Source organism: Ovis canadensis, chromosome 23 (assembly GCF_042477335.2).
Source record: "Ovis canadensis isolate MfBH-ARS-UI-01 breed Bighorn chromosome 23, ARS-UI_OviCan_v2, whole genome shotgun sequence".
Lineage (NCBI taxonomy): Eukaryota > Metazoa > Chordata > Mammalia > Artiodactyla > Bovidae > Ovis > Ovis canadensis.
In genome coordinates this window covers 23469184-23541272 of record NC_091267.1, presented here as the reverse complement: position 1 = coordinate 23541272, position 72089 = coordinate 23469184, and positions in this window count along the sequence as shown.

Here is a 72089-nt window from a genome sequence, read left to right as displayed (position 1 = left end):
AGAGATAATATTTCATATCAGTCAATGCATAGTGTTACTTGCAAACTTTAGAAAACATTTCACTAGATAGAAGTTCAGAGACCATTAAATTTATCTTCCTCCATAACAGACAAAAAAAAAAAAAGTTTGATGATGTTATACAATTTTCCCAATAGTTAGCTGGCATGAGGACTAGAAATGAGACCATTAAATTCTGAGTTCATCTATCAACCAGTCAGCAGGTAAATATGGATAACCTACCAAAATTATTCTAATTTTTCATTTTGTTCTCTATGAGTTATTCATTTTTCCACTTTGACTGCAATTTCACGTTGTCCCTTTTTAATCCCATGTTTAAAAATGTAAGTTTGGCACTGATTTAGAGAACATCCAGGATAATTAATAAAGAGAGAAAAAAGTAGAGGGGGCAATTCAGAAATAGTAATCACACAGTTCTGGGAATTCACGGGGAAACTGTCCCACCACCAGGACCCTACCCCACTTGTGATTTCTTTTCTTCTTGCTTTTGCTACCTCATTTCTCTTCATCAGGGATGTTACATCATCTCTTTAAAGTAATGTAGAGCTATTAACATTGGGGGCCACATTTCTCAATCTGTGTGCTTATATTTTACACTGATAGAATAGGGTAACCACGAAACATGTTATAAGCAACATGCTGGTTTTTTTTCATGCACATCTTCCTGCCACTCCACTCACTTTAGATTCTGTTTTCCATCTTGTGATGAACATTTCCCTCATTTTGTAACACTGCTTGGAAAATGATTCATATCCTAAGGCTGTGCCCAGACAGTATAAAGGCAAATTTGTTTCCAAATGCCATTTTTGTGATCTAAACCCCTAATGTTTCCAAATCAGCAACTTGGGAACATTGAGACTATTCAGATTTGGTTCACAATGGCCAGTCTTCTCAAAGGCTGCATTGTGCTCTGCCTTTTATGAATTACTTGCCCAGTAATATTACCTTCTCCAAACTTATAGCCACATTCATTTGGTCCAAACTTCAGTATCATCCTACTCAATTCCCCTAACCAACATTTTCTTGCCTGTTTAGATGATAATTATCAACTTTTAGTTAAATAACAATCAATATTCCTTACAGAGTGAACTACTTGCAAAAGCCAACTTGAGCATATTTCTTAAATCTATAACATGTGAAATCCCGGACCACTAGCTGAACAGGATCCTGATTTCTCAGGAAGTTTGTTTATATGTTCATTATTCAGTCATGGCAGGCATCAACTTCATTTTTGTGAAATATAAGATAAAACAGGATGATTACAAATCATGTTTCTAAGACAGATCATTCTCTCTAGCTATATGTGAGAACTAATAACTCAGTGCCTGATTTCATAACACTCTTCAACCAGTAAGACAAAAGCATACTCTTTGAATTAAAGGCTCAGATTTAATAGAAAGATCATGTTTTCTAAACTGGAGTGAAGAAACCAAGAAGGCTCAGTTAATTTAAACAAAAAAAAAATCTACTCTACTGATAAATATATTTTCAGCTAGCAAGGAGTGATAGACAGGGAAGAGACATGTACATTTGAGAGAAAAAACACAGAAATGGATTTTGTATGGAGTATGACATTTGTATGGATTATAAACTCTTTAATCCCAATATGAGACTGAGAGCAGCATTTCACTTTGGCTAAACTATTTAGTCAAGCAAAGTCAATAGAAGCCAGCATTTGTTTTTTTTTTTCCTATTTCATTTTGTCTTGGACACATTTGCTGTCTTTCTCCTGGGGAGTCTGATTCCTGTGCAACTGGGGATAGGCAATTGGGGTGTTGGTTAGACAAGTGGTGTTTGTCCAGAGAGCTAGTCAGATTCTCCGAAATAAACAGGGGGCCTGGTGGAATGTCATGCGCCATGCCATGCTGCTACTGAAGCAACCTGTCCAGTGAAAATAAAGGACGAAATATTAAAGCTAATATAAGATGCACTGCCTTTGCTGTCTGATAGACCTAAATTTGAATCTAAATTCACCTTCAGCTGTGTAGCTGGCATTTAAGGAACATATTTATTATAATATTTTATTATTAAAATAAGAATATTAGATTTTACATCAAATGATTCTTGCAAGGATAGAAAATAATATAAGTACTATTAACTAGAACAGTAACAAATACACCAAATTCCCTCATTTTGTGCAAACCACTCTATAAAGTATGCCTACTAACTGCTGCACTGATTTGAGACTTTAATTATTATGAATTTATTTATGTTTAACCTATTTATTATAGATTTAAGATTCTGTTTATTTTATGCATCTACATGAGCATTATTATTTTCAAAATTACCTAGTTCACATCTAGAGAATTTTATAGCTGCTGAGAAAGTCAATTCTTTGTATCTTTTAGAAATTAACTCATCCAGGGACCCTCTTACTTAGTTTTAAAGAAAAATCATAATTCTTAAAATGAACTAAGAAATACAATACAAAATTTGGTAAATCAACACTTAGATAAGGCTGTGTTTGGATGACATTTAAAACTAGGCACTGCTACTGAACATATGTTGAAAATTATTACAAATTAAAGCTTTTATGTGGTGTTCTTCCACTAGCACATTTGTTGCTTGTACGTTTTTTAAAAAGCCACAGTTTTCTTGTTTGTATATAATCTGGGATGCAATATATGTTTTGGAAATTTAAGCATACTAAATCCATTTAGCTTTTGCAACATCTAAATGTCTGTGCTTTCCAGTTTTATATTGATTCAGAAAACTATATTAATGTTTCTGAAATCTGAGAAACCAGAACAATAAAACTGTTTTATTCTTTGTAAATGTCATTACTTTTAAAATATTGAGATAAACTTGCTCTGAGTGTTATGCAATTTAACATGTCACATATCATTGACATCATAAAACAATATCATGAGTCTGACTTGGAGATATCTAAGCACACCCCTCTTATTCGTGGAATTTTCAGACAGAGCAAAGGCAAAGCTATTTACTTTTTTGGTAAGAGAGTATGTTATGAAAAGTAACAGGGCATCTTTAACAAAACAATACATTCAATTCAAATATCACATCTTTTTGTTTCCAGTTCCTCTGCTTAATTCAGACACTGTAAAATTACATTCACTATTAGGCATCATATATTCGTTGTGACTTAAATATGTTTGACCAATGTTTGTTATGAAAAGATCAAAAAGCTTGCAGCAGATACAGTGTTTTTAGATGGAAAATTTATGAAGTATATTTTAAAATAAAGGTGAAAAATATTTCATTTCTAAATGATCTGAAAATGAATATACCTAAATATAAATATACTTGAATAAAAATACATCTGAAATGAACTAAGACTGATACATCATTCTTTGTTTTTTTCAATGCACCAAATTGTGTTCTCTAAAAGTTCATATGCAGTATCCCTAATCCTTGATGCCACAGAATTTAGAGGCAGGGCCTTTACAGAGTTAGTGAAGGCTGAATGAGGTCACAAGGGTGGAACCCTAACTAATCAATAAGGGGATGGTTGGCCTTATCACAAAAGGAAGAAACACAAGGAAGGCATGAGAGAGAGGAAAGGCCATGTGAAGACACAGCAAGGTAGCCATTTGCAGCAAAGACAGAAGTCCTGGGGAAATGAAATCTGCCAACACCTTGATGCAGACTTCCGACCTCAAGAACCATAAGAAAGTTAATTTATATTGTTTAAACTAACCAGTCTGTGGTAGTTTGTTTTGACAATCCCAACAAACTAATGCAGCATTTAACTTTTCTCAGTATAGGCAGCCTTGACTTAACAATGGCTTGACTTTTGATTTTTTTTTGACTTGATAATGGTGCAAAAGCAATACATATTCAGTACAAATCCTATTTTGAATTTTGAGTTTTGAAACTTGATCTTTCTCAGGCTAGTGACATGTGGTATGATCCTCTCAAGTGATGGTGAGCAGTGGCAGTGACCTACAGATTTCAGGAGCCACAGGATCATGAGGGTAAATAACCAATACTCTTCAACCAATCTGTTTTTCAACTTTGTCACAGTATTCAATAAATTGCATGAGATATTCAACACTTCATTATAAACTAGGCTTTGTGTTAATTTTGACCAACTGGAGGCTAATGAAAATGTTCTGAGTACATATAAGGAAGGTGAGTCTAAGCTACCATGTTAGCTAGGGCAGGTGTATTAAATGCATTTTAAACTTACTATATTTTCAATTTTGTTGTTGTTGTTTAGTCACTAAGTCGTGTTCAACTCTTCACAAGTCATGGATTGTAGCCCACCAGGACTACATGGATTTCCCTTTCCCAGGCAATAATACTGGAGTCAGCAGCCATTCCCTTCTCTAGGGGATCTTCCTGACCCAGGAATCAAACCATCATCTCTTGTTTGGCAGGCAGATTCTTTACTGCTGAGCTACCAGGGAAATCCATTTTTTTTTAAATTTGCAATGGGGTTATAGGAACATACACTCATTTTAAATAGAAGATCTGTATTTAAGTATTTTTGCTTGGATTAACCACTTTATTTTTAAAATCTTTATTTATTTGGATTATAACTATTGATTTATAGCTAAAACAAAATTCAAAAAAATTTTTAAAGTAATTTCATGTTAGCTTACATAATGCCATTGGGTTAGCAACATTCACTGAATGTGAAATATTTTTTAGGCATTGTAGCAGATTCTAAAAATTAATTAAGCATAATCCCTGTCCTCAAGGCACATACAGTCCAATGTAAGACATTGACAAGAATTCCATTATCTGTGTCCAGTGCTGAAGCCTGGGATCAGGTTGAGAAACAGCTGGAATCTAATTTGTATTCATAGATGATGCTGAGAAATGTCTGATGAATTGGTGGGCAGGGTTTACCAGCACCACTGTTTAGTGGTCTGAATAGAAAAAGGAAACGTACACTCCCGAAACAGTCTTTTTTCAGCAGCATCAGGGTCCCTTAAAAGGTCCATCTTGTTAGCTTACTACATATGTGCCACAAGTAAGACATCTGCTGGAGAATCATGTTGCCTCCTGCTCTGTCCTGCGGAGTGAGCCTTTACGACTATGGAACGAATCTCGCCTCTCAGACTTGAGAGATGTTTTGGAATAAGCCATGGAAATCATATGCATTTCCACTTCACCACTAACGATTTATTCCTTGCTAATAATATTCCAAGGCACTTACCATGCCCTACGCAACAAACTAGCCAATATTGAAATCACAGCTCGAAATCGCCGATGATGTCTGCCACCTGAAGTCAAGTGAGTGGTTGATTTTACTACTAACTTGTTGTCTTCTGGCAACTGTGTGCAGGGAGGGTGGGGAAAGGACTTTGTTCATGTTTTCAGTATAAGTGCTTTGGGCAAATTTTCGAATAGCAGTTTTCAGGCTTTATAAACTCTACAATTGCCTTTAGCAAAGACATTAATTAGAGTTACCAAAGTCAAAGACTTTAGTTTCAAGTATTACCTTGCCTTTGGAATGGTGGCACCATACTTCCTCTTCCTGCAGCATGGTGGGTGCTAGACATGAGACCCACACAGAGAGCTCAGCCAGAAACAAGGATGTGCATATATTCAGGCAACAAATGGTGCCTGAGGAAGCCAGAGGTGAGACTGCTGTTCTCTCAAGTTACTGAGCTTTCCAGCTGGCATAGAAATCCTCCTGTTAAGTCATCGTGTGGGCTTCTCTTCTATTTGTAAAATCTCATAAAGAAAAAGAAAAAAAGATTTCTTCATTTGGATGTGATGATATAGGTCAAATATTACATTTGAGAAATATTCCCTTTATTCCTCATAGGAATTAGGAGAAGCTACCTGTGCCTTTCAAAAAGGCACCTATTTTAAGACTACAAAGGAGGAAAATCACCAAAGAAATTTTTAGGATGAAAGATTCAGGACAAGAAACACCCATTTCCTACATTTGGCTGTGTGAGCTGACACCATCATTAATACAGGGCATATAGCTACAAAAAAGAGTTGGAGTGAAGAATAACTCAGCTTGAGGTTTGCATTTTGGATGCCTGGAAAAGCAATTCAGGGACTTCAACAAACTGGTGAATACACGGAACTTAGTAAGTGGATGGAAGTTGGAGAATCAAGACTCAGCACAGAAGTAGAAATTGCACTTCGATATGTTCTACAGGAGGGAATAAGTCCTCGGCCATTTGATAGTGCATGTAGAGAGAACAAGGAAAGGGCTTACAAGAGAATCCCAGGTTGCAGTAAAAACAAAAAATAAACAAAAGGTCAAGGGGTTGAGGGTGGGAGGCCATGGAGTAGAGAAAAAAAAATTCATAGAAAATGATGTCAAGCCAGTCACAGGAAATGAGGATTTCAGGAGGAAATAATTCACCCAGTCCCCTTACTGCAGAATCTAATATCAATGAACAAGCGAAAGGGCCCTTTGGTGTAGAAATGAAAACGTAACTGCACAGTGCTGAGTACAGCAAGACACGCTGTCTTTGGGGACAAAAAAGGGTAGACTTAAGCCTGGCTTGATAGTTTCTAACTTCAGAACCACCACCAAGTTAACCTTTGTCAAACCTGAAATTCTCCTTCTATAAAATAAGGGTGATAGTCTCACTTTTTTTTTTTTTTTTTTTGAGGAGAAAGGTAATGAAGAACGTTAAAGAACTTAAGTATCATTTCACAGAGAGCTATCAGCTGTCCCTTAGAATGTTGTCAAATATCTCCCAAAGAAACAGACCCAAGACTCGATAAGAAATTGGGTTGAACCCATAAGCTACTTCTGTTTCAATGTACAATCTCTGTGCCAAAAATGAGGTGGAGCTTGGATCCAGAATTCCTCAAATTCTGCTGCCCATTTTCATCTCCTGTTCTCATCGCATGAAGCATGAAGAAGTAGGCAACTATTTTTCAGTTTCTAAATCTAGTCTTGGTGAGCACATGGAGAGGATTTTTCTCCCTCCTTTCTCCCTCTTCTTTCTTCCCACCCCTTCCTCCATTCCTTCCTCCCTCCCTCCCTCCCTATTTTTTTTTCTTTAAAAGAAAAGCATGCTTAGATTCTCTTTAACCAAAAGATGCTATGTAACTTGAAAATAAACCCTATGTTTCCGTTTTCTTCTGATTTCTGTGCTGGAGCTTTTTTAAACATTTCTTTATGAAACTCCTTATGAACAAACTAAAATACACAAAAAACAACAGCAAAAAAAATAATAAGCTGGCTTATGACTCTACCTTTAAAGGGAGGTACATTCAAAGAAATGGCAGTCTGACCTTCAAATATTATTTGAAACAAATTTCTCTTATTTGATCTCAGTCTATGGAGAAAATGCTCAGCAGAGACTGAGTTTTTATACACATCAAAAAAGAAAAACTTCTAAAAGTCCTTTCTCAGTCCTTGTTGCCAAGTTAGGGTAAAGATCAAGGTGAGGCAAGTGAGTTACGAGCCTTCGGTGTAAAGTAGACAGTAAGCATCTCAATGAAAAGCATACATTGTATTTATTTCAATGCACTATTGAAAAGTCTAAATTAATGCCAAAGAAAATCTTGATGAACAAAATACTGAGATTTTGCAGAAGGATGGATCCAGTCTTGCATGACTCACTTTCCTCTAGTCCGTGCTCTTTGTTTCTCCTACTTCTTCTCTCACACATATGTTAACAACCTCTCCAAATTCTTATTCTTGGTGGACACTACATCTCTCTCTCACACACTCTCCCTTACACACTTCTCCCTTTAATTCCATTTAAGGTCACACTCATTCAGCCCCTTTCCTTGATCACATATTACCTGTTTGGTGTAGTATCTTGTCCTCTTGGGTTTGTCTAATTTTCTAACCCCCTTCATTAACTATATTTGGCACAATAAAGGTGAGTCTAATGACTGACCCAGGGGAAAAGACTCTTTAGAGGAATTGTGTCTAGGACTTAGGAAGAGAGAGATGTGCTGCTGCTGCAAAGGCGCTTCAGTCCTGTCCGACTCTGTGCCACCCCATAGACGGCAGCCCACTGGGCTCCCCCATCCCTGGCATTCTACAGGCAAGAACACTGGAGTGGGTTGCCATTTCCTTCAGTACTCTTGCCTGGAAAATCCCATGGATGGAGGAGCCTGGTGGGCTGCAGTCCATGGGGTCGCTAAGAGTTGGACAGGACTGAGAGATGCACTATTGAGTAGTAAAGGATAATATTAATAGCAAATGAACTTACATTAATAAAGATATGTTCATTTTTTTCATCAGTTTTACACCTGGTATGTCTTGTGCTCCTTCTCGATGACAGACATAAAGAGGATATTACTACCCCTATTTTATAGATGAGAAAACTGAGGCAAACAGAGATAAATATCCTTGTTCAAGCTCACTTATTTAAAAAAACATCTATGATTAGCAGATAAGTTGTGTAAATGGATCATTTAATCACTTTTATTTGAATTCTGTATTTGTAGAAAAGGTTAAGATTTGATTCAATTGGAGAATTATTATTCATGTGAATGCTTTCTGCATGTTGTGAGAAATTCGACAATGGAATAGGCTAGGTGAATATGCTGCCACATAACAGCAATTATTCTGACTCTGCCAAATAAAACAAAAGTATACAATAGGTTTTGTCTGCTTCCAACCGGCTTTGACAACAATGATGGTATGTGCTGTCAAAAAAACAAAAACAACAACAAAAAAATGTTAGCACTGTCCAAAAATAGTTTTCTTGCCTTTTGGGTTGATTTGTCTGTCAAGATGATGAACCAATTGTGCAAGGAGAAGCAGCATTTAGGGGATATCTTTTTTTACCTGTCACAACAGTCTGTCCTCCCAAAATGTAAGCTGATAAAAATGCCTCAAGTCTTTCCTTATCAGCCAACTATAGTCTTTTCTTTAAAGAAGGAAAACCGAGTGCAGGACAAGATGCTCAGAAAGTACTATAATGAAGAATGTCCTGAAAATAATGGAAGCAGTAGCTTTTTTAAATGTCTATTTTATAACAGTTTCTTAAAATTAAAAAAAAAATAATAAGGGGAAATCATGGAGAAGGAAATGACAACCCACTCCAGTATTCTTGCCTGGAAGATCCCACGGACAAAGGAGCCTGGTGGGCTACAGTCTATGGGGTCTCAGAGAGTTGGACATGAGTGAAGCAACTTAGCATACAAGGGGATATCAGAATGCTAATGATTATTAACTACTCATTTCTTCGTGTATTCACCTAGACTTGATTTCAAACTCCATACCAAACTTCTCATAAGAGTTCAAGTTGCAGCTATTAAAGAAAATGGTCACACCCTCTGGCATACATCCAAAAAAAAAAAAATCACATTAGTTTCTAAAATAGCTCAAAGCAGCTCAAGTTGTTTCAGATTGTTTCAGGCATTCTTAAGTTCCTGACTGACAAGTGTTATGGAATTTAGCTGTAATCATCTTTTCATTCAAAAGCAGTTAATAATTACAAAAAGTAGAAACTAGCATCTCATATTTGCACATTTTAAAATGGAGAACAAATGCACAGTGCCCTCCAGAAAATATCTATCTTTGACCAAAATTGCTAAATAGTGCTGACTAGAGAGAACTGACAAAAACAGATTTCTTCATACAGTTCTGACTCTAGAAAGCATAATCTTCTGTAACAATAGGACTTGGGGGAAAGAATTGCAAAGATCATTGTATTTGAGTGAAAATTATCATACTTATGTACTGATTTCTGAAAAACAGTTTCTGTTAACTAAATATGAAACAAAATAGATTAATGTGGTTTATTGAACCTGAGTCACTTGATAAAACTAGAATTCATACTAACATGTGTTAAATTCCATTGTAGCTACATATTGCTGAAAATAATTTGGTATCTCTTCCAGATGCATTTACGCCAAGGACCTGAGTGTGTTCCATTAATGGCTTGGGAACAACTTTGAAGGAGATAAAATGTGTTTTCTATCTCATACTCACTTAGGGAAAATGGAATGTTAAAGATCTCACATCTCTTTCAATCCAAGAATATTCCAGGTAGATGATCATTCACATTAGGCATGAACTGCTATGAACTGCTAATAGTGGAGAAATTACTAGCTGGCTGTTTCAATGTTACAGAACTGCTATCATTCTTTTTTCATTATTTTAAGCCAAGATCTATAAGTTCTTCTCATTTTTCATAAGTCCATCTTACGGGACTGTTTTAAATAATTATGGGACCTTTTCCAAATGTGAGTGATAGTCGCTCAGTCATGTCTGACTCTTTCTAACCACATGGACTGTAGCGTGCCAGACTCCTCTGTCCATGGAATTCTCCAGGCAAGAATACCAAATAGTGGGTCATCAAAGTCTGGAAGCTGCTCCTACCTCTCCTATGGCTTCCAATATTGGACTTCCCTAGTGGCTCATGCAGATTCGATCCCTGGGTCGGGTAGATAGATCCCTTGGAGAAGGAAATGGCAACCCACTCCAATATTCTTACATGAAAAATCCCTTAGACAGAGGAGCCTCGTGGGCTACAGTCCATGGAGTCGCAAAGACTCAGACATGTCTGAGTCACTGCACAAGCACACACTCATGGTTTCTAATGCCACATTTAAACAAGTCCAATTTCCTCAACTGTTGCACTTATAACATACAGATTAGGCATCTCAACTTCAAGTCACACTCTAGACTACATTTTCAAACTTGTGAAACATAAGAGTGATCGTAGAAATTCAAACATACTTATACACAAATAGAATTGATTTCAAAACTAATACAGTAGAAGTGAGCTCCTAGCAGGTCATTCCCCCTCCCTGCCCTTCTTTTTTTCTCTCCAAATTTAATATAGTAGAAAATATTTCCTTCCTTCAAAACGTATTCAAACTTTGATCAAGTCTCATTTCCCTCCTTACTGTGACACAGGTCATCACTGTTTGCCTGGATTGTTGTGAATAACCTCTTCACTAGGCTGCCTGCCTCCTCCCTTTTTATCTTATCAAAACATGGTGTCTTCTCCTTGCTGGCAGTGATCCTGTTAAACCATATGTGGGGTCAGGCCACTGTTTTGTTGAACATGCTTTAGCACTTGCCCTTTTTTCCCAGAGAAAATGGCAATCATTTTGATAAACTTTAAGGCCCATCATGATGTGCTCCCCTCCCCTCCAAGGTTACACCCTGAGTTCATAATCTAAGACCTTGCCTCCCACCTCTCACACTGATCTCTGTACCTTCTATGGAGTTGGACAAATGCATATGATAATATAGTATTAATAGTATTATACAGAGTAGTTTCACTGCTCCCTAAATCCTCTATACTCTGCCTATTCATCCCATCTTCCATCTTAATGCTTAGAAACTATGGATTTTTAGCTTTCTCCATAGTTTCTGTCCTTTCTAAAGTGTTATAGAGTTGAATCACACAGTATATAGCAGTATCACTTCTTCAACTTAGTAATATGCCTTTAAAGTTCCTCCATTTATCATACTGTGACACAGCAAAAACAACACCCAGTTGTGGATGTGACTGGTGAAGGAAGCAAGGTCCAATGTTGTAAAAAGCAATGTTGCACAGGAACATGGAATGAAGGCACAGGTCCATGAATCAAGGCAAATTGGAACTGATCAAACAGGACATGGCAAGAAGGAATGTCGACATTTTAGGAATCAGAGAACTAAAATGGACTGGAATGGGTGAATTTCACTAAGGTGACCATTATATCTACTATTGTGGGTAGGAATCCCTCAGAAGAAATGGAACAGCCATCATGGTCAACAAAAGAGTCCGAAGTGCAGTACTCGGATGCAGTCTCAAAAATGGCAGAATGATCTCTGTTTGTTTCCAAGGCAAACCAATCAGTATCAGAGTAATCCAAGTCTATGCACTGACCAGTAATGCTGAAGAAGCTGAAGTTGAATAGTTCTATGAAGACCTACAAGCCTTTCAGAACTAACATCCAGAAAGATATTCTTTTTATCATAGGGGACTGGAATGCAAAAGTCAAGAAACACCTGGAGTAACAGGCAAATTTGGCTTTAGGGTACAGAATGAAGCAGGTCAAAGGCTAATAGAGTTCTGCCAAGAGAATTCACTGGTCATGGCAAACGCCCTCTTCCAATGACACAAGAGAAGACTCTACACATGGACATCACAGATGGTCAACACTGAAATCAGATTGATTATATTCTTTGCAGCCAAAGATGGAGAAGCTCTATATAGTCAGCAAAAACAAGTTTAGGAACTGACTGAGGTTCAGATCATTAATTCCTTATTACCAAATTCAGACTTAAATTGAAGAAAGTCCCTAACAATTATACAATGGAAGTGAGAAATAGATTTAAGGGACTAGATCTGAAAGACAGAGTGCCTGATGAACTATGGACAGAAGCTCATGGCATTGTACAGGAGACAGAGAGCAAGACCTTCCCCAAGATAAAGAAATGCAAGAAAAGCAAAATGGCTGTCTGAGGAAGCCTTACAAATAGCTGAGAAAAGAAGAGACGCCAAAAACAAATGAGAAAAGGAAAGATATACCCATTTGAATGTATAGTTCCAAAGAACAACAAGGAGAAATAAGAAGCCTTCCTCAATTAATCAGTGCAAAGAAATGGAGGGAAACAATAGAATAGGAAAGACTAAAGATCTCTTAAAGAAAATTAGAGATACCAAGGGAACATTTCATGCAAAGGACATGAAATGGTGTGGACCTAACAGAAGCAGAAGATATTAAGAAGAGATGGCAAGAATACACAGAAGAACTGGACAAAAAAAAAAAAAAAAAAGATCTTCACAACCCAGATAATCACAGTGGTGTGATCACTCACCTAGAGCCAGACATCCTGGAATGTGAAGTCAAGCGGGACTTAGGAAGCATCACTACAAACAAAGATAGTGGAGGTGATGGAATTCCAGTTGAGCTATTTAAAATCCTGAAAGATGATGCTGTGAAAGTGCTGCACTCAATATGCCAGCAAATTTGGAAAACACAGCAGTGGCCACAGGATTGGAAAAAGTCAGTTTTCATTGCAATCATATCAGCAAATCAATCAATGTAATACACCACATTAATAAATTGAAAGATAAAAACCAGATTGTTATCTCAATAGATGCAAAGAAAGCCTTTGACAAAATTCAACATTCATTTATGATAAAAGCCCTCCAGAAAGCAGGAATAGAAGGAACATACCTCAACATAATAAAAGCTATATATGACAAACACACAGCAAACATTGCCCTAATGGTGAAAAATTGAAAGCATTTCCCCTAAAGTCAGAAATGAGACAAGGGTGCCCACTATCACCACTTATTCAACATAGGTTTGAAAGTTTTGGCCAAAGAAATCAGAGCAGAAAAAGAAATAAAAGGAATACAAATTGGAAAAGAAGAAGTAAAACTCTCACTGTTTGCAGATGACATGATCCTCTACATAAAAAACCCTAAAGACTCCACCAGAAAATTACTAGAGCTAATCAATGAATATAGTAAATAGTAAAGTTGCAGAATATAAAATTAACACACAGAAATCTCTTGCATTTCTATACAATAACAATGAGAAAACAGAAAGAGAAATTAAGGAAACAATTCCATTCACCATTGCAACAAAAAGAATACAATACTTAGGAATATATCTACCTAAAGAAACAAAAGACCTACATATAGAAAACTATAAAACACTGGTGAAAGAACTCAAAGAGGACACCAATAGGAGAAATATACATGTGTTCATGGATTGGAAGAATCAGTATAGTGTAAATGAGTATACTACCCAAAACAATCTATAGATTCAATGTAATCCCTATAAAGCTACCAATGGCATTTTTCATAGAAGTAAAACAAATAATTTCACAATTTGTATGGAAATACAAAAAACCTCGAATACCCAAAGCAATCTTGAGAAAGAAGAATGGAACTGGAGGAATCAACTTGCCTGACTTCAGTCTGTACTACAAAGTCACAGTCATTAAGACAGTATGGTACTGTCACAAAGACAGAAATATAGATCAATGGAACAAAATAGAAAGCCCAAAGATAAATCCATGCACCCATGGACATCTTATCTTCGACAAAGGAGACAGGAATATACAATGGAGAAGAGACAATCTCTTTAACAAGTGGTGCTGGGAAAACTGGTCAACCACTTGTAAAAGAATGAAACTAAAACACTTTATAACATCATACCCAAAAATAATGTCAAAATGGATTAAAGATCTAAATGTAAGACCAGAAACTACAAAACTCTTAGAGGAGAACATAGGCAAAACACTCTCTGACATAAACCACAGCAGGCTCCTCTATGACCGACCTCCCAGAATATTGGAAATAAAAGCAAAAATAAACAAAGGGACCTAATTAAAATTAAAAGCTTCTACACAACAAAGGAAACTATAAGCAAGGTGAAAAGACAGCCTTTAGAATGGGAGAAAATAATAGCAAACAAAGCAACAGATAAAGAATTAATCTCAAAAATATACAGGCAACTCCTGCAGCTCAATTCCAGAAAAAATGAAAGACCCAATCAAAAAGTGGGCCAAAGAAATAAACAGACATTTCTCCAAAGAAGACATACAGATGGCTAACAAACGCATGAAAAGATGCTCAACATCACTCATTATCAGAGAAATGCAAATAAAAACCCCAATGATGTACCATTTCATACCAGTCAGAATGGCTGCTATCCAAAAGTTTACAAGAAATAAATGCTGGAGAGGGTGTGGAGAAAAGGGAACCCTCTTAACACTGTTGGTGGGAATGCAAACTAGTACAGCCACTATGGGGAACAGTGTGGAGAGTCCTTAAAGAACTGAGAACAGAACTGCCATACGACACAGCAATCCCACTGCTGGGCTTACACACTGAGGAAACCAGAATTGAAAGAGACATGTGTACCCCAATGTTCATCACAGCACTGTTTATAATAGCCAGGACATGGAAGCAACCTAGATGTCCATCTGCAGATGAACAGGTAAGAGAGGTTTGGTACATATATACAATGGAATATTACTCAGCCATTAAAAAGAATACATTTGAATCAGTTCTAATGAGATGGATGAAACTGGAGCCGATTATACAGAGTGAAATAAGTCAGAAAGAAAAACACCAATACAGTATACTAACACATATATATGGACTTTAGAAAGATGGTAATGATAACCCCATAAGTGAGACACCAAAAGAGACACAGATGTATAGAACAGACTTTTGGACTCTGTGGGAGAGGGAGAGGGTGGGATGATTTGGTAGAATGACATTTAAACATGTATATTATCATATGTGAAACGAATCTCCAGTCCAGGTTTAATGCATGAAACAGGGTGTTTGGGAGGAGTGCACTGGGATGACCCAGAGGGATGGGATGAGGAGGGAGGTGGGATGGGGGTTCAGGATGGGGAACACATGTACACCTGCAGTGGATTCACATCAATGTATGGCAAAACCACTACATTATTGTAAAGTAATTAGCCTCCAATTAAAATAAATAAATTTATATTTTAAAAAAGAAAGCTAAATCAGGCAAAAGAAAAATAAAAAGCAAGAGAGCTCCATAAAAACATCTATTTATGTTTTATTTACTATGCCAAAGTCTTTGACTGTGTGGATCACAAAATATTGTGGAAAATCTTGAAAGAGATGGGAATACCAGACCACCTGACCTGCCTCTTGAGAAACCTGTATGCATGCCGGGAAGTAACAGTTAGAACTGGACATGGAACAACAGACTGGTTCCAAATAGGAAAAGGAGTGCATCAAGGCTATATATTGTCACCCTGCTTATTTAACTTATATGCAGAGTACATCATGAGAAAACCTGGATTGGATGAAACACAGGCTGGAATCAAGATTGCTGGGAGAAATATCAATAACCACAGATATGCAAATGACACCACCTTTATGGCAGAAAGTGAAGAGGAACTAAAGAGCCTGTTGATGAAAGTGAAAGAGGAGAGTGAGAAAGATGGCTTAAAGCTCAACGTTTAGAAAACTAAGATCATGGCATCTGGCCCCATCACTTCATGGGAAATAGATGGGGAAACAGTGGAAACAGTGACAGACTTTATTTTTTAGACTCCAAAATCACTGCAGATGGTGACTGCAGCCATGAAATAAAAAGACACTTACTTCTTGGAAGAAAAGTTAACCTAGACAGCATATTAAAAAGCAGAGACATTGCTTTGCCAACAAATGTCCATCTAGTCAAGCCTATGGTTTTTCCAGTAGTCATGTACGGATGTGAGAGTTGGACTATAATGAAAGCTGAGCACCGAAGAATTGATGCTTTTGAACTGTGGTGTTGGAGAAGACTCTTGAAAGTCCCTTGGCCTGAAAGGAGATCCAACCAGTCTATCCTAAAGGAATTAGTTCTGAATGTTCATTGGAAGGACTGATGTTGAAGCTGAAACTCCAACACTTTGGGCACCTGATGCAAAGAACTGACTCATTTGAAAAGACCCTGATGCTGGGAAAGATTGAAAGTGGGAGGAGAAGGGAATGGCAAAAGATGAGATGGTTGGATGGCATCACCAACTCAATGGACATGAGTTTGAGTCAACTCCAGGAGTTGGTGATGGACAGGGAGGCCTGCTGTGCTGCAGTCCATGGTGTCACAAAGATTTGGACACGACTGAGTGACTGAACTGATACTTAAAGTTCCTCCATATCTTTTGGTGTCTTGATAGCTTATTTATTTATAGCACTGATTAATATTTCACTCTGAATGGACTATAGTGTATTTATTCCTTCATGTACTGAAGGACATCTGGGTTACTTTCAAGTTTTGACAATTATGAATAAAGCTGCTATATGTATTTGTCTACAGGGTTTTGTGTGAACATAATTTTTCAACTAATTTGGGTGAGCACCAAGGAGCATGATGATTGGAGGATTGTATGGTAAGAGCATGTTTAATTTTGTAAGAAAACACCAATGGTGCACCATTTTGCACTCTCTCCAGCAATGAATGAGAGTTCCTATTGCTCCTCACCCTTGTGAGTGTTTGATGTCAATTTTTGTCATTCTAACAGGTATGTAGTGGTGTTTTGTTGTTATTTTGATTTACATTGCTTGATGATATATGACATGGAGTATATTTACATATGTTGATTCTCTACTCTGTTTTACACGTTAGAATCAACTTCCTTTAACTTTAGCATGGCAAGCTAGAATTTATCATTGATGTATCATTAGTTTTCTAATAAATACTAGTTTTCTAGTAAAAACTAATTATGATTAGTTTTCCCAGTTCCTTTCATAATTGTGTACATTTTTTCTTAAGATAAATTTGAAAATATAGTTATATAATTATATTATATTTGGTCATTTTACTGAAATCTTATTTCTAATCATCTCTGACTTATTGCCTTCAAAAGCATTATTCCTATAGTCATATAAAAAACAAGTTTGAAGTTTGTATAGAAACATGAGGTACTATTTTAGGAAAAGTGTCAGTCATTTTATAAGTCTGTCAAATGCTGATATGTCCAGTTCTGCTTTGTGGTCTGTGATGATCAGCTTCAATACTTAACTCCAAATAAAGGTTAGATGGTACATAGTTACACTCTGGTTGCCAAGTTTAGCAAATAAAAATAAAGCAGAATTTCCAGATCAAATTAAATTTCACATCAGTTCAGTTCAGTTGTGTCCGACTCTTTCTGACCCCACGAATCGCAGCACACCAGGCCTCCCTGTCCATCACTAACTCCCGGAGTTCACCCAAACTCATGTCCATCGAGTCAGTGACGCCATCCAGCCATCTCATCCTCTGTCATCCCATTCCTCCTGCCTCCAATCCCTCCAAGAATCAGGGTCTTTTCCAATGAGTCAACTCTTCTCATGAGGTGGCCAAAGTATTACAGTTTCAGCTGCAACATCAGTCCTTCCAATGAACACCCAGGACTGGTCTTTACGATGGACTGGTTGGACCTCCTTGCAGTCCAAGGGACTCTCAAGAGTCTTCTCCAACACCACAGTTCAAAAGCATTAATTCTTCAGCACTCAGCTTTCTTCATAGTCCAACTCTCACATCCATACATGACCAATGGAAAATACATAGACTTGACTAGACGTACCTTAGTCGGCACAGTAATATCTCTGCTTTCTAATGTGCTATCTAGGTTGGTCATAACTTTCCTTCCAAAGAGTAAGCGTCTTTTAATTTCATAGCTGCATACACCATCTGCAATGATTTTGGAGCCCGAAAAAATAAATTCTGACACTGTTTCTACTGTTTCCCCATCTATTTGCCATGAAGTGATGGGACCAGATACCATGATCTTAGTTTTCTGAACATTGAGCTTTAAGCCAACTTTTTCAGTCTCCTCTTTCACTTTCATCAAGAGGTTTTTTAGTTCCTCTTCACTTTCTGCCATAAGGGTGGTGTCATCTGCATATCTGAGGTTATTGATAAAAAATGTTATCTTTAGTATAAATATATTCCAAATATCAAATACAAATTCATATTTAAAGGGAGTCCAGTATTATATCTGGCAGTTCTAACTCCAATATAGAGCTAATGTTACTTAGTATAAAGAACTATTCATAATTGCAAGTTCATAAGTTTATATTTCCTAGTTTTTAGGGTAGGTATTAGAATTTAATTAACTTAGAACTTTGAAATTTCTATTTTATTCTTGTTAGTTAAAAAATTAAATTTCCGAAAATAAAATTCTTTAAAAAAAAAATGAAGTTGGAGCTAGTGCACGGGGATGATCCAGGAGATGATATGGGGTGGGAGGTGGGAAGGAGGTTCAGGACTGGGAACTCATGTACACCCGTGGTGGATTCTTGTCAGTGTATGGCAAAACCAATACAGTATTGTAAAGTAAAATAAAGTAAAGGAAAAGGAAGGAAGGCAAGTCACTCAGTCATGTCCAACTCTTTGCGACCCCATGGACTGTAGCCTACCAGGCTTCTCAGTCCAAATAAAAATTAAAAAAAAAAAAAGGAAACTAAAAATAAATAAATACAATACAATACAATAAAGATAGTTATTCATAAATAAATGTAAGTATAATGTATGTGTATTAAAAAATGTAGTTGGTAATGTTAAATATCTTTGATTGTCAACAATAAAATGTTGAAAACCGTATGCCTCTCAAGATTCCCATAAAGTTAATAACATCCAAAGTTAGGGAATCTGTGATTTATGGCATGCCGCTTCACTTCTCTACTTTGGAAAAACAGTGACAATGCTTCTGTGCTGCTAAAATTTTGTTCTGCAAAGCCCACAGAGTAGATACCAAAGATGAATTCTAAAAGGGCAAGGGCAAAATTTTACTGTATGTATTTTGAGCTAGTATGCCAAATATTTGCTTTATCGGGGATCAGCCAGAGTTGATATACTCTAACACCATTGTCAGCCACACAAATTCACAAAATGTAACAACTGATTTTGCTTTAATGAAGGAAAAGGGGTGGGCAAAAAAAAAAAAAAAAAGAAAGAAAGAAAGAAAACACAAAACCACCATATTTTGACAATTTGGAGAAACAAGTTTAATCTTGGAAATGCACATCATAGTTTATTGTGTTACATTACATATACAGTGTGAAAGAATATCGTGCTTTCTTCTCCCTTCCTGTTTAATCTCATTTCACATTGAATTCTTTTATGTACTACCTTTCCAACATTTTTCTATATCCTGTTCCATTTCCTCCCTAAAATCCAACACATTTTTGCCCTTTTCTATTTTTATGCTTTTGTATGCTCTTTGTTAACTAAATCCTAAAAATTTCTAAAAGGCATCCATTCTTCTCCAGCATTACAAACTTTTCAAAAAGTATTGACAGTCAAAGCAGAATGTTGTTGTTCAATGAAATAACTGAGGCAAAGTGAAATTAACATGAATATGCCTTATTTGCACAACAGGCAGTTTAGTACCTGCCAATGATAATGGACTAAATTAAGTCATTTTTAATAAATTCTTCACACAAAAAGACCAGGGATAAATTGGATAGAGTATTTGACTCAGAATTCTTGACTTTATACTCTGTGATAATTTTCAACTCCTCAGCTCTCTTCTCTGCAGTGCTCAGCTCTGTTGGAGCTTAAGGATTTAAGAAACCTGGGAATAATTGTTAGATTTTGCTCATTTAATAGAATCTACTCTACAGTGGGCATACGGTAAATATAGAAAGGACATGCCTATGTTAATTCAAGGGTTCAGTATGCAGTGGATGCATCTACGTTTCTTACTTCTACATTAATAATAATATGATTATCCTCAATTATTACCACTTAACTAACTCATGTTTTGAAAATTCATATTTTGTACAACTTAACAAAAATATAATTTTTCTTCTTGACAAGGACTGCTGACTTGTCTTTTGACTCCTAATATATCCATTTAGGAATAAAATTATAGATACATAAAATAATTTAGCAATATACTTGCTCTTTAGTTAAAATTAATATTGTATACTGCTGTTGTTAAACATGATTGCTTTATTTATTTTAAATAAATATAATACTAAACATCACATCATTCTTGACTCAATGTTCATAAGCATTTAATAGATGTATTCATACTGAATGTGATTTAACCATATGCTCTTCCTTATTTTGAAAGATTTTGTAAATAACTGCAATTTCTTACCCTGTGAGTATAATAGGATATCAAGATTCTCATTGAGCCAACGCACTTTTAGAAATGCTTTATAAAGTCTCTTTACATTTTATTGTTTTAAACTTATTTACATAATAATAACACAAATGCTGACATGGCTAGAGAGACTAAGATCAGAAAATGAGTCATACACTGATGGATAAATAGATAGATGATATAGGTTTTAAAAATGCTGCTGAAGTTATCCTTAATCTTTACTATTATTTAAATAATTTAGACCAAAGTTGTGGAATTTACCTTTCTACTATTTTCAAGAATCAGAGAAATAGAAGAGAAACATATTCTAGATGTTTTCTAACATTTTAATTTTAAAATATGGATATTTTAGAAGGAATACTGTCAGACTTTATAGATTTCCACTTACAGTGTTCTTACTGTTTTTTCATGTATATTAAAAAAATTAATTTTAGTATTCTCTTAATCAAAGGGCTATTTTTTTTTTAATTTGGAGGCTAATTACTTTACAATATTGTGGTGGTTTTGTCATATAGTGACATGAATCAGCCATGGTTGTACATGTGGTCCCCATCTTGAATCCCTCTTCCACCTCCCTCCCCATCCCATCCCTCAGGATCAACCCAGTGCACCAGCCCTGAACACCTTGTCTCATGCAGCAAACCTGGACTGGTGATCTATTTCACATGTGATATTATACATGTATCAGTGCTATTCTCTCAAATCATCCCACCCTCGCCTTCTCCCACAGAGTCCAACAGTCTGTTCTTTACATCTGTGTCTCTTTTGCTGTCTTACATATAGGGTCATCATTACCATCTTTCTAAATTCTACATATATGCATTAAGTTACTGTATTGGTATTTTTCTTTCCGAACTTACTTTGCTCTGTATAATAGGCTCCAGTTTCATCCATCTCATTAGAACTGATTCAAATGCATTCTTTTCAATAGCTGAGTAATATTCCATTGTGTATATGTACCACAGCTCTCTTATCCATTTGTCTACTGATGGATATCTAGGTTGCTTCCATGTCCTTTGCTATTGTAAACAGTTCTGCAATGAAAATTGGGGTACACGTGTCTCTTTCAATTCTGGTTTCCTCTGTGTGTATGCACAGGAGTGGGATTGCTGGGTGGTATGGCAGAAAGAAATAGAGGAAAACAACAGAATGGGAAAAACCAGAGATCTCTTCAAGAAAATTAGAGATACCAAGGGAACATTTCATGCAAAGATGGGCTCGATAAAGGACAGAAATGGTATGGATCTAACAGAAGCAGAAGATATTAAGAAGAGGTGGCAAGAATACACAGAAGAACTGGACAAAAAAGATCTTCATGACCCAGATAATCATGATGGTGTGATCACTCATCTAGAGCCAGATATCCTGGAATGTGAAGTCAAGTGGGCCTTAGAAAGCATCAATATGAACAAAGCTAGTGGAGGTGATGGAATTCCAGTTGAGCTGTTTCAAATCCTGAAAGATGATGGTGTGAAAGTGCTGCACTCACTAGGCCAGCAAATTTGTAAACTCAGCAGTGGTCACAGGACTGGAAAAGGTCAGTTTTCATTCCAATCCCAAAGAAAAGCAATGCAAAAGAATGCTCAAACTACTGCACAATTGCACTCATCTCACACACTAGTAAAGTAAAGCTCAAAATTCTCCAAGCCAGGCTTCAGCAATACGTGAACTGTGAATTCCAGATGTAAAGCTGGTTTTAGAAAAGGCAGAGGAACCAGAGATCAAATTGCCAACATCCACTGGATCATGGAAAAAGCAAGAGAGTTCCAGAAACACATCTATTTATGCTTTCTTGACTATACCAAAGCCTTTGACTGTGTGGATCACAATAAATGGTGGAAAATTCTGGAGGAGATGGGAATACCAGACCACCTGACCTGCCTCTTGAGAAACCTATATGCAGGTCAGGAAGCAACAGTTAGAACGGGACATGGAACAGCAGACTGGTTCCAAATAAGAAAAGGAGTATGTCAAGGCTGTATATTGTCACCCTGCTTATTTAACTTATATGCAGAGTACATCATGAGAAATGCTGGGCAGGAAGAAGCACAAGCTGGAATCAAGATTGCAGGGAAAAATATCAATAATCTCAGATATGCAGATGACATCACCCTTATGGCAGAAGTGCAGAGGAACTAAAAAGCCTCTTGGTGAAAGTGACAGAGGAGAATGAAAAAGTTGGCTTAAAGCTCAACAATCAGAAAATTAAGATCATGGCATCTGGCCCCATCACTTCATGGGAAATAGATGGGGAAATGGTGGAAACAGTGTCAGACTTTTTTTTTTTGGGGGGGGGCTCCAAAATCACTGCAGATGGTGATTGCAGCCATGAAATTAAAAGATGCTCACTCCTTGGAAGGAAAGTTATGAGCAACGTAGATAGCATACTCAAAAGCAGAGACATTGCTTTGCCAACAAAGGTCCATCTAGTCAAGGCTATTGTATTTCCAGTGGTCATGTATGGATGTGACAGTTGGACTGTGAAGAAAGCTAAGCACCAAAGAATTGATGCTTTGAACTGTGGTGTTCAAGTCTTCTCTTGCAAGTCCCTTGGACTGCAAGGAGATCCAACCAGTCCATTCTAAAGGAGATCAGTCCTGGGTATTCTTTTCAAGGACTGACGCTAAAGCTGAAACTCCAATACTTTGGCCACCTCATGTGAAGAGTTGACTCATTGGAAAAGACTCTGATACTGGGAGGGATTGGGGGCAGGAGGAGAAGGGGATGACAGAGAATGAGATGGCTGGATGGCACCGGCGACTCGATGGACATGAGTTCGGGTGAACTCCAGAAGTTGGTGATGGACAGGGAGACCTGGCGTGCTGCAATTCATGGGGTTGCATAGAGTCGGACAGGACTGACTGAACTGATGGCAGCTCTATTTCCAGTTTTTTAAGGAATTTCCACACTGTTCCATAGTGCCTGTACTAGTTTGTATTCCCACCAACAGTGTAAGAGGTTTACTTTTTCTCCACACTCTCTCCAGCATTTATTGCTTAAAGACTTTTTGATAGCAACCATTCTGACTGTAGTGAAATGATACCTCATTGTTTTTTTGATTTGCGTTTTCCTGATAATGAGTGATGTTGATCATCTTTTCATGTTTTTGTTAGCCATTTGTATGTCTTCTTGGAGAAATGTCTGTTTAGTTCTTTGGCCCATTTTTTGATTGGACCATTTATTTTTCTGGAATTGAGCTGCAGGAGTTGCTTGTATATTTTTGAGATTAGTTGTTTGTCAGTTGCTTCATTTGCTATTATTTTCTCCCATTCTGAAGGCTGTCTTTTCACCTTTTTTATAGTTTTCTTTGTTGTGCAAAAGCTTTCAATTTTAATTAGGTCTGATATGTTTATTTATTTATTTTATTTTTATTACTCTGGGAGGTCAGTCATAGAGAATCCTGCTATGATTTATGTCAGAGAGTGTTTTGCCTATGTTTTGCTCTGGGAGTTTTATACAATGGGGAAAAGGCAATCTCTTTAACAAGTGGTGCTGGGAAAACTAGTCAACCACTTTTAAAAGAATGAAACTAGAACACTTTCTAACACCATACACAAAAATCAACTCAAATTGGATTAAATATCCAAATGTAAGGTCAAAGGGCTATTATTTAGGGGGATTTTTAAAATTGATATATTTTTAATTGGAGGATAATTGCTTTACAAATTTATGTTGATTTATGCCATACATCAGCATGAATCAGCCACAGGATACATATGTCCCCTCTCTCTTGAACGTCCCTCCCACCTCCTACCTCCCTCCACGCCCCACCCCTCTAGGTTTTCACAGAGCAACAGTTAGAGCTCCCTGAGTCATACAGCAAGTTCCCATCTGCTATGTATTTCACATACGGTAGTGTATATGTTTCTGTGCTACTTTTTTAGTTTGCCCCACCCTCTCCTCCCTCCCTGTTGTCCACAAGTCTGTTCTCTATGTCTGTGTCTCCATTGCTGCCCTGCAAATAGGTTCATTAGTACCATTTTTCTGGATTCCATATATATGAGTTAATATATGATATTTGCTTTATCTTTCTGACTTTCTTCACTCTGCATAACAAGCTCTAGGTTCATCCACATCACTAGGACTGTCTCAAGTTTGTTCCTGTTATGACTGAGCAATATTCCATTGTATGTATGTACGACAACTTCTTTACCACTCATCTGTCAATGGGTATCTAGTTTGCTTCCATGTCCTGGCTAATGTAAATAGTGCTGCAATCAACCATGCATGTGTCTTTTAGAATGATTTTGTCAGGGTATATGCCAGTAGTGGGATTGCTGGATCATATGGTAGTTTCATTTCTAGTTTTCAAAGAAATCTCTATGCTGTTCTCTAGAGTGGCTGTATCAATTTACATACCCATCAATAGTGCAAGAGGTTTTCCCTTTCTCCACATCCTCTCCAGCACTTATTTTTTGTAGACTTTTTTGATGGTGGCCATTTTGACCAACATTTTTCACAGAACTAGAACAAAAAATTTCACAATCTGTATGGAAACAGAAAAGACCCTGAATAGTCAAGGAATCAATCTTCCTGGCTTCATACTATACAGCAAAGTTGTAGTCATCAAGACAGTATGGTACTGGCACAAAAACAGAAATACAGACCAATGGAACACAATAGAAAGCCCAGAGATAAACTTATGGGGGTCTTTTCCATGGGCACCTTATCATTGAGAAAGGAGGCAAGAATGCACAATGGAGAAAAGATAGTCTCTTCAATAAGTGGTGCTGGGAAACCTGAACAGCTATGTGCAAAAGAAGGAAATTAGAACACTTCCTAACAACATACACAAAGATAAACTCAAAATGAAGACTTAAATATAAGTTCAGAAACTATAAAACTCTGGAAGAAAACATAAGCAGAACATGTTTTGGCATAAATCACAAGATCCTCTATGACCCAGCTCCTAGACTAATGGAAATAAAAACAAGAATAAGCAAATGGGATCGAATTAAACTAAAAAGGTTTTTCACAACAAAGGAAACCATAAGCAAGATAAAAAGGCAACTCTTAGAATGGGAGAAAATAATTGTAATCGAAGCAGCTGACAAAGGATAAATGTTCAAAATGTGCAAGCAGCTTAATATCAGAAAAACAAGCAACCCAATAAAAAAAAATAGGCAGAAAACCTATATAGACATTTATCTAAGGAAGACATACAGATGGCTAATAAACAAATGAAAAATGCTCACCATTGTTTATTGTTAGAAAATTCAAATCAAAAGTACAATGAGGTTATTCAGAAAGATTATAATTATTAATTTATTTCCTTATTTACTTATTAAAGTATATTTGATTTATAATATTTTTCAGTTTCATGTATAAATATACTGATTCAATATTTTTATAGACACTATATAAAACTATCATAAAATATTGGCTATATTTTCTGTGCTATATATCACATCCCTGTGACTTATAACTAATGGTTATAAAATAACTAGGTTTCCTTGTTAAAATTTTCAATATTTTGTAAAAAAATATTTTAGTTTAACTTTATACTGTAGTCCAATAGTTTGCACTGCATTAAAAAAAAAAAAACTCCTAGAAATTTACCTTCTAGCTAAATTAAAATGAATACTTTCAAGTTTTCAATGAAATGTGTAATCCTCATTTGTTGGATAAAAATTTAATAATTCCTATTAGCTTCTTGATAGTGAGCATTTCCTATTCCTTTATTAATCAATTGTGACCAGACATTGTTTGATCTCCTTATTTTAAACTACATAAGGTCTAGGGATGAAAAAAAAAAACATTTTAGCTCCATGAAGTCTTGCAGTGAAGATTCCTCTCAATCCAAAAATAATGTTATAAAACTGTCCAATACTAACCAACTCCCTTGCTTACAGGGCTTGCCTTAAAACCACCCAACAAAGGCCCTTAAATCTTATATCAATCTGTCCATAATTTCATCACTTGAAAGCACTATCAGGACTATGTTAAGGAGGTTTTCTTCCATATCTTAGCATGTCTGACAAGTTTAATTTTATCCTTATCAATATGTTTTTATTGATGGTCCCTTTGGGAGACAAAAATCAACAGTAGAAATATGCCTTTATTAGTCTCATGTAATACTTGGTTTATTTAATGCTCCTAGCCATGTATTTTAACCATCCTAATCATGCTTATTAGTGTGCTATTTTATTACTTACCTTTTGTAAGTATACATGTATTTATGTATAGACATATACACATGGTACCTCATCCTTGTATTTATAGTTTTAGTCTCATAAAAACACACATTTTTTTGTTTTTAAATGATGAATATAAAAATTCTGCTTAAGAATTTAATAAATTCTTGTTTTAATTATTGATTTATATGGGTCTATTCTATTAATATTCAGTTCAGTTCAGTTCAGTTGCTCAGTTGTTTCTGACTCTTTGCTACCCCATGAATTGCAGCACACCAGGCCTCCCTGTCCATTACCAAATCCCACATTTCACACAAACTCATGTGCATCGAGTCGGTGATGCCATCCAGCCATCTCATCTTCTGTCATTCCCTTCTCCTCCTGCTCCCAATCACTCCCAGCATCAGGGTCTTTTCCAGTGAGTCAACTCTTCGCATGAGGTGGTCAAAGTATTGCAGTTTCAGCCTCAACATCAGTCTTTCCAATGAACGCCCAGGACTGGTCTCCTTTAGGATGGACTGGTTGGATCTCCTTGCAGTCCGAGGGACTCGCAAGAGTCTTCTCCAACACCGCATCAAATTTCAAAAGCATCAATTCTTCAGCATTTAGCTTTCTTCACAGTCCAACTCTCACATCCATACATGACCACTGGAAAAACTATAGTCTTGACTAGATGGACCTTTTTTGGCAAAGTAATATCTCTGCTTTTTAATATGCTATCTAGGCTGGTCATAACTTTCCTTCCAAGGAGTAAGTGTCTTTTAATTTCATGGCTGCAATCACCATCTGCAGTGATTTTGGAGCCCCCAAAAATAAAGTCTGCCACTATTTCCATTGTTTCCCCATATATTTCCCATGAAGTGATGGGACCAGATGCCATGATCTTAGTTTTCTAAATGTTGAACTTTAAACCAACTTTTTCACTCTCCTCTTTCACTTTAATCAAGAGGCTTTTGAGTTTCTCTTCACTTTCTGCCATAAGGGTGGTGTCATCTGCACATCTGAGGTTATTGATATTTCTCCTGACAGTCTTGATTCCAGCTTGTGCTTCTTCCAGCCCAGCGTTTCTCATGATGTACTCTACATAGAAGTTAAATAAGCAGGATGACAATATACAACCTTGATGTACTCCTTTTCCTATTTGGAACCAGTCTGTTGCTCCATGTCCAGTTCTAACTGTTGCTTCCTGACCTGCATATAGGTTTCTCAAGAGGCAGGTCAGGTGGTCTGGTATTCCCATCTGTATTAATATTACCCAGTCATAAAAACGAATGAATCACGTCATTTGCCACAACATAGACCTATCCTAAGTAGGATTATATTATCCCACTAAGTGAAATAAATCAGACAGAGAAAGACAAATTCCATAGGCTATTGCTTATGTATGAAATTTCAAAAGTAATACAAATGAATCTATGTAAAACTCACATATAAACTCACAGAAAAAGGAAGCAATTTTATGGTTATCCAAGGGAAAAGCAGGGGAGGAAGAATAAATTAGGAGTAAGGGATCAACGAACTACTACACATAAAATAGAAAATTTTTAAAATAGAGGATTTAATGCATAGCATATGAAATGTTCTCTATTATGTAATAATCTATACTGGAAAATAATCTGAAATATGTGTGTGTATATATAATATATACATATATATTATTGAATCACTTTGCTATATGTCTGAAATGAATTCCATATGTCAACTATGCTTCAATTAAAAAATCCAGATAACTAGAATTTTTTTCTTGTCTGCATGTGCAGGCGTGATCAGTCATGTCCGACTCTTTGTGACCCATGAACTGTAGCCCATCAGGCTCCTCTGTCCATGGGATTTTCCAGGCAAGAATACTGGAGTGGGTTACCATTTCCTTCTCCAGGGGATCTTCTCAATCTAGGGATCAAACCCATGTCTCCTGCATTTCCTGCTTTGGCAGGCAGATTCTTTACAGCTGAGCCACCTTGGAATAAGTATGTTATTTCCTAGGGATAATGGTGACAGAAGGAGACTCTGTTCCCATTCTGTGTGTCTATTATTCTACATTTGTTGTTACTGTTGTTCAGTTGCTCAGTAGTGTCCAGCTCTTTGCGACCCCATTGACTGTAGCCTGCCAGGCTCCTCTGTCTTCGGGATTTTCCAGGCAATAATACTGAAGTGGGTTGTCATTTCCTCCTGCAGGGATCTTCCTGACCCAGAGATTGAACCCACATCTCTTGCATCTCCTGCATTGGCAGGTAGATTCTTTACCACTGTGCTGTATATATGTACAGATGATCTTATTTGCAAAGCAAATAGAGAAAGAATTAGAGAACAAATATATGGATACCAAGGGGTAAAGGGAAGCTGGGAGGGATTGGGAGGCTGGGATTAACACATATACACTATTGATACTATGTATAAAATGAGTAACTATTTAGAAAATGTTGTAGTCCAAGGAATTGTATTTAACTCACTTTGGTGACCTGAATGGATGGATATATCTATGGTTGATGCATTTTGTTGTACAAGAGAAACTATCACATTGTAGTGCAACTATATTCCAATGAAAATTAATTTAAAAAACAAATTTAATAAAGGACTCTAATTCCATCATGAGAAACCCATATCAAGAACTCATATAAATTTGCCTACCTCCAAAAGTGCCATCTCCAAACACCATTACATTGGGAGTTAAGACTTCTAAATGTGAATTTTGAAGGGAAACACCATTCAGTCCAAAACAGCTCATGATTTGTCTCAGGTTGTTTTTATTTTTTCCTTCCTGTTGATCTTCCATCACAATCATAGCCAGTCCATAGCCAGCTACCTGCCAAAGACTCAACAACTCACAACCCCAACTAGATACCCTTACTACGGTAAAGACCTGCATATCCCATTTCTCTTTAGTACTTTTTCATGGATACGCCAACAAGGGTCAACTCTCGAGTTTTTTCTTTCTTACTCACCTTTTCTCACTAAATAAGGCTTTTATTGATTCACCAAGTTGTTTAAACCAGTATATTAGCTGACAGCGTAACCCTTCTGAATTATTTACCCTGCATATTTTTACATCTCTGTGTTCTGCTCGTTTTTATTTCAATATTTTTCTGAAAACAATTTGCTTCTTTTTCTTCGCCATTTTTACTATACTGGCTTACGTTGTCATTATTATAGCAAAATCTACCAAACTGGTTTTCCTACTTCTACTCCTGTGAAACACAAATTGATTTCCAACACAGCAGTCACACATATCTTTTGAAAATGGAAATATAATGGTGCCACTTCTCTACTTAAAAGCTTCTTAGTTCCCATTGCTTTCAGGCAAAATTCAGACTCTAAAACAGGATGATAAGGATGTGCAGTATTGGGCTCGTGGCTGATAATTCACAGATAGTTTTCTGAACTTTTCCATGAATTCAGAATTCACATTTGCTTGCTCACTTCCCCAGATTCTCCAAGCAGGTTTCTCACCTCAAAACTTTTACATGTATCATTCTATCTGCCTGGAAGATGGGACCTATTCACCATAGGAAATGTTGAAAGTGAAAGTGTTAGTTGCTCAGTCAAGTCTGACTCATTGCCACTGCATGGACAGTAGCCTCTGTCCAAGGAATATTCTAGGCTGGGATACCGGAGCAGGTTGCTGTTCCTGTCTCCAGGAGATCTTCCTAACCCAGGGATTGAACCTGGGTCTCCCTGCATTACAGGCAGAGTCTTTACTATCTCAGCCAACATGGAAGCCCAAGACCTAGATCTAAATTTGTCCTTCAGGTCTCAGCCTAAAAGTTCACCTACTGCAAGGAGATTACATTGATATCCTGATCCAAATTAAGTCTTCCTGGCAATTATTTTTAAGGTCATCTGTACCATTTTTTTCTCAGAATTGAATATAACAACTGCTTGATCAAATTTGCTTAATGTCTGTTTGTTTATACTTCTTAAGATTATAAATTTCATGAAGGCATACTTTTTTTTTTTTTTTTGGCTTCATTCACCAGAGTATCTCTGCAACCTAAAAAAAAAAAAAAAAAAAAAAGGAAAAGGAAAGCTTAGGATGTGGAAGGTGCTAAATATTGAGCAAATGAGCAAATGAACCTGACGATTAAAAAAATATATGTTACAATTATTTAAAATCACTACTGAACAATGTATATTATCCAGCGTTCAAAATGATGTATTCAGAATTGTAAAAAAGATCTCAATCTCTCAAAGTAAGAGTCGCTGAAATATGAGAAAGAAATAACTAAATATAGCAATTTAATTTCCTTGCTATATCCTCTCTATACGTAATATGTGGGAGATATCCTTCTGAGTATTTTGATGGTTAATCAGTGTTTCTTCCACTCCTCAAGTCATTAACTAAGACATATATGAAGAATGTATGTGGGTGTCTGTAGAAGGAAAGTAAGGGAGAAATTTAACATTAGAGATGGATTTAGGGGGAAAAATAGCATGGCATTAATTTACCTGAAACAACTGAAGTGTACATTAATTAACAATTAAATTTCTTTGAGTAATTCAGAGCACTATCTATAAATCTCCTTCCAGACCTGTGAAGTCCTTGCTAATCTTTGCCTGCAGGCGCTGCTGTGTAACTGAACACGCAGTGGTAAAGGCCACATTTGCTCCGCTGATTGCAAGACCTTCTCCATGGGCCTGATTCTGCCACAACTGACATGCCCATAATTCCACCAGAAGCCAGTGGCAGGTTTACATGATTAAAGATGGCAGAATCAGGACCATACATACATTTCCATGCAAATGTGCTTGAGAAAATAGCATACAATACATTATGTAAACATATTTAGAATGAATAAACACACTCAGCTATATTTTCAAACATCTGTTCAAGCTCATCGCAGCACCCCAAATTTGCATACCTAAGTCTTTTTTAAACGGGGCTTAATTTTGCCCTCCATACTATTAGATCACAGTAGCCTTTCAATGCCAAAATACATAACTTGCATGGTACAGATGATGCTAATTATCATTTACAAAATCCAACTACATTCGGTGTTAACTTTAAACTCTTCTTGTAAGAGAGAAGGGCATAGCAGGGTCTATGACTGGGGGAGAACTCTTATGTGTATCCCAACTCAGTTCATGCGCTATCAAGAAAAGAATTGAGACTTGAATTATTTGCATAACTGTGCTCCCAGCCATACACAAATGCAGAACTTCTAACCACAAGATGCATATTATACCCGCTTAATGGCATAAACCTGCCATGGCTTATGGTTTATGTACCCTAGAGTTCAAAAAAAAAGCAGTGTAGCACCGGTTTTATGTTTTGTTTCCTATTTTTATTTAGCATTTCCTTCCATAATCTCTTTTGGTTTCTGCCAAAAGTCATACAAACACATAACATATGATCTGTGTAAAAATACCAAGGCTTACTCTGAGAGAAAAGTTTCAGAACTAGAACCCCAGTTCCCTTCCAAAAAGAGTGATGAGCCTAGAGCAGACAAGGCAAAGATTCATTTCCCTGGATAAAACCTGTTTTAAACAGGTATTACCAGCAAAAGAGCTATTAAGACTACAGTAGACCCTTGAAGAATGAGGGGGTAACGAATGCTAACCCCCTCATTCAATAGAAAATCCTCAAACTGCTTTCTCTGCTTCAAAAACAAAGGAATTGACAAATGACTCACCCAAGGGCAGGCCACTGAAACAGTTTAGATAACATCAAGACTCAAATCCCAATTCTATTTATTCCATATATTGTGATCTCTAATGGAATGAAAACACAAAAAATTTCCCTATACTGATTTAAAGATCTGTAAAATGAAAATACAGGTACTATATTTATTGAAAAATATCCATGTATAACTGTATCTATGCATTTCAAAGCTGTGTTGTTCAAGGGTCAAATGTACTTTAAAAAAGAATGAAGCATAGTAAAATATGCCACCTCAAAATATAACAATTATTTTTCATGTGGGAGGATATAGATTTGTAACCAGTGTAAAGACTAGTATATTAAAATAGCCACAATATTTTTGCTACTTCTTCCACTGAGAGATAGAGTTTCATTTTTCTCTTCATAAATTTTGATGGTTCTGTCATTGATTTACAAATAAAACACTAGAGGTGTTACACTGTCAATTTCCTGGACTAGGCCTTAAGAATCTGGCAATTTTCCTTTACTGTCACTTGGAAGGCTAGCTCAAAGTTAGAGAGCTGCCATGTAAGAATTTCAACTACCCTGAGACCATCTGGATGAACAGGTTATGTGTAGCCACTCCAATCAATAATCCAAGTTGAGTTCAGTGTTCCAGTTAGCCCTGCCAGGGCACTCAAGATGTGCACAGAGCCTATTTGCACTTTCCATGGCCAATCCATCAGCCCACTGAATACCAGTAAGTGACCTCAGTGGATACTTCACAGAGTGAGGGAGTGGCCAAGTGAAACACATCTAAATTTCTAATCAAAACACACAAAAAACTGACAAAATAGAAACTATGGTATGTAATAAAATGATTATTGCTTTACAACATTAAATACTGGGGTAATTTGTTAAGGGAAAAATCAGATAATCATACCACAAGTGTTGGGTTAGATGAAGACAGATGTTTGAAAAATATACAAGATAGTGCTTGAAAGTTTCTTCTCAGTCCAGATTATTTTAGTACTGATTTCTGTTTTACATTCTTGAAATCTTAAACAATGTAAAGATACTGATTGCAGAGTGCAAAATAGTCAGATTAAATTCTCTTCACAGAATAAACAAAATGCCAGAACAATATTATCAGCTAATGTCTAGGAACAATAAAAAATCTGCAATATACTGTATTGACTCACCTAGTACTATACATTTTAATAATCATGTAGAGAGGTCTTTTGAGATAAATGAAGCAAAGAATGACAGACATCTTAAACTCTACTTTTGTATTAGGTAAATCTCATTTTGATTAAATTTTTCTTTTACTTTTCAGTGAGCATTTAATTTATAACTCTTATTAAACAACAGATCAAGAAATTCTGCCAATCTGAATTTATAAAAAAGTAGATAAACTATTTGCTATCCTTTCATAAGCCTATTCAGAGAAGGCAATGGCAACCCACTCTAGTACTCTTCCCTGGAAAATCCCATGGACGGAGGAGCCTGGTAGGCTGCAGTCCATGGGGTCGCAAAGAATCAGGACAGGACTGAGCAACTTCACTTTCCCTTTTCCCTTTCATGCATTGGAGAAGGAAATGGCAACCTACTCCAGTGTTCTTGCCTGGAGAATCCCAGGGATGGCGGAGCCTGGTGGGCTGCCTTCTATGAGGTCGCAGAGTTGGACACAACTGAAGCGACTTAGCAGTAGAAGCAGCAGAAGCCTATTGTTATAGCCTTAGTAACATTCAACTCCTAATAGTCTGAAGTCACATTAATAACTTTATAAACTTCATTTTGGATATATAGTACATGAAGTATAATGCATAAAACTTACTAGTCACAATAAAATACATTTCTCATTATAAGAATTTTATTACAAAGGTCACTTGTCAATAATATGAATTTGATAGATTTTTCATAAAGGTAGAAATAATCAGTAAAATGTGAAAGTAAATAAAGTAGTGAAGGAAATTTGAAGGGCAAGTTTAGGGAGTGTTACTCTCCCAACTTTGTAACCATCTGTTCCACTACCATGCCACACAAAGCTATCTCTGAATTTAACAAAAATGCAAACATTTTCTAAATACAATCAATATGATACCATATATGGTTTTAATAACATATTGATACAGTTTCTGATGGGCAAATAAGCAGATTTTAATACTATGTACATTGAAAATGAAGACAGAAAGAGGAAAACAAAATCAATGCTTCTAATTATTTCATAGAGAATATATTTCCATGTGGATAATGTCACTGAACTTACTTGCTATTTTATTAATCCACAAAATATTCATAATATTATAGACATTTATTAAGTATATTTCTAACAATTTGAGTATTAACATGATAAAATCTAATATAAATTCTATATAGTACAAATATTAATATGTATATTATTTATATCTTTACTGTGATTAATTTCATATTTTACCTTAAAAGCATGTTAATATTTATACATGGAAGAATTTTTGCATCAAAAATCAGAATCTGTTAGCTATTTCTGAATATTTTAAGAATAAATAGAATGCCCTAAATCAATAAGTATCAATGGAAGCAGTATATTTTTAAGCATGAAAAAAATTCAATTTTTTGAGACAGTATATTTAACCATATTTATTGTTCACACCCCTTGAATTACTCTTTAAGGGGTAGAGCATATATTTTTACTCTAGTTATTTGATCATTTCTCACCAAATGACTCAAATTTTTCTTACATATTTTTGAACCAGGGTAGAGGAAGAATTCTGTGATAAAGCAATTAAGCAATGAAAACTAGCTATGTAAGAATGAAATTCATGATTTTCTCCTCAAAAACTGGCTTTTCCTTACATTTCTCACTGTTTCTCAAGGAAAGCACCACCAGTGACTACAGAACATATTTTATCTATTGGATCAAGAAAGCTAACAATTTACACCACAATCTACATTCAATTTTATTCAAGCTTCACAATTTCCCAGTAAGATTGTATTGTAATCCTTACAATGCTCATAAGGAAACAGGCTCAGAAAATTCAGCTAATTAGCCTAAAAGTCAACAGAATCATCCTTCAATTTGAAAGAAGGTATGTGAACAAATCTATAAAGATCTGTCCACCACTGTATCCACTTACTTCATACAAGCTCTTCCAGTTTATATCAGGTTTAGTCAGAGCATGTAAAATTCATAGTCTTGGTGTTTAATTAAAAAAAATGACATCACAATCAAGAGGAATGTTTTCTTAAAGCCAAAAGCAAATTCTTTCTAGTTAAAGACATTTCTATTTTCATTTTTATTTTTCTGAATTCAATGCTGGGATTACCATCACTCATTCCCCAAAATGTACCCTTTTATTTCCAATATTGTATGAATTGGGCACTAAAGTCTCTTTCTAATGAGAAGGACTCCATGGTATCTATATGGTTTTGTTGATAATATGCTATGTCCTTAGTGCAGACAGAAAGTTCTGGAGTGTGGTGAGGATAGGGTTACTTAAAAGCCTGACTTCCTTTACCTACGATCAGTCTATATTATATAGTCATCAAGAATATTAAACATTTAATACAATTTCTTGTGTTAAATGAATATTGGTATTGCCTTCAAATTTGAAAAAGTATAATTGAATAATTGGGGTGGCACAAAAAGTTAACCTAGTTGAGTATATAACCAACAAGGGGATGGAAACATAGTTCTGCTTGGAATGACTGAGTCCATGTTCTTCAGCTATACTTGTAACCTACCGCTTCTGAGACCAGTCATCTGAAATGCCATCTCTACCCTGACTGGAAGGGAAATATAATCTCACATGTCAGGAAGAGCAGAGGGCTTTGAGACAAGTACCTCTTCCCCTTTCATTTCACCAAATGCTAGTGAGAAGCTTCATCTCCATTTCTCCTTCTATATTGAGTGGCCATGGGTGTTGGCAATGAAATAAACACTATGAAAAGCATCTACTTTCTTTCTTTATGTCATGTAAAACAGAACCTGAGAGAGCACAGCTACCAGGTCACATGACTGATGGTCGAGCGACCTCATTAACAAACTCAGTCTGGCATAACTTGGTTTCATACCTTTAAGTAATATAGATATTTTGCAATAATATAAAATCTATCCCTTTTTTTTATTTTGTAGAACTCCAAAAGAACTAGCTAAAGAATCTAAAGATGATGGAAAGATTACATCATCAAAAAAAAAAGTTTTCCACATTTTTGACTATAATGTCTAGGTAGCCAAATCCAATGAGCATGTTCACTTCAGCGCCCATGTCAAGTTTGGAGGAAAAATATGCATCTTTCAGTTGGATGCAAATATGGGGTAGTTTATTTTGGGCAGGAAAAAGCATTCACCAGAATAACTTATGATAAATACAAAATATAATATCCTAGTTGGTTTAAGAGAAAGAAGGGCCTAAATTTAATGAACTTAATTATTGGGGGTTTTATTGTCAAGAAGTTTAATGTGCAGATTTTAATATTAAATGCATTAATTGTAAATAATTATAAATAGACAAATATTTGTCTTTTTTTTCATTTTTGATAGTTTTTATTTATTTCTTCTTCTTTATCCCATTAAAAGAAAAGTACCTCTCAGCAGTTTCAAGGCTACTAATGGTGGTGAGATGGAGTCAAGACTTAGAAAAAGGTTAGAGCATCAAGGAACTTCAGACAAAATTTTTGTTCTTTCCTTTAACTGGTGAATAAACTGAAATCCATAGGAACTAAATTACTTTTTGAGTTCAAACAGTTGCATTCCTGAGTGTCTTCCATTATTTTATTACAAAACAAGTGAGAAAAGCAAAGAAGCAAGAAATAAAATAGAAAAACTATAAATAAAACAAAGTAAAAATAAGAATGTGACTCTCTTCTGATTTTCTCTACGGAAATTATATCACTAGTCTCAATTATTGTCTCTTTCCTTACTTTGTATTTCTAAAATAGTTCATTTAGATCTCACTTATATAATTACACATTATTTCAATAATTCTGGCATTGTGATTCTTTTCCTCATAAGTTCATATGGCATATATTATTGAGTACATAATATGTATGCTGTGCTGGGAAAATTGTATCTAATGTAAAGAAAGGACTTGATTGTATTATGAACCATATATATTAAAATATATTAGTAACAGTGAAAATGATAAGTACACACAATAGCATGCATGCAAAATATGCTACCAAAATGCTGATTTTAGTAAAGTTCATCAATATCTGAATGCCTCCTCTCTTTTAGGCATTGTGCTTTGAAGTAGATATAACATAAATAAATAAGGGATACTGAAAAATAAATACATAAATAAAGGAGAGTGAAAAAGTTTCCTTAAAACTTAGCATTAAAAAATGAAGATCATGGCATCCAGTCCAGTCACTTTATAATACACAGAAGGGGGAAAATGAAAACAGCTTCCCTAGCAGCTCAGTTGGCAAAGAATCTGCCTGTAATGCAGGAGACCTGGGTTCGATTCCTGGGTTAGGAAGATACCGTAGAGAAGAGAATGGCAACCCACTCCATATTCTTGCCTGGAGAATACCACGGACAGAGGAGCCTAGCAGGCTACTGTCCATGGTGTCGCAAGAGTCAGACAAGACTTAGCCACTAAACCACCAGCACCATGGTTTTTCCAGTAGTCATGTAAGGATGTGAGAGTTGTATCATAAAGAAAGCTGAGCCCCAAAGAATTGATGCTTTTGAACTGTGGTGCTGGAGAAGACTCTTGAGAGTCCCTTGGACACCAAGGAGATCAAACCATTCAATCCTAAAGGAAATCAGTCTGGAATATACATTGGAAGGTCTGATGCTGAAGCTGAAGCTCCAATACTTTGGCTATCTGATGAGAAGAATCGACTCATTGGAAAAGACCCTGATACTAGGAAAGATTGAAGACAGGAGGAGATGGGGACGACAGAGGATGAGATGGTTGGATGGCATCACCAACTCGATGGACATGAATTTCAGCAAACTCTAGGAGATAGTGAAGGATGGGGAAGGCTGGCATTCTGCAGTACATGGGGTCCCAAAGAGTCTGACATGACTTAGCAACTGAACAACAACAAATAAATAAATAAATAGGACACGATTCACAACATGTAGCAGAGAAACAGACATGCCAACAAAACATACCAGGCCAATACTATGAGTGAATTTAGAGTAGCAGGAAAAGAGTCACTTCCAGATGCATTTGTGTACAGTGCCCCAAAGGAATAATACCAGATTGGAATTTTCAAAGATGAGTAGAAGTTTGCTGATTTAAAAAAAAAAAAAAAAGTGGAAAAAAAATTCTCTTTGGCTAGAGCCATACCAGTGAACAAAGATAGAAAGGTGTGAGTTGGTCTAATGCTGTGAGGAAACTCTGGAGCAGTTTTGTATCTTTAGAATGTGAAGTGCAAAAAGAGAGGAGACTGAATATGAGGAGTGGATGAAGTTTTGACATGACATGTGCCTGTTATGAAGCCTAACTAATCTTAGACTTTAATCTGAAGGGTGTAAAGTGATGCTGATGTTTTTAATGTAGAGGATGCATTTCTTTAGAAGGTGGATTGATGTGAGGTCATGGCTAAGAAAGGATTTCCCTGGGGGCTCAGTGGTAAAGACTCCATCTGTCCATGCAGGAGGCATGGGTTTGACCTCTGGGTCATGAAAATCCCCTGGAGAAGGAAATGAAACCTGCCCTGGTATTCTTGCCTGGGAAGTACCATAGAAAAAGGAGCCTGGAGGGGTATAGTCCATGGAGTCATAAAGAATTGAACATGATTTAACAACTAAACAACAACATTGCAAAGAGAAAACTGAGAGATTAAATCAGTAAGAATAATATGCCTGAAGGAGACATGTTTAGGAAAATGATGAATTCTAGAAAATACTTGGGACAGATCATAAGCAATTAATGGTTTATTGGATGTAGCGGTTAAGAGATAGTGAAGAATCACACTGATAAAACAAATGTTTTGAAGGGAAAAATTGAGTAAATCATTGTTTTTTTGCATTAGGATACCATAAAACATTTATTTTTCTAATCTTTAACATATAACTATTAATAAGAAATGGACAAGGAATTATCCCAGATATTTTTTGGAAACCATGTAAAATACCAGAATATAGATCTACTTCTTAGGTATTTTAAAGGGCATTTTATTAACTTTTATTTGCTAAGAAAAGCTAAGATGAGCCAGAAAAGACAGAGCATTTCTCAGTACTGAGATATGGCTCTTCCACTATAAGCTACTCAATTTATCCTGATTTTGATTGATCTTATCCACAAAGGAGACAGAAAATCCTTTAGAGTAAAAAGAGTTTGAGTGTGTTTATGAACAGAGACTACGCAGATTAATCAAGTTGTCAACCACCCAGAACCATTATACTGATCGACATGTTGAAGATACCCAGTAGAGAAATAGAAAATGTATCTTTTTTTTTACCATCAATATTAGAGAGTTGTAATGGCTACATTATAGGTTCACTGTAGTGGATCCTTCTTATGCTCTGTTTCTAGAATATCTAGATACTTATGACAAAGAAAGGTAAGGTTTTCACCCAAGCAGTTAGGATGATTTTCATACATTAAAAAATTATTTTAATCAGAGTCTTGAGTTTTGAAAATATCTGGAAAATTGCACCATGTCAAAAAAGGGATCATTTGGCTTAAGTGGTTAAGTGTAAAACAAACCCAGAGAAACATGGATATAGAATTTCATACTGAAGGGAGATATGGTCAGGATCCAGAATTTGAGAGTCTGTAAAGTTGGCTTAAATCTCAACGTTCAGAAAACAAAGATCATGGCATCCGGTTCCATCACTTCATGGGAAATAGATGGGGAAACAGTGGAAACAGTGTCAGACTTTATTTTTTGGGGGGCTCCAAAATCACTGCAGATGGTGACTGCAGCCATGAAATTAAAAGACGCTTACTCCTTGGAAGAAAAGTGATGACCAACCTAGATAGCATATTCAAAAGCAGAGACATTACTGTGCTGACGAAGGTCCGTCTAGTCAAGGCTATGATTTTTCCTGTGGTCATGTATGGATTTGAGAGTTGGACTGTGAAGAAGGCTGAGTGCCGAAGAACTGATGCTTTTGAACTGTGGTGTTGGAGAAGACTCTTGAGAGTCCCTTGGACTGCAAGGAGACCCAACCAGTCCATTCTGAAGGAGATCAGCCCTGGGATTTCTTTGGAAGGAATGATGCTAAAGCTGAAACTCCAGTACTTTGGCCACCTCATGAGAAGAGTTGACTCATTGGAAAAGACTTTGATGCTGGGAGGGATTGGAGGCAGGAGGAGAAGGGGACGACCGAGGATGAGATGGCTGGATGGCATCACGGACTCGATGGACGTGAGTCTCAGTGGACTCTGGGAGTTGGTGATAGCCAGGGAGGCCTGGTGTGCTGCGATTCATGGGGTCTCAAAGAGTCGGACACGACTGAGTGACTGAACTGAACTGAACCAACACTGCTAATTATAATTGTGGGACCTCAAATTCATCATTTCCTTTCTAAGACATACAGTATCATATTTCAAAACTGAACTTTTTAATTAAAGAGGTGAAATAGGCCCTTTTGACAACCAAAGAAAGTGAAAATAAACCTCATTGACTATCAGGCCCTGATATTCCCAACAGAACATAAGCAAGGCTCCGAAGAGGATATAGACAAGAGTATTCTGATTCCCCCAAAATGATAAATATGACCCTTTTCTGAAAACAACTCTAGTTCCACTTTAATCCCCTTGCTATCTAGATACGCACTCAGATAAACCATCATAATTGTTCCCCCTTCTTGCATGGTCCAACAGAACTGGCTCTTGCCTTCTTGGAATCACTCAGCACAAACCCAAAACCCTTTATGTGACAATATCAAGGCTCTTCTAAGAGTACCTTCTCCCATGTTGTGTTGTGCTGTGCTTAGTTGCGGAGTCATGTCCAACTGTTTTCAACCCCATGGCCTGTAGCCTGCTAAGTTCCTCTGTCCATGGGGATTTTCCAGGCAAGAATACTGGAGTGGGTTGCCATGCCCTCCCCTAGGGGATCTTCCCAACCCAGGGATCAAACTCAGGTCTTCTGCATTGTAGGTAGATTTTTTACTGTCTGAGCTACTAGAGAAGCCTGAGAATACTGGAGTGGGTAGCCTATCCCTTCTCCAGGGGATCTTCCTGACCCAGGGTCTCCTGTATTGCAGGTGGATTCTTTACCGGCTGAGCTACTGGGGAAGCCCTCTCCCATGCTACAGCCTGTTAAATAAACCTAACTTTACTTGACTATGAAAATAGCGCATAGAAAATTTATACCACATTGGGTCTTGTAGAAAGATCACTTCCAAGTGGGCAACCAGAGAAAGTGTCATAGGATTGCAGTTATCTAAAACTGACATACATGAAAGAATGTCAATGTATAAATGAAAAGCTGGAAACAGAAGCTGATTCTGGGTCGAAGACAAACAGAATCAAAGGTCCAAAGATGAAAAAACTCAGTTGTCAGTTTTAGCTAATATGTATCATTTTATATTTTGGGGCAGAAAATAAATCCATATCTCCATCATTTTCCGAAATATCAATTACACACTGGAACAGATACCTATTGTTAAGAAACAGTCAGGTGTCTTTTGCCTTGAAACCTCTCAATCCATAATTGTCCCAGAAATGGCTTATCCAGTCTCACAGAATTATTCTTTTTCTTTTCCATTTATTTCTTCTTGTAATGACCCAAAGCCAGGGATAATTACTTCCAAAGTATTCCAATCTGTTCAACACATTGCTGTCACTCTTAAATTCTGTTATTGCACCTGGAGAAAGATATGAGATGAGTGTCTAATTTCTAGACTCCTGTAGAGGTACTATCATTCTTCACATAAATGAATTACTATGGTTTGGCTAAAGGTGCTTCCCTCTTTGCTTTTCAGATTTTAAGTTTATACCGTTATTGTCAGCACTTATTCTCCAAGGAACAACTGCAATGTGGAACCTAGCAGTTAATGACTAGAACAATATAGTCACAGACTCAGGGTCTGATGAATATTCCTGAGTTGTTTTACAGATACTATAACTGCCACCAGGGTTGGGGTGGGGGCTGGGGGTAGGGGGGTGGGAAGCTAGCTGCAAGATGACCAGACTGTAGCTATGACATATGTTGCTCCAACTTGAGCAGTACTGAATCTATGGCGACTGCAGTTCCAAGAACTGGCCTCAAGAGAATGAGGTTAACATGCATGCTAAGTTGCTTCAGTCACCTCCGACTCTTTTCAACACTATGGACTGTAGCCCACCAGGCTCCTTTATCCATGGGATTCTTCAGGCAAGAATACTGGAGTGGGTTGCCATCTTCTCCTCCAGGGGATCTTCCTAACCCAAGGATCGAACCCAAGTCTCTTATGTTTCCTGCACTGGCAGGCAGGTTCTTTACCATTGCTCATAGTATATTTGAGGGCATTAAAACAATTGTAGCTTGCTCTGCTCATGTATGTAGATGGGCAGCTAAAACTGTCAGCACAGAGATGTTACAGATCCATGTTGGCATCTTCCACTCTGAGAGTATGGCACCCTATGTTAGCATGGAGAAGTTACAGAAGATGGATCTTTGCCTTAATCCCACAAAAATGGAATGATGTTCTGACACACGGGGATGTTTAAGCATCTCCTTACAGGAAAGAGTTCACAGCAGAAAGCCCTTTTTCTTGTCCCTTTAGCAAAGCTATATTATAACTTTTAAACCAGGCACCCCCATGCTCTATGCATCTCTTGCCCAGGCACACCTTTCAATTTTTTTTAATTACCCAGTACCTTGTGTAACCTATCAGTTGTCACATAGATCAAAGGAGTAGAAATGAAGAATAAGTATTTAACAAATGACTAGATCCCGTCCCTAGCTTCCTCTTTAATAATCTCCTGAACAACTGTGTGACCAAACTGTGTGATCACTATAACACACAGGGTAAGGGAAGATCACAAGAAGTTGAAGAGCCTTCATGCAGTGGGGGATAATGATGAGTCTGACCAACTATCTCAGTGATAAACTTAGATTATCTCTTTCTGTGTTAGTTGCTTGGTCATGTCTGACTCTGTGACCCTGTGGACTAGAGTTGGGTATGACTGAGTGACTAACACACAGAGAAGTAGTCTCAGTTTATCACTGAGATTGTTGGTCAGGCTCATCAATATCCCCCACTGCTTGAAGTCTTCTAGACTTCTTGTGATCTTCCTTGATGTGTTATCTTGTTTGTGAGATATTTCTCTATTTCCCTTTAAAACTCTCATGACTGAGCAGACTCTTCAGAGGCGGTTTCTGGGGAAGCTGGGTCCACCATTTTTCCAGACTGCTGGCATTCTGATTAAAGACACATTTTCTTTCACTGACATTTCTGAGTATGGATTTTGTAAAGTGAGGAGGAGCGAGACCCAATTTATTCGATAACAAGTGTGGCAGAAATATAATTAAAAACAAAATCTCACAACCTATAACACCTTTCCACAAAGGTAGAAAAGGAAGAAAACAATTTTGTTATTGAATAAGCATTAAACCAGAATGTGATATGCATCGTAGGCAATTTTCTAGGAGACTGCAAAGACTGAAAGAAATCTCACTGAGGTAGGAGGTAAATGGGCTCCAGGCAAGCAGCTGAAACTCATCTCCTGCCAGTACTTCAAGGTTAAAAAAAAGGCAGGAGCAAAGAGGAGCTGGCTTTGCTTGTGTAAAAAGATAAGATGACCACATTTTTCATTCTTGAGGTCAAGGAGAGCTTCTTAACTACATATGCACCAAAAGTCTCCTCAAGGGTCAAAAAAGAGAAAGGACACTAGTCCATAATATGTCCTCAAACTCCCAGAAACCCTTGAGCTGGAATCCATCTTGGCTAAAATATTTGCATGAAGGTCTGGGAGATCCCTGAGTCAGACCACCTAAGGGCATGAGCCCAAGTCAAAGCCAGATGATTGGTCAGATGGAACCCAGAAAACTGCCTCCATATAAACAACTTAAACCATCTCCAAAACACATCACTTTCTCTCCAAGCCCACCCATGTGTTTTCCCACACAGCTTTCCCTCTAATAAATGCTTTACCTGCTTCACTACTTTCTGTCTCTTTGCTGAATTCTTTCTTCAGAGAAGACAAGGGCAAAAGTCCTCTGTCAAGGCCACTGGTCCTCGTGGTCTACTGGCTAGGATTCAGAGTTCTCAAGGCTGTGACCCATGTTCAATTCTTGGTCAGGGAACTAAGATCTCACTTTAAGTGATGGCACTCCATGGCCACCTGAGATCATCACTCTTTATAGATGCAAGCATATGCATATATGTTCTCAGTTCAGTTCAGTTCAGTCGCTCAGTCGTGTCCAATTCTTTGCGATCCCATAAATCGCAGCACGCCAAGCCTCCCTGTCCATTACCAACTCCCAGAGTTCACTCAGACTCACATCCATCGAGTCAGTGATGCCATCCAGCCATCTCATCCTCGGTCGTCCCCTTCTCCTCCTGCCCTCAATCCCTCCCAGCATCAGAGTCTTTTCCAATGAGTCAACTCTTCGCATGAGGTGGCCAAAGTATGGAGTTTCAGCTTTAGCATCATTCCTTCCAAAGAAATCCCAGGGCTGATCTCTTTCAGAATGGACTGGTTGTATCTCCCTGCAGTCCAAGAGACTCTCAAGAGTCTTCTCCAACACCACAGTTCAAAAGCATCAGTTCTTCAGTGCTCAGCCTTCTTCACAGTCCAACTCTCACATCCATACATGACCACAGGAAAAACCATAGCCTTGACTAGATGGACCTTAGTCAGCAAAGTAATGTCTCTGCTTTTGAATGTACTATCTAGGTTGGTCATCACTTTTCTTCCAAGGGGTAAGCGTCTTTTAATTTCATGGCTGCAGTCACCATCTGCAGTGATTTTGGAGTCCAAAAAATAAAGTCTGACACTGTTTCCACTGTTTCCCCATCTATTTCCCATGAAGTGATGAGACTGGATGCCATGATCTTCGTTTTCTGAATGTTCAGCTTTAAGCCAACTTTTTCACTCTCCTCTTCCACTTTCATCAAGAGGCTTTTTAGGTCCTCTTCACTTTCTGCCATAAGGGTGGTATCATCTGCATATCTGAGTTTATTGATATTTCTCCCGGCAATCTTGATTCCAAGAAAACCATCAATGAGTCCCAAAGTAAGAGAATTTACCACTACCATTCTTCATGTATAGTTTCGCTTACATTTATACGATAACTGTAGTGACCACGTATATTAGTTAACTGCTTTATCTAAAGGAAATTTTAGCATCCCAAGATTTTATGACAAGATCCAGTTTTGGAGCAAGATGGCTCTTGTAAGTTAGGTTTCTGCCCTCCTTTCATGTAAATTGGAAGACAGAGCATATATCATTTTCCTCGATAAGTGCATTTTGAAGAGATGGATCCCAGGTCTTTGAGAGAGGTACTCCTAGGCCTTCAATTTCTCTAAGTTTTATCAGTCATGTCAGACTCTTTGCAACCCTTTGGACTATAGCCAGCCAGACTTTCCTGTTCATGGGATTCTCCAGACAATACTGGAGTGGATTGCCATTTCTTCCCCCAGGGGATCTTCCCAACCCAGGGCCTTAATCGAGTTACTGCATCTCCTGCCTTGCAAGCAGATTCTTTACCGCTGAGCTACCAGGGAAGCCCTTCTTAGGCCTTAAAGCTGGCAAGATTTATTTATCTTTTAAAATATTTATATATAGTTGAAAGACACAGAGCTTAAAAGTTTTCTAAAGTAAATCCTCTAAGAAAGGGGAAAGGAAAAGTTTTTCCCTTATTTTCAACAAGGAGAGTTAAGATTTCTATTTTCAAGGTATTTGCTCTTATAGTGGTGGTTGTTGTTTAGTCTCTGAGTCCTCTCTGACTCTTTGCGACCCCATGGTCTGTAGTCTGCTAGTCTCCTCTGTCCAAGGGAATACCCAGACAAGAAAACTGCAAGGGGTTGCCATGTCCTTCTCCAGGGGATCTTCCTGACCTAGGATTGAACCCGTGCTTCCTGAAGAGGCATGAGGGTTCTTTACCACTAAGCCACCAGGGAAGCCCCCTTATATGGGTCACTGATCAAAATAATTATATGCTAATTAATACCCTTCACAAAACTTTGGATCCTTTCATTGGGGCAAGCTTAAACTCCTTCAGTGTATTTCTATTTCAGAGACTTCACTGACTTTTCCTACTTTTAAATCTCAGCTGGGGCTAAACCAGGTTTATCCCGAGACATCTTCATAATACAGTATCATGGAGAGGAATGGGTTAGAAAGTGATCAATTTCCTCTCTCCTAGAGATACTCACAGTACTTACTGACAACCATGCTCTTAATTCACCTGAATACTTAATTCAGTGAATACTTATAGTATCAGGAGAGGCATTAGCATTGTCAAAGATTCTTTTATACTTAGTCTGAATAGAATAGCAGCCTTATTGCTCTATATTTGCGTAAAATTGGGGGAATTTAAATGATTCATTCCAGAAACAAGATCTGATGCAGCTAACCTGCAGCCTTAATATCTGATACTGGAGTGGTAACATTTTAAGAACCTCCTGTTGAGAGGAACTACTCAAAAGTCTCTCTTTCTTTTCCTCTTTAACAGCCTCGGGGTGAACAGGGTAGGAGGTTTAATAACTGTTATTAGTTAATGGTAATCCTCTTCTTCTCTTTCTGTCTTTTTGTGATAGGAGGCTAAACTGCATGGATTATGTCAAAGAGCTATTTACTTTCTGGAATACTGTTGTATTCAGCCCATGAGGATTCCAAGCCTGAGATCAGATTAAAAAAAAAAAAAAATAGATGAGTGAGAACGTCTCGGGTCTGGTTCTCTAGAAAGTTATCTGGGGCTGTCTGTACTGACTGCGCTTTGCTGTGCCTCTCAGTGTGGTCTGCCTCAATGATTCTGTCTTGATTGGGGCAAAAAATGATGACAGGTCAATGCTTCTGGTCTGAATTCTTGCACTATTGGTTTTAGTTCGAATACAATATATCCAACATTTTATAGTTCATTTCTTGGTAAATAAATTATCCTCAGATTATCCTATTTTGAGCTTATTGCCTCCTTCTGGGATGGGACTGATACATATTTAGGTACCAGGGCACTAGGAGGCTACTAGGAAGCGGGATCTCAACATGGGATTCTACAGTAGGCATGTTCATATATGCAAGGTGCAAATAATTAACTTCTCGCTTTGGTAAATAAGACATATATGATCCACTTCATGCACTGTCAACAAAATTCTTCAGAATATCACTAGTTATGATGCGGAATGAAGAGTGTTCAGAAGGCAAGGCAGAGCGACATCAGGTGGTAGAGATTTTAACTTTTTAAGGCAATAGTCATGCTTCCTCTTATAGTCACTGGGAGCAGACACAGGGAAAATGAATTGTTAAGGAAGAGGTTCAGTAGAAAGACAGACAGCTTTTCAAGCGACTCTGTCTAAGTCAAAAGAAAACTATGATTAAGAGCAAGCCTAAATTCTGATCATATGTATTACAAAGTTTTAATGAAAATAAATCAGCTGTGTTCAACATGAAGTGTACTTTTATGGCTGAATTCTATGGGCTGAAGATTGTGGTGACGGATGCTATGAATTGAATTAAGTTCCCTGATAGCAACGGAAGTGATTATAGTAGTGGAAGATAGAAGGTGGCACTTAAGCATCAGAGACAAGGCTGGCACAGTGAGCCACAGGACTGAAAGACCAATCAGAGCCTTTGGAGGCATGGGGGCTATATTTGCTCATTCCTCTGTGGCTCACTTAGAGAATAAATTATTGAGAAATTTCTTGGATTTTTCCATGACTACTCACAAGGAAAAACCTCTAAGTTTGCTGCACAAGTGCACAACTAAAGTCCCTGTAATGGGGTTGCGTTGCCTTTTACTTGGCTCTTAGATGGAAGCACTTTGGAGACCACAGACTCTATATTGATTGGAATGCCAGGTTCCTTTGGGGAAAAAAATACATAGAACATAAATCTTCTTCAAAGTTTTAAAAAGTGATTATTTCCTAAGAAAATGGAAATATCTCCTGGAGTTTGTGCAAATGCATGTCCATTGATTCAGTGAGGCTATCTAACCATCTCATCTTCTGTGGCACTCTTCTCCATTCACCTTCACTCTTTCCCAGAATCAGGGTCCTTTCCAACAAGTCAATTATTTGAATCAGGTGGCCAAAGTATTGGAGTTTTCAGCTTTAAGCATCAATCTTTCCCATGAATATTCAGGGTTGAATCCTTTAGGTTGGACTGGTTGGCTCTCCTTGTAGTCCAAGGGACTCTCAAGAGTCTTCTCCAACACCACATTTCTAAAGCATCAATTCTTCAGCAAAGAGTAGTAAGCACATTAGAGGTCTTATCAATACATAGTTTTCCCAAAGGTAGAAGGTAAAACTGTGAAATTTCTAGAATGTCTACTTGTATGATGAATAGCTAAAACAAGAGCCAAGTTGCTGCATGTACCTATCAGGATGAGAGACACAACTCTCAGTGGATCTCTTTGGATTTCGAGGGAATATATGTCCTATTTGAATTTGCTTCTAGAAACTACGTGTGGGATACTATGTGAGGCTGCCAGTTTTAAATGGCAATCAACATATAAACAAGCTCTACAGGGGTCTGGACTGATGTGGGTGTCCCTCTCACTTGGAATTTATGACATTAGTTTCAATAGTGTAGGAGGCAGATAGTAATGTAGAATAAAGTTCTGGCAAATGGTTCCAGTAAGAGAATCACAAAATATATTCCAAGATTTTTAAATAAGTCTACCCCCTTCTTTATTGATTAATATCCAGTTTTAAAGCAGTTTTGGCCTGCTGCTAGACCCTAGCAGAGACTGAACATTTGATCACAGAAAAAATAACTGTGTTTTAAACTGCCAATCCTTTATGGGATATTATTTGACCCACTGAACCATAAATTTGGACATGCACAGTACCTGCATTTTATCATAAAATAGAATTATAATATAAATGAGAGGGTTGAAAATATGCATAAGGTGCCCCAAATTGCCAGAACAGATGGATGATACTTTGTCTTCCTACTTCAACATAGCTTTTTTCATCCACACCTGGGGCCTTCTTTTGAGTACTTATAATAAATAAGCTAATTGAAGAGGAAAAAACATCAACCTGCTTTACAGAGGGATCTGCACTGTATGTTGGTAAGTAGACAGCTCAGCTTCTTATTTTAATAAAGAATAGCTTCAAAAAACAATGATGTAGGACTTTCCTCCCAGTGGATAGAATTTTAACAGGTACGCCTGACTGTGCACTTTGTGTGAAAGAACAATCTAAGCCATAGATCAATAGTAGACTGAGTAATGGATAATGACTATTGATTGGCAGGGGAGTCAAGGGCCTAGAAAAATTGGTGATTGGGAGATGGGGAGTAGGTGTGATGACTTCCCGGAACAAGACAGTATGAGAAATAAAGTGAAGTCTCTCAGTCATGTCCAACTCTTTGCCACCCCAGGGACTGTAGCCAGCCAGACTCCTCCATCCATGGGATTTTCTAGGCAAGAATACTGGAGTGGGTTGCCATTTCCTTCTCTAGGGGATCTTCCTGACCCAGGGATCAAACCCAGGTTTCCTATATTGCAGGCAGACTCTTTACCATATGAGCCACCAGGGAATCCCTTATGAAAAATATTCATGTTTCAAAAAAATGTCACCCAGAGTACTGAGAGCAGTGGATGCTCACGACAGTCAGGGACGTGGTGACATCTGTGAGTTTAAGTCAGAAGCTTTGCCAGATAAACCCGACATTTAGCCAATGAGTCCACTTACAAAATGGCAATAGCAGCACAGATGAAGACTATGCATGGTGTGAATGGACTAAAAATATGTCTTCTCACCCAGCAAATTTGTCTGCTCCCCCTGCCAACAACTGAGCCACTAATCTCACCACTCCAAGATTACGAACTGACCATCTGATGGTAGTAGACGGATATGTTTTGCATGAATTGCCTGCAATGCTCTGCCAACACTATCATCTATGGATTTATTGGGAGACTGATCTGTGTGGCTTGTATCCGCAGTCTTCTAGTTAGAATTGGCTTATAGTTAGAATAGGGACTCCCAGCTAAATATAGAAGGAAGGAACAAATTATGACCAGGTTTGCTAGCAAAATTTCCTCTTTCAGAAGTGCAAGGTTCCTTAAACTCAGAGTTTCTCAGCTGCGAGCCCCTTTGTGCACAGCACCCAGCTGGGCATCTCCATGTTGCCCTGGGGACTTGAAAGGGAGGAGGGACAAGAAGTCCATGCTCCTGCTGTGCCCTGGGTAACACCGTCCTTTGTCTGATGCAGAAGTCTTAGGCGTTTCTCTGGCATTCTTAAGACTTGCCACTAAAATCAGGGTAAAATTTCAGACTCGTCACAGCTCTTGATATATGACTTGGGAAAAACACTGAGTAACTATATTATAGAGTGTCTTACATGCTGTGAGGAAAACCACTTATTTCAGGAGACAGTGGATCACTATCAGGAGTTTTATTATTTTTAATGTATTTTAAAAGTATGTGGAAGTGATATGACAAATTGTGCTTTAAAAATGAAGATTTGAGATGTTTGAATTTAAAGTGGGAAGGAAAAAAATGTGTGTAAAAAAGAGCTAATATTTTATCATGCTATAGACTGAAGCAAGAATATTTAAGACCTGATTAGAACAGAGTCTCTGAGAATGGAAATTAGTATTTGCCATGATTGATAGTTAGTTACAAGTAATCCAAGGGGTGGGGGTGGGGGGCTCAAAGTTAATTCCAAAGATCTGAAACTAAGTGAAAGCAAAGTTGTGATGCCAGTTATAAAACTAACTAGAAAGGACAAGTTTTGTGGGGAAATAATATACTTTTGTGGAATGCCGGTAAGTCTTGTGTCTGGGTAAAGATATCAAAAGTAAATAAGATCCTGAGACACAGATCAAGATTCATCTCTTTGTATTTGACTGTTGGGAGCTATTCTGAGGCAGAATCTTTGAAAACTCTAAAATTAGGGGAAAAGAAAATATTTACTGAGGTTGTAACAAAACAGTTGGAGAGATTAGAAAGGAAAACAAGACAGTGCTATGTCCTTGAAACCAGAGGAGAGCAAGGGAATAGAAAAGAAATGGTCAATTGTTGCTGAGAAAGTAAGTCATACTGGACTATGAAAAAGTGTCCTAGGAAGAAAATCTTGCTCTTCATTGTATCCTCAGGGGCCAACAGAGTGCCTGGCACACATCAGTATTCAAGAATCGGTTGCTGAATGTACACATGTACACTGGAGTAGCCCTGTACTCATATAGATTTGTTGGTGATCATCAAAACATCAAATATAATCTCGCTGTTCTGATTTCTCTATCACTTCTGGCAAAGTTTCTGATATCTCATGGTGAAGGCTGATGCCTTCTTTTCCCGTGGGGAATAACTTTTATTTTCCTTTGAGGTAATCCTCCCCAAATCACTCTAGTTGAGGTATTCAAGTTTTATTGCTTTATTTTATTAGGGGTTCGCTATCCTATGGTATTTATAATATAGAGTTTAGAATGGACTTTTAGGGAATAGGAAATAACTTTCAATACCGCTTGGTTAACAGAGACTGTTTCACTGGCCGTTTCAAAAATTCAGAGTCAGCACAGTTTCCTTCGCTTTTCCCTTTTGACTCATCAATGTAAAATGAAATCTAATCAATCCACAATCATGCTAATCAATGTACTGTGCTACTTCCATCACAGCAAAGAATAATGTTGTTATAAACTCAGTTACATTTTAGAATAATGCAGAAATTGAAAGTGCTATTCTATGTGATATGTTAATGAAGCATTTTATGACCTGAGGCTTTACCATCAAAATTCCATTTTGATCCATCAATTTTCATCAACAAATTAAAAGAACTTGTAACTCAAGAATGGGAAACAATGAATTTAAAGTTACAGCTTGTTATTTATATGGAACGCTACAAAATAGATTACTTGTAACAGCAATATATACAAACAGAGGGGCATTGTGAAATCAAAAACTCAAATCGTTTCTATAACACAGAGATAAATATTATAAAAGGCTGTTATGCTCTAACTGACTGTTGTTACATCTAAACTAGTGAAATCTCCTCTTCTGATTCAGAGACAGGAAGCAGCATGTCATCTTAGACTTTAGGAGAAGTTTCACTTCTTAGAGTACTCCTATTCATTCACATAGTCCAGCCTTCATCTTTTTCCCCTCTCTCAGGGGCAATTATATATATATTTTGTCACTATAAACTGGCACACACTCTTTGTCCTTTTATTTATATTACCTTGGCCACAATTAAAATATAAGACTCAACTGATCCTTATCACTCAAGTATGTCCCCCAATGTAGACATATAAGAAGCATTGAAATGAGTTACCTGCTCAATTCCAGTTGTGTCCGACTCTTTGCTACCCCATGGACTATAGACCACCAGGCTCCTCTCTCCATAGGATTCTCCAGGCAAGAATAGTACTGGAGTGGGTTGCCATTTCCTCCTCCAAGGAATCTTCCCAACTCAAGGGTCGAATATGTGTCTCCTCTTTTGGCACTGAGCCACCTGGGACATCCAAGTCACACTATACATATAATTATATCTATATCTATGCATAGCAGTTCTTTTTATTTATTTTCCACCATAACCTGCTCCTTAAGAGTCATTTTTCTCTTTCATATTGAATTGCTGATCCATAAATACAATTACTCCCATATACATATTTTTTGTCTTTATACATCTTTTAAGTAAATCAACCTGCTTATAGTTCTGATTCACAGTTGGTAACAAGCAGCCTCAATGTGTTCATGGTTTTATGCAGAGAATTAAGGAAAGCCTTGAGTTTGAAGTGTGAACAGAAGAGTTTTTAATGGTAGGAGTGTTACATCTCAAGGTATATCTACCTCCTACTCTTTTCAACACATTTTGGAAGCAGCAGCTTCAAGGAGGTGCTTTCAATGAATAGCTCATTTAGAGACATTTAGATAATAATTACACCTTCAAATAGATATTCAGACTCATTTTCTGCTATTTCCCCCATCTAAATTTTAGTTCACCAGAGAAATTATTAGAATAACATACATCAAAGTTAATTCATACTCAATTATGGAATAGAAGTGATACCAATAAATATTAGTGACCAGTAAAATATACATAAAATTTCAAATCATAAGGAAAATGAAAATTCAACATTTTATTTATGAGTATACTATGATATCAAGATGTCCCTATTAGTAGTGAAATATTACTGTTGCTGCTAGAGTGAGTGCTTAGTACAGAGAGATAAAAGATAGTACAAGTGTTCCTTAATTTTTTTCATCTATTTTTACCTATCCAAATTGGCTACAAACAGGTACAGAAAAAACTAACAATGGAAAAACGTGATGAATTGGAGATGATTAACACCTTTTATAAATACTGTCTGACTAGTAGTGATCAGTCAAAACTGTGAGCCATGTTGCCTTTGGAAAAGACTGACAAAGGTATTCTCTCTGAAAGGTAACATTAAAGCTGAGCTTTTAAGGATATGAAGGAGTCATCTTAGGGAGGAATAACTCAAGAGCATTCCAGGGAAGGAGCACAGTTTGTGGACTGCTCTGAAAGACAAGAATTTGAATAATTCCCCCACAAAAAGAGAAGGCTAGTATTGACATGGACAGAGCAAGTACAGTCAGGTCAGTCACTCAGTTGTGTCTGACTCTTTGTAACCCCATGGACTGCAGCACACCAGACTTCCCACACATCACCAACTCCCGGAGTTTACTCAAGCTCATGTCCATAGAGCTGGTGATGCCATCCAACCATCTCATCCTCTGTTGTCCCCTTCTCCTCCCACCTTCAATCTTTCCCAGCATCAGGGTCTTTTCCAAGGAGTCAGTTTTTTGCATCAGGTATTGGAATTTCAGCTTCAGCATCTGAGTATAATATGGGGCCTGAGAGGAAGGTGGGGGTCATCAAATTTATGCAGGGCTCTCCCTATAAAATACTGATGTTATTCTAAGTACAGTGGAAAACTGGCAGAAATTACTTTAACTGATCCAATATGTACCAAATTGATACCAAATTGAATTAGACTGTTGGTAGCAGAACTGTAGTAGGAAGGAATTCAGCAATATTTAAGTAGTATGGGCAGGTCTGGTGATGAAACTGGTATGATTTACAGGAAGAAATTAAGAAAGATCCAAGGTCTTTGGGATTCAAAGCTGGAGACACTAAATCGTATCCCTGTTGATTCCATTCAGCTTGGTCCATTCTATTTGGCCCCGAACTCTATGCCGTTTTCATTGCTTTATCTCAAATTCCTCTGACCTTTTTGCCCTTTCTTATTGTGAAGGCTAAATTTTGAGTGTAAATTTGGCTTGTCCTTATCCCAGATAGTTGGTTCACAGATACTGGGGTGCTCAGAAATTTGGTTAAACATTATTTCTGGCTGTGAGGGTGTTTCTGGGTGAGATTAGCACTGAATCAGGGGACTGTAAATCAGACTGCCCTCTCCAATGCACGTGGACCTCACCTAGTGCTTTGAGGACCTCCATACAACAAAAAAGGCTGAGGAAGAGAGAACGTGTTTGTTCTTGTTTTTTTTTTTTTTTTTTTCTGCCTGACCAGGAAAAAGATAAATAAATAAAGCTCAAATTTTAAACGATTTGAATATCTTAACAGGGGATAACCCATTGATATGTAGAATTTCACTGATTGTTTTTAATCTCAGGCTGAGACAGCCATCTTCTCCTGCCTTTGGACTTGGACTCAGACCAGAATATACACCATGGCCTCTCCTGGTTCACAGGCCTTCGGGTTCAGACTGGAACTATTAACACCAACACTCCTGAATGTACAGTCTGCCAACTGTAGATTTTGGGACCTTTCAGCCTCTATAACAGTGTGAGCCAATCCCTTATAATAAATCTATGTGTATGCATGGTGTTGATTCCTTTTTGTGGAGAACTCAGACTTATAAGCTTACAAGATCGTTTGCTGTTTTGTTCAAGATATGCTGTGTGGGAGCGAGAAGTCTCTTATTATTTAATGAGTTAGTAGAAACTTTGGAACTAAAATGCTTTGCTATATTCCCATGGGCATAGAGACCTTTACTTCTTCAGGCAAATAATTCAGTTCAACTAGTTGGTAAAGTATGAAACTAGTGGTCAAGGAGTTTTAACTCAAGTGACCCTTCTTGCTCACAAATCATTCCTTTCTCAAATGATCTTTTAAATTATATAATTTAATTAATCTTTCTAATATAATTCATGGAAGTGAATATGCACATATTACCATGTATATCTCAAGAAGTTATCACAAAGATAACTCATATAACAACAACCGAGGTGAGGGCATAGAATATTTTCAATACTGATTATCTTTTTCTGTCCCTGCTCAATCACTGCTTCTTTCCTCTCTCTTAACAGTATTCATTATCTTGACTTCCACAATTCTATAATTTTTGCCTGTTTTTGAACTGTACATGAATTAAGAATATGCATATTTTTTCTACCCATCTTTTATGCAATGTGATATTTATGAAACCCTTTCATTTTTTCCTTGTAATGGTAATAGCCCTTGATTTAAACAAACAAACAAAAAAAAACACCAGATTTGTTTTAATATAATTGACATATAATAAACTACAAATATTGTGTATTATGAGCTCTGTCATATGTCTACACCCATGAAACCATCACTACATCAAGACAATGAACATGTACACAGTCCCAAAAGTTTTTTTGTAATTCCCCTATGTAATTCATAATTCACTCCTCTTCCCCTACTCTCCCATCCTGTCCTCAAGCAAATAATGATCAGCGCTCTGTTACTATTTAAATTGCAATTGTTAATAGCAGTGTATTACATTTCCTGAACTTTTTCACAGTTTAGAAAAGTTTATTTACATGTAATTCTGGACACAACATTGTGACATGGGTTGGATTAAGATTAATTGAGAAAACAGGTTCAGCAAGGTTAAGCCATGTACTTAGGTTACTTTATTAAATAACAGGCCAGATGGTGCTAGTGGGAAAGAAACCGCTGCCAATGCGGGGAATGTAAAGAGATGCAGGTTTGATCCCTGGGTTGGGAAGATCCCCTGGATGAGGGCATGGCAACACACTCCAGAATTCTTGCTGGAGAATCCTCTGGACAGAGGAGCCTGGTGGCCTACACTCCATGGGATCACAAAGAGTTGGACATGACTGAAGCAACTTACAAAGCACACTGCACACAGAGAACATAGCTGAATTCAGGTCTTCTGATTCCAAGTTTTTGCTTTTATTACACAAAAGAGTTCTCACGCTGAACGATAACATTTTTTCCTAGTCAAAATTTTAGATTTTCTGTATTGTGACAAAGCACTTATTTCTGAGGTTACCGGTATTTGCATACTTTAAAAGTTTAATAGTCTTAAAATTTTCCTATTCTCAATGGTCTTTCTACTTTCTAATAAGTATAGCTGACATTTAGGAAGGCATAATTAGCCAGCTTATCACTTACTACATGATGAAAAATCACTCAGGCATTTATGACTCGGATTTTCTAACTGGGAATGACTTACAGATTATGTAAATCTTGACTGATTATTTTTAGCTAAAAGAAAAAGAAGGAGAAACAGGAAGAGTCAGACATTATATACTTCCTCATATGCTAAGTGTAATGATGAGGTTCTCGCTGACACATTATCTCCGTCATCAAAACCGTGACTGTCCATAAATATTTGTTATGCACTTGAACCTATGGCAGAGGGTGACAGATTCCAATAAAATATTCAGTGTGATGCTTTGAGGTCTTCAGAGGAACATGAAATAGTTCCCAAACTGCACATTACTTGTAGCTTTCCATTACACACTGCACAGAATGTCCTTGACATTCAAGAGTGCACTATCATATTTTAGTCTACCTCACTCCAGGGTGTATTTGAAAATACCCTCCATTTGCCTTTAATAATAATGACTTGTCATATGGAATCCAGATCTTGGCTAATCTAACATAATACGTACTTGATGGTTTTTATTAACTGTCAAATGAAACCCAATAGTCTTCAGAAACATTTTCCCCTTCTGTCATGCAATTGTTCTCAGCATATTTCATTTCTGACCATTAATGTAAAAGGTTAATAAACGCAACTACTTGAATATTATTAATATTCAATATGCATGGCAAGTGATACCATTTTGCAGACTTATGATTTTTAAAGATGCTGGGCCATTAATGTTACTATTTTGCAGGCTTGTAAAATTGCACGATGCACCATGCATGCTATAATTCGAATGCTAAAAGGTCTGTGAAGAATTCTTGCTACATTGCACTTTACTTACCTTTATTGAAATTCAGTCTTTCTTTGGAATGTAAAAGAACTCTCTCTATCTCTGTCAGTCTGTTTCTCTTTCTTCTTAATAATTCATTCTTACTTGTCCTTACACCTTATTAATAACTAGTTATGTTTAATCTAATTGTATTTAATCCGTGGCTTTACAGGGTCTCTTGATTAAAGTAAAAATCAACTCCAGATTTTATCTGGGATCTAGTTAATGGTCAGTGTACATTGTCATATAGATTAGTGGTTAAATATGTTTAACTGAGTCCTATTGTTGTAAAATATGTCTCATATGTAAAAAGCATTTGAGCTGATTTCAGGCAAAATTCATAGACTGTTACTCAGAATCATTAAAGAGGTGCAGGGTTATAAAAATAATGGATTATAAATGGGAATTTAAAGGCTTGAGCTTTACCTTCAAAATGGTTCTTTTAATTTAATTTTCTTTTTATCAGTCTGAATATTAGGTACTTTTCTTCTCTTGAAGCTGAAATCAGTTTCCTAGAGTGCATTTTATTTTCAAATAAATACCTAAAAACAAAAAGCAACAAAGGATATATTAACTGAACGAATATTGTTAAAACAATTAGAACTAAGCAAATCATTCAATGCTTGCTAATATAATCATGGAAATCTGTGTTTGGATATATAATTAATAATTATTATATTGAAACATGTCCTTTGACAACAACTGACAAAACTAAAGCAAAAAAATATAAGAATAGCCTTGGTTTTTTCTGAGTGAGTGAGTGAGTGAGTGAAGTCGCTCAGTCATGTCCGACTCTTTGTGACCCCATGAACTAAAGCCCACCAGGCTCCTCCGTCCTTGGGATTCTCCAGGCAAGAATACTGGAGTGGGTTGCCATTTCCTTCTCCAGGGGAACTTCCCGACCCAGGGATCGAACCCAGGTCTCCCGCATTGCAGGCAGACGCTTTAACCTCTGAGCCACCATCAGCTGCCAAAGGAAACCAATTATATGTTGAGGATGCAGAGCATAATAATTAGAAATATATTGTTCCTGATGTAATCCTGAAACAAGATAAATCTGGAAGCAGTGACCTCGGTAGGCTATTTGTCAAGTACATAAAAACGTAAATAGCAACATATGTACACACACATATACTGGCGTATACACAATGAAAATATGTCCACAGACATATTTTTTTCTGTTGTAGTTTACAAGTATAGAGCACTTGAAGAGGTCGAATCTATAACCTAAAATATAGTGACTAATATTATCAATAAGACATTGTCCTAACAAGCTGTGGAGCAACAGTGCTCTTCACTTAAAGAATTTTGATTCTAATTTTCACTTTGTATTAGTGAGTAAATAGAGGTCATAGATGTCTTCTTCCAGGAATATGGGGATACAATTTATGATGGAGCATTTTTGGAACCAAAAATAATTATACTACAAGAGTTCATTTGAGTTGGTTTGAACTGACACTTTTAATGAACATTAAAGTTCACAAGAAATCCACTGGAAATGTTTAAAATTCAAGTCCGGCTTCAACGGGAGGTATTTTATAGTGAAAAAAGAAACAAATGTAGAGAGGAGAATTTTTGAAAAACAGAGGCATTCATCTTAGATAACATTTGTTTGTTTTTTGTTTTTTTTTTAACATTTGGGTATTTAATTAGTGAAGAATCTAAACAGAGTTTGGGCTTGCAAATTAAAGAAGTAACAAAGTTTGTTTACGCAGGTTTTTTGGCTCCCAATTCCCTATCTTTAGTGATGAGAATGTCCTTCAACCTCCAGATACAGGGAGTGTACCTTTCACATGACAGATTTATTTCCAGCTTTAGGGAGAGAGAGAGAAGAGTCAAATTGTCTCTCTTGCATTGTGCCAAGTTGCTTCAGTCGTGTCCAACTCTTTGCAACCCTGTGGACTGTAGGCCACAGGCTCCTCTGTTGATGGGATTCTCCAGGCAAGAATATTGGAATGGGTTGCTGTGCCCTCCTCCAGGGGATCTTCCCAACCCAGGGATTGAACCCGCATTTTTATGTCTCCGGCATTGGCAGAAGGGTTCTTTACCACTAGCATCACCTGGGAAGACTCTTGCATTGGATCTTCCCTAAGTAGCTTTAATCCAAAATAATCAATATGCCACTGAGGCACATTTAGGGGCAGTGGGCCCTGGGCTCCAAGAGTATTCTTTTGATATAGGTTTCATGGCAAATAAGTGGGGAAACAGTGGAAACAGTGTCTGACTTTATTTTTCTGGGCTCCAAAATCACTGTAGATGGTGATTGCAGCCATGAAATTAAAAGACGCTTACACCTTGGAAGGAAAGTTATGACTAACCTAGACAGCATATTGAAAAGCAGAGACATTACTTTGTCAACAAAGGTCTGTCTAGTCAAGGCTATGGTTTTTCCAGTGGTCAGGTATGGATGTGATAGTTGGACTATAAAGAAAGCTGAGTGCTGAAGAACTGATGCTTTTGAACTTTGGTGTTGGAGAAGACTCTTGAGAATCCCTTGGACTGCAAGGAGATCCAACCAGTCCATCCTAAAGGAGACCAGTCCTGGGTGTTCATTGGTATGACTGATGTTGAAGCTGAAACTCCAATACTTTGGCCACCTGATATGAAGAGCTGAATCATTTGAAAAGACCCTGATGCTGGGAAAGATTGAGGGAAGGATGAGAAGAGGATGACAGAGGATGAGATGGTTGGATGGCATCACCGACTCAATGGAATAGGTTTGGGTGGACTCTGGGTGTTGGTGATGGACAGGGTGCTCTGGTTCATGGGGTCACAGAGTCGGTCACGACTGAGCAACTGTACTGAACTGAACTGAAGCCTCTTCTTTTCTGCCCAAACAAGATTTTTTTAATCTCCAGTATTGCGCAAAGTAGAATTTTAGGTGAGTCTTACCTTTGGATATACTGGTATTTGTATGGATTTTATTTGTAACAAAAATAGAAAAATGAAGCATTAGATTTAACTTCTTTATAAAGATTTTATGCTCTGAGAACCAGCCAGTAGTAAGTTTCAATTTTTGTTTAAGCCCTGATTCTCAAAAAGACAACAAATTGATTTGAATTGCTTTTGAACCATGAGGGGTGCAGAATTAAGAGATACCACTGAGTCTGATCTGATGACAAAGGAAAAACTAGATCCAAACCAATACAGTCTTCTCATGACTATTAAGGCTTTCCTGTTAGCTCAGTTGGTAAAGAATCTGCCTGCAATGCTGGAGAACCAAGTTCCATTCCTGGGTTGGGAAAGTCCACTGGGGAAGCGGTAGGCTACCCACTGCAGTAGTCTTGGGCTTCCCTTGTGGCTCAGCTGGTAAAGAATCTGCCTGCAATGCAGGAGACGTGGGTTCAATCCCTGGGTTGGGAAGATTCCCTGGATAAGGGAAACACTACCTTCTCCAGTATTCTGGCCTGGAGAATTCCATGAACTGTATAGTCGGACACGACTGAGTGACTTTCACTTTTTCATGACCATTACTTGCTATAAATTCCTCAATACCATAGGCAGCAGAAACTGATCAGAAGCAAATACAAATGGTTAAAATCCCAGATGAGATGATCAGGTAAGTACATGTCCCTCCAAGTCTAAGCTCATAATGTTGTTAAGGCAATAGACATTTCCCTTGATTTTCAGATCAGTTCAGTTCCGTTCAGTTCAGTAGCTCAGTCATGTCCGACTCTTTGCGACCCCATGAATCGCAGCACGCCAGGCCTCCCTGTCCATCATCAACTCCCGGAGTTCACTCAGACTCACGTCCATAGAGTCAGTGATGCCATCCAGCCATCTCATCCTCTGTCGTCCCCTTCTCCTCCTGCCTCCAATCCCTCCCAGCATCAAAGTCTTTTCCAAAGAGTCAACTCTTCCCATGAGGTGGCCAAAGTACTGGAGTTTCAGCTTTAGAATCATTCCTTCCAAAGAAATCCCAGGGCTGATCTCCTTCAGAATGGACTGGTTGGATCTCCTTGCAGTCCAAGGGACTCTCAAGAGTCTTCTCCAACACCACAGTTCAAAAGCATCAGTTCTTCGGTGCTCAGCCTTCTTCGCAGTCCAACTCTCACATCCATACATGACCACAGGAAAAATCATAGCCTTGACTAGACAGACCTTAGTTGGCAAAGTAATGTCTGCTTTTGAATATGCTATCTAGGTTGGTCATAACTTTTCTTCCAAGTAGTAACTGTCTTTTAATTTCATGGCTGCAGTCACCATCTGCAGTGATTTTGGAGCCCCCCAAAATAAAGTCTGACACTGTTTCCCCTGTTTCCCCATCTATTTCCCATGAAGTGATGGGACTGGATGTCATGATCTTCGTTTTCTGAATGTTGAGATTTTTAGGTGGAGATATACAATTTCTCTTCTGAGAAATCCCAGGATTCCTCTGCCTCTGCCCACCGCCCCCGACCCCACCACCTGCCTCATCCACTCCATCCCTCACCCCTCCCCACCCCTCCCCTCACCTCCCCCCATCACGCCTCCGTGCAGATCTCCACACGACAGGATTTCCGCTGCAAAGACTGGTTGTGGCTGCAGTGACGCGGGCCTCATGTAGCGTTTTCGGACTCAGCCCTGAAGCAAGGTGCGTCCTAGTCATCCTCTCTGACTCCTCCATCAGGACCAGTATTCCTCCATAGACACACCGCTCAAGACATGCAGTGCACCCTCTGGGTTCCAAGTGCACCTTACTTGCTTTCCAGGGAACCCAGCACCCCACCCACCTGAAAGAAAACAACAACTATATATATATATATATTTCACGTTTTCATGTTCTTTACCTATTCATATATTGACAGATACTCAGGCTCTTTCCGTATCTTGGCTATTGTGAATTATGCTGCAAAGAACATGGGGGTGCAGATAGCTCTGTGAAATACTGAATTTATTTCCTTCGGATATATACCTAGAAGTGGGATTGCTGGATTATATACTAGTTGTTCTTTAAAGTTTTTGAGGAGCCTCCATAATATTAATATTATTATAATTATTAATTCCAGTCCATTTTAATTTGCTGATTCTTAGAATGTTGACGTTCACTCTTGCCATCTCCTGTTTGACCACTTCCAATTTGCCTTGACTCATGGACCTGACATTCCAGGTTCCTATGCAATATTGCTCTTGACAGCATTGGATCTTGCTTCTATCACCAGTCACATCCACAACTGGGTATCGTTTTTGCTTTGGCTCCATCCCTTCATTCTTTCTGGAGTTATTTCTCCACTGATCTCCAGTAGCATATTGGGCACCTACTAACCTGGGGAGTACCTCTTTCAGTATCCTACCATTTTGCCTTTTCATACTGTTCATGGGGTTCTCAAGGCAAGAATACTGAAGTGGTTTGCCATTCCCTTCTCCAGTGGACCACGTTCTGTCAGCTCTCTCCACCATGACCCGCCCGTCTTGGGTTGCCCTGCGGGCATGGCTTAGTTTCATTGAGTTAGACAAGGCTGTGGTCTTAGTGTGATTAGAATGACTAGTTTTCTGTGAGTATGGCTTCAGTGTGTCTGCCCTCTGATGCCCTCTTGCAACACCTACCATCTTACTTGGGTTTCTCTTACCTTGGGCGTGGGATATCTCTTCACGGCTGCTCCAGCAAAGCACAGCTGCTGCTCCTTACTTTGGATGAGGGGTATCTCCTTCCGCCGCCCTTCCTGACATTCAACGTGGGATGGCTCCTTTAGGCCCTCCTGTGCCCACACAGCCACCACTCCTTGGGCCTGGGGTTGCTCCTCCCGGCCGCTGCCCCTGGCCTCGGATGCGGGGTAGCTCTCAGCCACACTTAGTGCACCGCTGGCTGCTACCACCGCTTGCGCTTAGTGCACTTTGTGGCTTTAATGAGGTCCAAAAATTGACAAAACCCCTTAGAATATATTCACTTAAATGGTTGGTCTGTTTTAGGTTTCACATTGTAGGCTTTCTGTTATAGAAACATCCCTTCTGTAGATACTGACACAAGTCCAGTGGCTGACATACACAGACAGTGTTCAGGTGGAGCTGTCCTTTTCATTTCCTCAGTTTCTTCAAAAATTCCTTTCTGTTTGTTTAGCTGGGATGACTAGAGATTTGACCTCCATGAGGGGCAACTGCTTGGATTTCTGCTGCAATTGTTTCAGATTTAGGCAGCAGTGAAAAAGTTTTAGTTGTTATAGGCAGAGAACCTATGACTCTAATCAGATCTGAGATGCAGGGATCTTAAAGATGAAGCCCACAATAGGAATCATTATTTTGCAGGACACCAGAATAAATTGGGTAATTATGATACTAGTTCATCATCCCGTGATTAGATAATTTTGAATTAAACATTTTTCTTCCATGACTCTTTCAGAGAAGGTTTAGAATTTCAGAGCAAATTATTATTTATTTCTTCATATAAAACTTTCATTGTTTTCTAGCCAGGAAATGAGATATTAATGAAAATAAAATATAATGTACTCTGTCCTTTAAAACTTTTAAATCATTGGGAAAAAAAGTAAACAATTGCAATACTTTGATGTAAGTGTTTAAATACAAATCCATGTAGGGTAATATGTAAATCCAACAAATGAAAGTCTGTCTCAACATAATATATCTTTCTCAGATGAATGCTTAAACCCATTCTACAGACGAGAATTCTGCTACCAAAATTTAAAAAATAGACAAATTTCTGTAATCGAGTTATTCTATAAAAGGTATTGAAAATAATGATGGTGGTTCTACATCTACAGTTTCTAATTTATAAGGAAAATAATGGAATGCACATCTCTATATCTGAGCCGTGATATTTGTATTTTGCATATTATATTGTTTTGTGGAGGAAACTTTGGGTAATACTTAATCACAGAATTGTCATTGACTTATTATTTAGAGTTTATTAATGTTAAGTATTTGGGTTTTGTGTTACTGTAGCATCATTATTTCAAACAAAACAGAGATTAGTAAAATGTTCATAGATATAAATTAGTCATGAATATTAAAAAGCCTCTAATTCACACAGACATTCAATCAACTAATTATCCATAAAAAAATATTTACTACTTGAATTGCTGTCTACCAAGAGTAATTTTGGCAGATACAGTAAATATTTCCTGCCAAAAGCAGTATTTCATCTTTGCTTTAGCAAAAAAGAGAAATAAGGCACATGAAAGAGATAACATTATGTTATTTATCAGGACCATGAAAGCTGCATAATAGCCCATCGCATTATGTGGTAATTATATTGCTAATACATTCATGGTATGTTTTATTCTTATGAAAATACCCTGAGTGCCATGCAAATAAACATAATATAAAATATAATTGACATATTAAAAAAAGATGTTGAAAGTTCTAATCCAGATTCCCACATTCTGGGAGCATATGCCATATGCATTTTGCCATCATGAAAGCCAAATCTTTTATTACTAGTGTCCTTGTTGCCATGATAACTACCCTGCTTCTCTGCTAATACTTGTATATTGGAAATTAATATTTTTCTTTCATATCTCTGATACTTTTGAGCTGTTGGTTGGTTGTTCTTTTTTTGGTCAACTGATATTCTAATTAGCTTTGGTCACCATTTTCTTATATTTATTTTCTCATGAGTCATTTTTCTAATTTTACCTTGATGGTACTTTCTTTTTTCTTTATCTAGAGTAATGAACGAGGGATGAATTAAAAGAATTCTTTGGATATTGTAGTTTGTATTTTATCTTATATCTTGTATTTTATAGCTCATAGATAAACCTAGTCATAACTGGGCAGTAATGGTAATTTGAATGGAATTTTAATTTCTATTCTTGAGCTTTTTCCTTATTAAAAAATCCATGCTTTGTCTTTAATTACACTTGATTCAATGATGATTTCCTGGTTCTTAGTAACTACTTATTGAGATTTTACTATTTTTCTGACACTGTTATAACCACCCCAAATATATAATGTCATATTTCCTACAATAATTTCATGAGGTAGATATTTTTGTTAGTCTATTTTAAGATTATAAACATACTAGCTCGTTTTTAGAGTCCTTAATGACAACACATAATGTAAGTGTATCACATTATCTTCTCCCATTAATTTTGGCAGTTACTCTGTGTTTCCTCTACTTTTCATTCTTATAATGAAAACATGTTATAGTAATCAATTTAAAATACAGATCACAGTTTTCTGTATAACTTATAATCCAGGACTTCAAAAGTTTTTCAGTGAAAGGAGATAAATCCCTACAAAAAGATCTTATTAATTTACTAAAGAATAACCTGTCTTTTCCAAACCAAAGAATTATGCTGATCAAATACACAAGGCAGGAAGAGAAAGTTCTTTTGTAAAGAAAAAGTGCTTATTCAGGAAATCAGATGTATTCATTTACACAAGAAAGTTGCAAATAAAAACTTGATTAACCATGAACATTTTATTTCCTTTTTATTTTAGAACAAATTTTCTAATCTTAGCTGATGTTGTTAATTATTTGATTAACTTGGAAAATGCACACAGCTCTTCCCATGTCTATTGAGAGATCTGAGTCAAAATCTCTGACAGGACAAACTCAGTTACACTAAAATACACACACATGCACACACACACACATAATCTACAACAAACCAATGACAACAACAACAACAAAAGCTCTAATGAAGCCAGCTTGATATTGACAATCTTTATAAAAACTGTGGTAGCATTCACTTTATAAAAAAATCTGATGATAATTGATTCTTGATGCTTAAGAAGCAGTATTATGCTTTCCCTGTATATTGTACAGTTGGGTGCTTTGCATCTTTAGATGTATATTTTAAATGACATTGGAGAGAAAGTGTTCTGACTTCACGTGATGCTCAAGTTCCAGTAAAGAGCTTCTCTGTGGTTTAGGCTTATGCTTTGTGATGGTGATCATATGAAATGTCTTCTTAAGTTATTAAACTACAGCTTAAGGTTAGAGTTTAGACTTGTACCAGTAACTACCATTAATCTTAAGTAATATATTTCAGATTTGGAGGAAAAATGCTTGTAATTTACATTTTAAAATTTATCTTCATACTTACTTTGAAATTAGGCTGAATTCATGATGACTTGTATAAATTTGGTGATACATGTGAAAAAATGTTTTTGGTAAATTTTATAACTACGTTTTATTGAAGGGATTACCTTTCATTTGTGAGATTCTAATATAATGGTTTCAATTTAAAATAAATATAGTAAGATGGGATTTTTAGTTGATATAAATAAGTTTCAGAAATGTATCTTATTTTTATGAAAAGTGAATGGCAAACTGTATATTGTCGTGGTCCATGGTCTGTGCCCTGTGTGGGACACCAAAAATGTTGTAGTCTGTGAGCAGGTTGGCAAAGAATTTCCAAACATGAAACAGAATGAGAGGGAAATAAAGTTTATTAGAGTGGGAGACACTGTTAGAACAGTGGGCCAGCTCAACAGAGAACCGATGTTGAGCAGGGGTTCTTAATTCACTTTTATACCCAGAGTAAAAGCAGTGGGATAGGGGTCTTGCCGGTCATTTACTGATTGGAAGAGGCACATATACTGGGTGGGGGAAAGATTAAGGCAAATACCTTTTCCCTCTGGGGTAGGAGGGGAGACAGGTTATACAGCTTAGGAGGACCTGAAATCCATTAATAGTTAGAACATGGGGAAAGGAAGGGCCATAAGGGTCTGGTTTTTGTTCCTGCATTCCAAGACCCTCCTTGGTTTTTGCTATTGTGTCCCTGGGTCACCATGGACAGTATGTTGATTTCATACTTATGTATGATAAACTGACTGCCACAATAGAGGTAGCTGACGTTTCCATCATGCCACATTACTCCCATTTTTTTGTTGCTGTTATATGCCAACGATAGATGAATAAGTCTGGGGGAAAAGAGAATGGAGAGGAAGCATGTAACTGTTCTTGCCCCCACTTACTTATTATTAAACATAGAAGAAAATTTGGAAATTGATTTGAAAAGATTTTGAAGGTTAATTTTTTACCTTTCAGACCATCAGGTATCATTCGGAATACTGTGCTCATATTTGAATTACTTCCCTGAAGACTGACTTAACTGCCCTATGACATTATAATTACTGATAAAACTATTTTTGCATCTCAACTAATTAGTGAGAACATTATTATGTTCAAAGATATTCATAAAACTTTTAAGCTAGGGGTATTTTAAAGCACTTAAAAATACTCTGTAAAGCACTTTAAAATTAAAAAAAATAAAGACACTTTTTTGGGGGGAGGAGAACGGATACATGTATATGTATGACTGAGTCCCTGAAATTATCACAACACTGTTAATTGGTTATATTCCAATATAAAATAAAAGTTAAAAAAATCAAATGTAAAAAAATTAAAAATACTCTCTTTAAAACAAAAGCTTTATCACCCAAATACAGACATAGTTGGTTTTTGTGCTTTTCTAATTTTGTTCTCTAATAGTGAAAAAGAAGGTCAAGTTAAATCTCAAATATCAAGCCATTTTCCCACTAATTAAAAATAAAGTATTTTATAAAAGTTATTCTAAATATTTGTATACTTCACATTCTTTCTACTAGTGAAAGATAGATCTCAATGTTTCACTTCTGAAATTCTTATGAAATACTATTTATGTTAGAAAAATTATGATTCTTCATTATTCAGTGCTGAGAAAAGGAATGTGGGTGTCTGACCATGTGTTCATTGGTGAGGCAATTTATATTTGCTTGAGAATAAAGCTCTAGCCAAACAAAAAAAAATTGACTTCCATCTAATTTAAGATAGTTAATTTGAGGGGGCAACACATGTTTTGTTTAGACTTTGTGTATAGATCTGCATGGTAACTATATGTTTCTTGATCATGTGTTTGACAAAATTTCCAACTAAGTCTAGAAATTTGAAATGTTCTAGAGCAAAGAGAAATAGACTAATTGTCATGAACAGTGTGTTCTTGTTCCAGTTTTAAAGCTGGAACTTTGAGCAAATCTTAACTGTTTTAGTATTTTTACTCATGAGATGAGATTGCAGGGCCAGAAAGACTCTCAGGAATTTGCCAGTTGAGCATTCTGTGAACACAAAGATTTGCTTTTCTCTTTGCCAAGAATCAGTAAAATATTTTGTTGTATCCGTGGAAACTAGTGATTCCTTTCTGGTTTGGGGACTTTTCAGTGCCTATAAGAATACTGCTCATTTTTACTTCTTGTTGCTTCAAAAAACCTAACAAAAATCATCAAGGCTTCTGCTGTAAAATCATAAGGTTAATCATAATGCTGAATTTCAACTCAGGAAAGGAATCATGTCATTCTGCAAAGTAATCATGAATATACAGAGGCTGATTACACGTTTTCCAGATTTAAGCAGACCTGATTTCCTGGTCACTTCTTCACTTCTTCTCTTGATTTCTACCTGCTGTGGTGGGTTTTACCAGTGCCAAGTGCTTTGTTCCACACTCTCTTACAAAAGTTTCAACATCATCCTGAGAGAATTCTCCTTTCCTTCCAATTGACAATTTTCTACAAATTCTCCAGATCCTAGCTTGATTATCACTTGCTCAGGTAAGTTTATTTTAAATAACCCTGCATCATCTAGTTCCCATCTTCACTGAATAAACTAATTTTTTTTTTTTGGCTTCTCATCACTTGTTAAAATGTTTCTTTAAAATTAAAAAAAAAGGCATCCAGAAACAAAGTTGGATACCTATCCATAGTTTTTTTTTTTTTCACTTTGTTACACACACATTTTCATAATATATTCACAGTCCTGTACTTTGCTTCTTGCATGAGCAAGCCTGGGACTCTTTAAATGGCATACAACTGTGCAGAGTTCATACAGCATATAGAAAAGTTCTTATTTTACTTATATAAATGCAGAGTTTTCTACTATGTTGATATTTTGTATATGTCAGATCCTAGTAGATAGACACTTAAAGTGCGATAAACTTAAAAGTTTTATCAGTCTCTGTCCTTAAAACTCAATGAAACGCTTTTGTACATATGTCATTTGATATCAGGATACTATTGGCCTCATAACAGTTGTTGAGTATGTTCCCTATTCTGTTATTAAGTTTTTTTTCTATTTACTTAGAATTTCAACAAAATGTATTTTATTTCTTCATAATTGCTAGATATTCACCAGGAGTGTGTTTGAGACTGGAGTTTTCTTTGTGAGGAGACTTTTATCAATTTAATATCTTTAATAAATATAGAGCTCTTCAAGTTAATCTCTTTAATTGAACAGAGTTGTAGCATTTTGTATCTTTTGAGTAGTTTATCAACATAATCTATCTTTTTGAAACTATTATCTTAAAGTGTTATATCATTATTCTGTCACTATGTCATATCTGACTCTTTGCAACTCTATGGACTGCAGCAAGCCAGGGTTCCCTGTCCTTCACTATTTCCTGGAGTTTGCTCAAATTCATGTCCACTGAGTTGCTGATATCATCCAACCATTTCATTCTCTGTCACCCTCTTCTCTTCCTGCCCTGAATCTTTCCCAGCATCAGGGATTTTTTCAGTGAGTTGGCTCTTTGCATCAGGTGGCCAAAGTATTATATAATTTTTACATAATGTTATATATATATATATATATATATATATACTTATAAAATTTTTACAAAGTTTTATAACATAACAATATATTTTTGATATTTTAATATTTATAATTATCACCTCTGTTCTATTGTTGACCTTAGTTTCCTTTCTCATCTTTATTTCTCTCTATTATTTTTTCTCTATTTCTCTATTGTGATTTTTCTGTTTAATCTCTCATAACATCTGATCATGTGCATTTTTACAAAGCTCTGTCAGTAACTCTTGTCTCTATTTTGTCCATAACAGAAGCAGAAAAATAAACAGGTTGTAAATATAATGTTAGATATTTTGATGGCAAATGCGTACTGGCTAACTTGACCATTTGACAAAGTAAATTTCTAAAAATCAAATTTAGTTAATATTAGATGGCATCTGAAAGATGGTCTAGACATGCTACTTTGTAGCATTAATCTGTTCAATATGTAAAATATAAATATATAAACAAGAATCCCATCTTACTATACTTTGGTACCTTCTTTCCTGTTATTTTTCAGCTTACTGACTGACAGTCTAAGAGAAGTGTCTGTGGCTCTTATTTTCTATGGACAGTAGATGCAGTTATGATAGCCAGGTTGCATAGAATGTTTGTGAAGAGTAAAATAGAACCGAGGGCATACACAAAGGGAAGTGCAGATGATGATGGTTCTTGCTTCAAATCCTAAATTTTACAGACTTTTCTAAGTCCTTGTAACTTAAAAAAAAAGTACCACAGTTAAAATGTATAATTATATACTTCTAATTTCATAAAATATTTTTATATCTGGTTTCTTCTGAAATAAATGATTATTGTGTTGGTCCAATTAGAAGCTCTGTTTGTTCCTTTATTTGTATTGCTCTAATTACCCATTGATAAAAGTCTGTCAGTGGATAATGCCTGAGAACATTATCAAATGGTTTAGTAATGGCTCATGCAGAGCAGTGATATCTTTCTCTATTTGTCTAATCAGTATCACACTTTTCAATCTGTTCACATCATTACCTCTGCCTTGTCTCACAATATTCTGGGGCACAAGAATTTAGCTAAAAATACTAAAACATACAGCATGTTTTGCTGTCAAATTGTTTTTATCTATCTAAACTGAGACATTACGTTGCCAGCAAAGGTCAATCTAGTCAAAGCAGTGGTTTTTCCAGTAGTCATGTATGGGTTTGAGAGTTGGAATATAAAGAAAGCTGAGTGGTGAAGAATTGATGCTTTTGACCTGTGGTGTTGGAGAAGACTCTTGAAATTCCCTTGGACTGCAAGGAGATCCAACCAGGATATCCTAAATCCTAAAGGAAATCAGTCCTGAATATTCATTGGAAGGACTGATGCTGAAGCTGAAAATGCAATACTTTGGCCACCTGATGTGAAGAACTGACTCACTGGAAAAGACCCTGATCTGGGAAAGATTGAAGGTGGGAAGAGAAGGGGATGACAGAGAATGAGATCATTGGATGGCATCACCAACTCCATGGACATGAGTTTAAGTAAGCTTCAGGTGTTGGTGATGGACAGGGAAGCCTGGCGTGCTGCAGTCCATGCGGTCACAAAGAGTCAGACAGGACTGAGAGACTGAACTGAACTAAAACTACAGCAAAGATTGAAGTATCAGCAATGTATACAGGATGAAGTTTTATGAAGACATTCAGTATCTTATTAAGTTTAGTATCTTAACATTTTATATTAAAAGTTTTAGAAAATGTTTCAAAATATTTAAAATAGATAATGTTACATCGTAGATATAATTTAATATACGTTGAAAAACTATAAAGTCAATTTCTCTATAGTCTTTTGTAATATCCTTATTTATTTTACATGATTTTTTCTTCAGTGTTAAGTCCTTAGCGATAATAGTTTTATCTTATCTGACTATCTGTCTGGAAAATGTTGGTACTATCATAATGTAGTAACATGGCTATCAGAAACAAGGTAGTAATATATCATATGGTGTTCAGATGCTTGGTCATATCCAACTCTTTGAGACCCCGTGAACTGTTGCCACCGCTCCTCTGTCCATGGAATTCTCTTAGGCAAGAATACTGGAGTGGGTTGCCATTCCCTTTTCCAGCAGATCTTTGCCACCTAGGGATCAAATCTGGGTCTCCCACATTGCAGGCAGATTCTTTAGGTCCTAGCCACCAGGGAGGCCCAAACTATGTCATATAGGACCTTCATTTAATGTATATATTGACCAATGTCATTTTATCATTTTATTT